Source organism: Triturus cristatus, chromosome 3_2 (assembly GCF_964204655.1).
Source record: "Triturus cristatus chromosome 3_2, aTriCri1.1, whole genome shotgun sequence".
Taxonomy (NCBI): Eukaryota; Metazoa; Chordata; class Amphibia; order Caudata; family Salamandridae; genus Triturus; species Triturus cristatus.
In genome coordinates this window covers 966,338,620-966,410,708 of record NC_140584.1, presented here as the reverse complement: position 1 = coordinate 966,410,708, position 72,089 = coordinate 966,338,620, and positions in this window count along the sequence as shown.

The window sequence follows — 72,089 nt, the reverse complement described above, 5'->3', positions numbered from 1 at the left end:
GGACTGGATACCGGGACCAAGCCAGGCCCGCAGAACAAACTAACTTCAAACCTGGTCGCAGAATGTTGCGAGGTCCTGCCTCTAGGATGCATTGTGCAATGGCAGTTTCGAGGAAGCTATGGGGCTGTGATGCAGAGTCCTGCACTGTCATCAAGAATAATGTTGACAAGGGCTTTGGTGGTCCTTGGTGCAAAATGAAGGTCCTGTCCTATTACTCAGCAGGTCAGTGGAGTAGCAATCCTTCTTGTAGAGCAGCACAGCAGGCCTCCAAGTCTTCCACAAGTCCAGAGGTATCCTGGTTCCCAGTTTAAAGCAGGAGAGTGTTCTGGAGGTTTCCACTCCTAGTGGTGATTGGAAATTCATGCCTCCCTGCCCCCAACTTGTCTGGAATTTAAGACTAATGTCAAGCCCTTTCTGAGTTTGCGGAGGCAAGGCTTTGTGATGTGCAAGTGTGGTAGGGGGCAGCTCCTCCCCCATCAAGTCAGAGATGGCCCATCCTGCCAACATCTACTCCCCCTTTGTCTCACTATCTGTGAGCAATACACAAAGATCAACTGACAGATTTACCTAGTCATGTGACTCAGAATACAGGCTTCAGCCACCAAATGATTAGGACAAGAAAATGCCAACTTTCTAAAAAGTGGCGTTTTAAGAATTGTGACTTAAAATACAACTTTACCATTAAAGAGGGTTTTATTATTATAATTCTTTAGACTCCAAACTTGACTTTCCTACTTGCTCCCAATTGAAAATCAGCACTTTTTAAATGTAATAAGGCAACCAAATGTTATCCTATTGGAGAGGTAGGCCTTGCAAAACTGATAACAAATGTAAGAGGTTTTTTTTACTACCAGGACATGTAAAGCTCAAAGGTACATGTCCAACTTTTAAAAATACTCCGTATCCTGCCCTATGGACTGTTTAGGGCCTACCCTGGGGGTAACTTATATGTATTAGGAAAAAAAGATTTAGCTCTGGCAAAAGGTTTATTTGACAGGTTAAAATGGCAGTTTAAAACTGCACATACATGCTGCAACGGCAGGTCTGAAACATGTTTTAAAGACTACTTGCTTGGGTGGCACAATTATGGCTGCAGGCCCACTAGTGTGAACAGCTGCCAAACTTTATGGAGTACGCCTTTTTGATGGGCGTGTAGCGTTATCCGAGCATCGATGATATTGTACCTTCTGAGCTACACCCTATCACGAGGAGCATAAATATATACATCTAAACAAACCTGAGCAAAAGAAAAAATACATGTCGTCCATTTAACCTTCCATGAACACCAATCCTCCGCTCCATTGATGGTTGGTCCATTGTTGTGGATGTATACCAACCTCTTTCTGGGTCATTATTCCGCCATTTGGAAGGTGCATCTTTCCCAGGGCAGATTTGAATCTGTTTGTGGCTTTCCTGATGAAGGCACATGGGTCGCCGAAACACGTGTAGACTCGACTTGATCCTACCAAGAATCAGCCACCATCTAAGCCACCTGTGTGTAGTGTTGCAAATTTTGCACATTACTGTAAGAAAATTATTTCCATGACAGATCTGTATTCTTGGACTACGTTATGAAATTATGAATTGATATAATGTAGATTACCTAAAGGGCAGGATTTAGTTAACATATTTATCATTGTCTTGATTTTAATCCATATTTTTGATAATAAAATGCAGTTTTTATTCAGCTTTGCTTGGCTCTCCTTTTAATCATATTTATAAGTATGAATGAATTAAATTATTAGGCTGCCTAAGGTCTTTACTACTAGTAGCATTTAATTGGCCCTGGATGCATGCAGTACCACTTTACTAGAGACTTACAAGTAAATAAAATGTGCCAATTGGGTGTAAGCCATTGTTACCATGTTTAAGGGAGAGAGCACAAGCACTTTATCACTGGTCAGCAGTGCCAAACTGTTAACGTGTGCAGAGACCTAAACTCAGCAAATACAAGAGGCTGGAAGACAAAAAGTTAGGAAAACACCACACCAAAGATGTCTGCTCCAACAGTCTGTTAATGTGATACTGATGGAAGACGTTGGCTCTGCATGGGATGGGTAATTGAATAAGGGGGGTGACTATGTCTATGACATTGTCCTCCAAAAAGTGTGAGGTTTATAGGGCGATATACAGAATGTAGGAATGAGTGATTGTACCAGAAGTGAAAGTGTGCACATTCTTTTCTTAGAACTAGCATCTTTCATGTTCTACTGAACAGTACACTAAAGTAGGATGCGTATGTTCCTGATGATGTATGGCCTGTTGTGATCCCTCATCATGTCTCTTTTGGTGAGTGTTAATATTGGCCCCGGTTTAGGAGGCTAAGGATATATAGCTTCTACCAAAGTGTGCTGAGTGACAAAGTAGTATGGAAGAAAGTTGGAAGGACATCAAGAACTTTACACCTTACTGGGGTTATGTGGTGCCACTGGTGTTGAGCTGTGACCTCTAGGTGTAATGTAAGGCAGCAATGGATAGCAATAGTGTCCAAACTGAATCACATATACCAGTTGTCCCTTGAGAAGGCTAAGGCTAAAGTGAGGTTCCTAGAAGTACAATATTGGTACACAGATTTTTTGTTGACATTATGGAAAATACCTGGGATATGATGCCCCAAACCTAGGCAGTTAATAGGACTGAACTTGACGTAGATACTCTGTGAGCAAGATAATAAAGCGGGAAGGATTCTAACACAGGCTAAGGACTACTGCTCGGAAATGGAGTGCTTTGACTGAAACAATTGTCTAAAGAACTATGCAAACTGCAGGCATTTTACAAATTTAATTGGGCACTAAAATCAGAGGTCACTCAAACCGCAGAAGTTATAACTGTGATTCTGCGGCAATCCTTCCATGGCAACAAATGATCCTAAAAGCACCAGTAATAGCACAGGAGGTTTCACATTCCCTAGGTTAACTAAAGCATAACAAAAGCACCAAGCCCAGACATCTTAGGTAGTGGGTTCTTAAAAGTCTTTTCCCATTGGCTGACCCACTCTCCTTCCACTAGTATTCTTAATCTACATACTTGATCTTTGAGACTAATACAAGAATCTGATAAACAGCTTTTTGTGGGTCAATCAAGGATTTATAAAGCTCAGCAAATCACCGGTGTGAGAGTCTCCAGGCGCTGAATTTCGATAGATGCTTTGTGGGTTATTCGAACAGCCAGGTTTCCTGAATTGCTCAAACGATGAGGCTGTCCTGTGGTGCAGGTCATGTGTTTGTTGATGTATGCTGGTTCTTCGTTGTGCAAGACTTTGTATGCGTGGGTCAACATCTTGAACTGGAATCTCTTCTGGGTCGGAACCCAGTCTAGCTTCTTGAGGTGGTGGCTGATGTGGGTCCATCTGGGGAGGTCCAGGATGAGTTGCTGCTGAGTTTTGTATTTCCTGCAGTCTTTTCAAGAGGCATGCAGTGATTCCTACGTAGTGTGTTCCCGTAGTCCAGCCTGCTGGTGTCTAGGACATGCATGACGGTCCATGTGGTGTCGACTAGGAGCCACGTGAAGATCATGAAGAGTATGCGTAGGATGTGGTAGCAGGCGGATGAGACTGCGTTCACCTGTTTCTTCATAGATAGCTTACTGTCCAAGATGATAACGAGGTTGCGGGTGTGGTCTGTCAGGGCGGGGGATGGTCCATCACTCTTAAAAACATGGGTATCATAATATTTATGCAGGTACGGGTCAACAGGCTTAAGCCTATTGGTGTTTAAGCCCATTGCTCCCACAACTACTGCCCAGACCAATCTATCTTCATAATAGAATGTCTGGCCTCGATTATATTGGGGTGGCTGACCGGTTTGAGAAAGAGCAATGGCGGGTTGACTGGTCATCTGTGGCATTTCTTCAAGAAGGTGCTGTTTTAAAACCTGGCCTATAGGAATCTGGAAGGATCTAGCTACACAGGTAAGAGTGAATTTAAATGGCTGTATGTCAATTATTTTGAGTAAAGTTTCTAGACAGGACTTCATGTTGTTCCCTCTGCTGTTCTTATTAATTATTAAACTGTGCCCAACATCTTAGACTCGATGTGAAGTTTGCTGTGGTTGCCTAAGCTTACTGACTTTGCCATTTGTCATTTAGCCGCCCCTACACCTCCCAACCAAATTGAACGTGGAACTAGAAAAATCTGAGTGGATTTCTGACTTTAATATTATGTGGTGCAAGAAATGCAAAGCTGGTGTATTGGCTGTCACACATGTATCCTACATATGTAGACATCTGTCCCCGATGCTTCAGGACGGATGCAAAGTTCTTACATATGGTCTGGACATGTCCCTCTCTTGGGGTCTACTGGGGCGAGATCGCGGCGACTTTGGGGGAAGCAACTGCCACTATAATCCCTGTGTAGGGCCCACATTTCCTAATTGGCATCACCAAGCGTACTGCAGCGAGGAAAAGTCTAAATACATTCTTAGATCTCGCTTTGGTGCTGGCAAAGCGAAGAATAGCAATGACATGGAAATCCAGTGTGGCCCCCAGCATGCGCATATAGTTACTGGATCTTCGCAAAGCCTTGGTGGCTGAAAACCCAACACAAACGGTGGGGGGACTCCGAGATAGACTGCAGTCGAACCCCATGCACTGGCAGGATTACTTATCTTTTGTGGAAGGCAAATTGAATACACGTAGCACCATATTAACCTGATTTGGTAACTGCTGCTGGGCATTTTCTGTTTGGTGTGTCTATATGCACACACAATTGTTGCCACTGTGCAACTCAAAAGGACCAATGCTACACAGGGCAGGTTCATGCCTTCCCCAGCAAGATTTCACTTCCCTCCGCCACCTCCTTCTCTCCTCCTGGTCGCTTCTGCATGTAAGTAACTACCTTGACCCATGGTCGACCTGCATCGTATAATGTACTTGAGTAACTAGAGATCGTTCAGTTTTTATTTGTGTTTTATAAACCAATGGTGTGGAACTCTGTAGCTGGGAAAAGAGTGTTAATTGATTTGTATTTTTTCTTTCAGTTTGAAAAGTGGTTTTAATGTATGGATGTATACACTACATGTACAGGACTTGCTCTGTCTTCACTCTTTCTGTCAATAACATGAAACGCAGCCTGGTTCCCCACCTGGCAACAAGAGTAATAACGTCACTGTACTGTTTTGTATGTTAATACTTGCAAAATTGTATTATGCACACATTGTGAAAAAACAATAAAGACTATTTAAAAACAAAAAGTTCAAAGCTGGTGGGCATGGACCGCTGAAGCTTCTGGCTGGTGCTGCACTCTGGACTCAATCACAATCTCACATTTAAGGAAGTCCAGGAATCAGGCAGATGTAGTCAGGAAGTAATAGGACACTTGACGAGAAAGATGCAGTCCCCCTGCCTGCTTGCACAGCAGCCTAGCTAAAATGGTGGAGCAGCAATGAACTGAAACGTGCTGCTGGCATAGGGATGGCTGAACTTGGGTAAATACCTGGAGCTATAGGGCCTAAAAAAGGAGGTGATTGATTACGAGACAAGGAAGAGGACAAACTGAGGTGCTATGGTGGCAGTGACAATGCAAAAGGGAACCGGCATTGGCAAAGCCAATAGGTCTCATCTATGCAAGAGCTGTTGGCTGTGGCAATATTAGCCATGTTGTATACCAGTGTGGCTGCTGTTCAGCATCGCTAAAGGTTAGTTAGGTGGGGTAGAGTGGAGTAGGGGCAGACTAGGGTAGATTGGAGTGGACGAGTTTGGTAGATTAGTGTGGTAGATTGGAGTGCGGTAGATTGAAGTGGGGTAGAGTGGGGAAGAGTGGCGTGCAATGGATGGAGGTAGATTAGAGGGGAGAACATTTGATTAGAGTGAGGTAAATTGGAGTGTGATAGATTGGGTGGATTATGCGGAGTAGAGTGGAGTAGGTTGCATTGGAGCTGCATAGAGTGGTGTGGGGTAGATTGCAATGGGGTAGATTGGAGTGGAGCAGATTTGATGGGGTAGATTGGAGTAGGGTAGTTTAGGGTGGAGTGGGGTAGTGTAGCATGGAGTGGGTTAGATTTGACTCAAGTGGGGGTAGATTTTTTGAGTTGCATGTGGTAGTATGGAGTGTAGTGGAGTGATGTAGATTGAGTAGAGAAGAATGGGGCAAGGTAGATTGTGGTACAGTGAACTAGATTGGGTAGATTGGAGGTGGAGGTTAAGGGTGTTCCAGGCTTTGGCTGCGAGGTAGGAGAAGGACTTTCCTCCCATTCTAGTCTTGCTGATACGTGGCCAGTGAGAGCTGGGCTAATCGTAGGTGTATTTTGAGTGTGTGGCAGGAGATGCGGCTGTTCAGGTATGAGGGTCCGGTATTGTGAAGGGCCTTGAATGTGTGGGTGAGGAGTTTGATGGTTATTCTTCTTTCGACTGGAAGCCAGTGGAGATCGCGGAGTATTTGGGTGATGTGACTGCAATGGGGGATGTCGAGGATCAGTCTGGCTGTGGCGTTCTGGACATTCTGGAGTTTGCAATGGAGTTTCTTGTTGATTCCGGCATAGAGAGCATTGCTGTAGTCCAGTCTGCTGCTGATGTCTGTGTTTTTTGGGATTTGTTTGGGATCCATCTGAAGGTCTTTCAAAGCATGCAGAGGGTGTTGAAGCAGCTCGAGGAGGCTGGGTTGATCTGGCAGTTCATTGTGAGCGATGAGTCTAGTATGATGCTGAGGTTTCGTGCATAGTCTGCTGGGTTAGGGGGTTTTCCAAGGGCAGAGGGCCACCAGGAGTCGTTCCATGTGAAGGGGTCGAGCCAAGGATGAGGACGTCTGTCTTTTCTGAGTTGTTTCTGGCAGCTGTTCTTCATCCAGGTGGTGCCGGCTTTCATCCCTTCTTGGAAGTTGTCTGGTGATGTTGGGTTTGTTGGAGAGGGACAGGATGAGCTGGGTATCATCGGCGTATGAGATGATGTTGAGCCCGTGGTTCCTGATGATGGTTGCGAGGGGGCCATGTAGACATTGAAGATGGTGGGGCTGAGGGAGGAGCCCTGGGACACAACAGTTGGTCTTTGCTGGTTCCGAGAGGTAGGGAGGGAGCCTGACCCGCCGAGTTCTACAGGTGAGGAAGGAGCGGATCCAGTTGAGGCCCTTGCCACGGATGCTGTCATCGTGGAGTCAGTTGGGTAGGGTGAGGTGGGAGACTGTGTTGAAAGCAGCCCTGGTCGAGGAGGGAGCGGATGTAGTCGGTGGAGATGAGTAGGGCGGTCTCGGTGCTGTGATTGCTTCGGAATCCGGATTGGAAGATGTCCAGGACGTTGTTATCTTCAATGAAGTTCATTAGCTGGGTGTTGACCGTCTTTTCGATGACCTTGGCTGTGAAGAGAAGCAGGGAGATGGGCCTGAAGTTCTTGCGGTCCGTCGAGTCCACGAAGGGTTATTTCATGACTGGGTTGACTTCAGCTTGTTTCCAGTTCTAGGGGAAGATGATGGTCTCAAAGCAGTAGTTGATCGTCTGACGTAGTGTGGGTGCGATGGCAGAGGTTGCTCTGTGGAAGATATGGTGTGGGTAGGAGTCTGAGGGTGCTCCGGAGTGGAGGCTTTCCATGGTCTTCAGTGTGTTTTCTGTCGTGAGCGGGATCCATTTGAGCAGAGTCTGTTGAGTGATGTTGCATGAAGGGGGGGGGGGCAGGAGCGGTGAGGTGATATTGGTTGTCGAAGTTGTTCATCTTGATCTTCTGGTGGGAGAATGTGCCGAGTCTGTTACAGAGGTCTTGGGAGAGTGGGACATCTGTTGTTTCGCTGTAGGGTTTGGCGAATTCCTTGATGACCCCTAAACCCTTAACACCCAATACCCCACCCTAGACCCTAAAAATACCTACCCACTCTAAAGTCTAAAAGTACTCTTACCACCCAATACCTTCACCCACCCCAAACCTTAAAAACTCCCTTACCACCCAATACCCCTACCCACCCTAAACCCTAAAAATACCCTTACTACTCAATACCCTTACCCACCCCTAAACCCTAAAATCACCCTTACAACCCAGTAACATTACCCACCCCTAAACGCTAAAAACAGCCTTATCATCCAATACCCCTACCCACTCTAAAGCCTAAAAATACCCTTGACACCAAATACCCCTACCCACCCCTAAACCCTTACCCATCCCTAAACCGTCAAAACGCCCTTACCCTAATTCCGAATGCATGTATAATATATATATATATATATATATATATATATATATATATTAGTTCAGTTGCATCCCTGGCAGGGCAGCCTCCTCGTAGCCCCCGCGCAACAACACAAACACGGACCACCTTCTGTGGTGCAAAGAGTTTTATTTGCTCAACTGCTCGATGTCGTCATAACGTTTCGGCTCTCCCTGAGCCTTGATCACATGACGATATATATATATATATGTGTATTAATAATAACGGGTTTCACTTACCTGATATATACTTACATTTTATTTTTGATAATCAAATTTATTGTATTTAAAGGACAGCAACAAATTCATTGGCAACAAGGCAGACACAATAGACACGCACATTACAGTTCTTAAGAATGACCGAGATCTACAAAAAAGGTCTAGCGGTAGGCAGACCACCAGCCTATCTATATTCCCTATGAGAGAAACATTGCAACCTCAGGCCCGCAACAAATGAAACCATTTGCCCCAGATCCTGCCGAAGAGTTCAGGGCAACCTCTAGCTTCGAAAAAAAGCTCTTCTTGGGTACCGCACAAGTCCACCCCTCTTCTCCACCTCCGAACTGTTGGGGGTGTAGCTTGGGACCAGAGTGCCGCGATGTCCTTCTTGGCCACCGCCAAAGCCGTACCCAAAAACCGTTTATCTGCCCGGGAGCCGTCTAGGCCCTCAAACACCCCCAGGAGCAAGCACAGCGGGTTATGGGGTATCTCCCACCCAAGGGCCTGTGTGAGCTCAAGCTCCACCCCCGCCCAAAAGGTCGAAAACAGCCAGGGCTTGATGGCAGCGCGCGCAGGATGGGGAGGCCGCAAGCGAGCTCTCTACAGGCGCGCGAGGGTGAGGTATGCTGCATGGAGATAGAAGAGCTGGACTAGCCGCAGCTTGGAGGAGGTCGTCAGCAGCTTGGGGGCCATCAGGGCATCCCTCCAATCCGCCTCCTCCAGGGGACCCAGCCACCCCTCCCAGCGAGTGCGAAGGTGGTCTAGGGTCGCAGGGCCATTGTTTACTAGGGAGCGATAAATCCGCGATACCCCCCTCTGCCCAGGTTTCCCATCATCACTTGGGCCAACGGGGGGCTGAATTCAGGGAAGGATGCGGGGGAGGGGATATGGACCTGGAGGGCGTGCCAGAGTTGTAAGTACCTATTGAATTGGGAGGAGTGGAGGGAATGCCAGTGCTGTAGGTCTGCAAATGATCTGACATGGTCCCCCACCCAAACGTCTCCCAGGAGCGAAATCCCTATGAGGTCCCACCTGCGAAAGTCCTGGAGTGAGGAGACCTCCGCAAGCCACGTCCCACTCCACAAGGGTGTCTGCCTGGTCAGTTTCTGGTTCCACCCTACATGCCGCAGTGCGGTACGCCAGGCCACAAACACCGCCCTGGTGACCGGGGGAAGATCTTGCGGCACTGGGCTTCCGTACAGGTAAGCTTGGAGCTGTGGAAACTCCAGTGCCCGGAGTTCCACTCTGTACGCCGTGTCGGACCAGCCGCCCGCGAACCAATCGTGGATCACGATGAGCCGAGTAGCGAGGTAGTAGAGGTGAAGACTAGTCACCCCCATGCCCCCGTCGTACGGTGGTATGCGGCAGTGCGCCAGAGACATCCGCGGCCTCTTCCCTCCCCAAAGGAAGAGGGTAAGGACCCCATCCAACTCCCGGAACCAACTCCCTGGGAGGTACAGGGTAACATTCTGTAGTATGTATAAGAAGCGGGGGAGGACCATCATTTTAAAAAGGGCACTTCTTTCAAGAGGGTTGAGAGGAAGAGATTGCCACTTCCTGAGGTCCGCCTTTGCCCTAGTAACTAAAGGTGTGATATTCAAGGCCCATTCAAGCTCCGGATGCAGAGCGATCCATACCCCCAGATACTTGAAGACTTGAAGCTCGGGCCTTGTAGAGCTTCGCGTAGTAGTCGGCGAACGTGTGGGCAATGGCCAGGGAGGTGATGCAAGGAGCCCCCCCCCCCCCTTCACCCCGGATCTCTGGAATAATACGGTTTGCCCTAGGATAGGACACCAAATTATGCAACAGGTTGCCATTTTTATCGCCCCAACCATACACGCGCGCGACCGAGGAGTGCCAGAGCATTTTGGCAGACTCCAATGACAGCTGGCAGATCTTGTCTCGGATCAGAGTAAGATGTCGAGTGGAAACGGCATCGTTGTGAGCAGTTTGGGCGCCTTCCAGCCGTGCTGCTTTAGCTGCCAGCCGAGCCAGCCGGGCAGATTGCTCCGTACGCTTTGTGTGAACCTGACCTCTACCCACCCCTCGTATCACAGCCCTGCTGGCCTCCCACAGGGTCCTAGGTGAGGAGACCGAGCCCACATTGGCGGTGAAGTAGTATTTCAGTTCCTGCCCGAGGGATTCAACAAAAGTCGCATCCTGCAGGAGCCAGGCATTCATCTGCCATACCGGGCGAGTGCCACTAAAGGGGGTACCGAGACGGAGAGAGACAGGGGAGTGATCAGAGATGCCCCTCGGTAAGATCGCGGCCCCGGACATCAACTGACAATCTATGGCAGGTAGTAGAAGCAGATCGATACGAGAGTGCGTGTGGTGAGCCACTGAGGTGTGCATGTATTGTTCCCTACGGGGGTTCCACACCCTCCAGGCATCACAGAGGCCCAGGGCGGAGGACCAGTCAGATAGTCGCTTTGCAGAGGACAAAAGGGGAGCCGAGGGGGCACATGTGTCACGCAAGGGCTGCAAAACCGCATTAAAGTCACCCCCAACCACCGTCAGACCCTCCAGAAGGGAAGCGATCACCGAAGTTAACTGACTAAGGGTGGAGACCAGGCTGGCGGGGGGAATGTAAACACACAAAAGATCAAGGGGGTGTCCCTCGATCATGCCCGTCAGGGCCACGTACCGGCTCTGTAAATTAGATACCGCCTGCGCAAGGTGAAAGGAAGTCCCTTCCGGAGCAGTATGGCCACCCCCCTGGAGCCCGGTGCAAACCCAGAGTGCCAAACCCTATCAAACCCGTATCTGGCGAGGAAATGATATTGGGAACCCAAGAGGTACGTTTCTTGCAAGAGCAAGATATCTGGGGCGTGTCGCTGGGCGCTGTGAAGTACCGCGGTACGTTTGATCCGGTCCAGTAGGCAGTTAACGTTCCAGGAGAGGATGTGTAGGATTCTATTTAGAGTAGGCGCCATCGTGTTGAGTAGGGTGTGGGACGGACAAGGGTTGTGCGGGCACCTTCAGATCCCAGGGGAGATCCGAATCTGTGTTTGGGGCCGTTACGGCGGGGGCGCAGGGGCTGATGGATCTCTCTTCTGCAACGAAGGCGGCTGTGCGTGGGTGTCTGCCAATAAAAACAAACGGCAGCCTGTGGGCGGCTAAAAACAACAAACAATCGGAAGACAACGGTCCTCCCCCCCCCCCCCTCCCAATCCCCCCACCCTACGCTTCTGAAGGTGAAGCATCTGTCGCCCTGGAAAGAAAACAGTGCAAAAAACAAACAATCTAGGAGCTAAGCTAAAACCGTTAGCGAAAATAGGACATGGTGGAGATGGACCCCCCCTTTCCCATACGGATACAGATATACCATCCGTTGCCAGTACATCCACGACCACCTATAGTAGAAGTTGCAGGAAGGTCCCAGAAGTGAAAGAAGAAGTAGGATGATCGTTTTGTGTGGGCCCCGGGACCAGAGCACCCCCCCTTCGCCATTACAAGGGGAAGAAGGAGCAACAGGAGCTGCCCAGGGTCCGAGACCAGGTCAGAAAAGGGGTCCCAACATCAGCATTACTCGCAGGAACCTACTGCCCCTGCCAGAAAAGTTGAAGGAGCGGTCATACACCGGAGGTTTAGAGGCCATTTAGGAAGTGTTGATGCCAGAGCCTGGCATGCTGCTTCGTCGTCCCCAGAACCCTGGAGTGCTGGGCTCCTGGATAAGTCGGAGTCAGATATCGCTGGACGTAAGACCTCCTCAGAGCCCGGCCCTCCGCTCAAGGCTGGCAGCGTGGTAGGTGGGCTGGGGGAATCGGAGCCCCGGGGTGAAGTCCGGGCACAGGGCCACCCAGACGACACACCCGGCGACGGGGATGTCCCCCCTCGACGCTCGTGCTTCCTGCGGGATCTGGTCCGACGTCTCTGAGGCTGCGGCGCAGTCTGGAGCGGCCGTGAAGGGGTCTGATGCACAGGGGAAGAGGCCGACTGGGCCAGAAGAAGCCGCTCCTCCGTGAGCCAGGCCGCCTGAGGAGTATCAAAAAAGAGCTTTTGGTTTTGAAAGAAGACCTTGAGCCGGGGACGGGAAGAGAAGGCCGTAGCGCAGACCCAAGCTCCGGAGTTTTTGTTTTACCTTATCGTAGGTGCACCTCCCTGGTGTAGTCTGGGAAGACCATGACTCGGGTGTTTTGAAACTGCAGCGGGCCCCGTGCTCTTGACGCCCCTAAGATAGCGTCTCTGTCCCGGAAGTTGAGGACCTTAAGGATTATGGGATGGGCAGGAGTTCCTGGCGGGGGTATGGGCGCCAGGGAGCGGTGGGCTCGTTCGATGAAAAAAATCAGGGCGAGAGAGAATCCTTAGGCATCCAAGAGCGCACCCAGGTTTCCACAAATGTGTCCATTTGACCCTGATCCACTCCCTCCGGAAAGCCCACGAGGCGGTGGTTGTTGCGTCGTGACCTATTTTCGGCATCCTCACTCAGCCCGGCGGTGGAGCTCCGAGGTCTGAGACTGAAGGCGCGCCACCTGTGTCCTAAGTTGGCCAATGTCATCCTCCGCTGTAGAGAGGTGGGCCTCCGCCGCCGAGATGCGAGCCGTCGCGTTGCGTAGATCTTGACGAAGGAGAGCCATGTCGACCCGCACCTCTCCGATCTTATTCTCGACAGATGTTTGCGATGCCCCTATCGCCTGCAGGATGGCTGTGAGGTCGCTGCCGGGGGGACCCGACTCGCTGGGTGCCACACCGCCAGGGTCCCTGTCCGACGTGGTGAATCGGTCCATTTTCGTTTGGGTTTGGGGGGCTGAAGCCTGCTGGGTGCGGCTCTTGCCCATGGCCACCAGGGTCGGATCCTATCGATTCAGGCCCGGTAGGCCACCAGGACCGTCGATACTCAGGACCGGGCGCCCAAGATCCCCCCTCAAGCACCGGGGAGTCAGGCTCAGCTTGACGACTCAGTTGCTGGAGAGGCCTCAACTGCAACACAAGGGCACCCCCACCCAGGCGGCAGTTCCAAAGTACTGGGTGTTACCTCTAGGGTCTAAGGCACACCTCCCAGCTGGTTGGTCCGGGGTCCCGGCGTAGGTCAGAGCCGCGCAGCCCCGCGTCCATGGTCCCGCGGACTGGATTCCAACGAAGGTAGGCCCGGGGGAGCCGCGGTCCAGCAGGTAGAGTCCTAAGATGCCTGGGGCCCCCCAGCACACAGCCACGCCGCAGCGAAAGGGGTTGCATGGAGCCCACTCCAGGTGTCACTCGGCCCCCGTAAACGTCGTGGGTGCTGCACCAAACCCCGAGGGGGGACCCCCGGCCGGACGACGCCGGGCCACGGGATGTCCTGAATATGAAGGGGCAGCCTGTGGATTCGCAGCAGTAGCACCTCATCCCCCAGGGAACAGCAACAGCACGGCATGGGGTTCGGAATGCAGTTCTGGCCACCGCAGCAGAGTGTGAGGGCCAGGAGGTGGCACCGGCGTTGCAGGCGCGGCCCAGTCCGGCCCAGCAGTGAGGCACGCAAAGAGTGCAGGGCCCCCAGCCTGGCGTCTCCGCCACGCAAACGCGCAGCAGAACCCTCCTCTGATGGCCCGCAGGTATGCCGGTGTCTTAGGTGTGGTTTACAGCCTGTAATTGCCCCAGAGGCCCCACCTGGGTGCCGCCGGGCGGAGTTCCGGTCCTCACACACGGGCCCGGGGGCCTGCGTTGGTAAGAGAAGAAGCAAGCAGTGCCGGCCCGCGCCTGCCCGAGATGGCAGCCGAGTATCCCTGCCCCGCCGCCACCAACACCACAACACTGCCCCGGCTCACCTCAGAGCCGCAGCCAGGGAACCGTCATAGCTGGGAACACAGGTGGCAGGAAGGCACCGCTACCGGGGCTCCGACCCAGTCTCCAGGGCCATGACGCCAGGGAGGAGCGCCCGCTCCTGCGGCCCCCCGCTGCCCGATTCGACAGCCAGTCCCGGCGCCCCACCTCCCTGCTCTCTGTACCGCAGACCCCCGCCGCTGCCCGTAGCAGTGAACAGCTGGCGGGGTCTGCACCCTGGCGGCACAATGCAAGGCCATGTCCTGGGTCGCCTGAAAGCGGGGATGTGACGGCACCCCGCCGCAGCCGGAGGAAGTGCCGCGGCGACCCGCCGCCGGGGTTCATCGCTCCGGAGCCAGGGCTGATCCTGTGGGCTGGGAGAGAGGAGCTGCCATTTTGGCCCCTGATCCTTGTGAAGGCGGCCGCCGGGATTCAAGTGTCGCAGGCTGCAATGTGGATTCTCACCGGCAGCCCCAGCACTGGCGACAGGTAAGGGTGGCTGGATGTAAGCGGATGGCGACGGATCTGGGAGCGGATGATAGAGGGGTCCGGAGCACTCTGAGTGCGACCGCCATCTTAACGCTCCTAGCCATGCCATATACTTGCATTTTTATTGGAAAGGCATATGCATGGTAAAGGCAATGCATGGTAATGACCATGGGAAAGATTGTTTCCCCTCTGGGCCTTCCTATGGGGTTGATGGACTTGAGGATGCCTACCTATTAATAGAAAGAAAAAATTGTATCTGAATTTTTTGTTATGGGATAGGCTTACGGAGGAGGAAATCCATCACACCCTATCATGAGACAGCCTCAAGGAGCGAGATATAGCGAAAAAACTAAAATTTTTGTGTTCAATGAAAGATGTTGACAACACTTGATAGAGCAGGTAAAGACCTATATCTCTGAATATCTGACCGTTGGCACTAAAGAAGGAAGGGGAGAAACAACTACTTCTGAATGAGACCGAAACCCACTGTGAAGGGCCTGAAAATTCTGTGCTTACTTGTCACCGCAAACAAAATCCCTCAATGACCACGGCGAGAGAACCCTTGAGGGAATACCCACAAAAAAATGGCATCTAAGAAAGATGAGCTGTCCTACAACATAACCGTTCCTCAAAGGTCATCACAGACGGCATGAAAACACTTAACTCATAGGCCCAAAGCAAGCATTTCCGCGCCACACTGGGAAAGTGCTGTAATACAATACAATGAACTACATCTGACACATCTACATCTGACACACCTACATCTGACACACCATGACTACAGGGCCTTTAAGACCTGCATAGGGAATGGTATGCCAACAGAAAACGATCATTGATGGAGAAACACAAAGGCATCACAGAGGTGCCGGCAACTTGAATATGAAACATTGACCAGGGTAGTTGTGAAGTAGGAAACAGTGTGAAAGAGATATCTAAGAACCTACCATGCACAGGCCCAAAACAACATTTCTAGATGTGGAAGCAGATAACATCAACTTAAGTGCGAAGATCTTAAAACCATACAAGATGTAACAATATGGGAGTGTGAAACGCGACAGAAGGGACATACGACAATTTTCTGATGGAATGCTACAAACTCCTCTTTGCACAGATTCTGGGTCCTTAGGAAGGGAAAACGTTTGGGGTTCATTGGGTAGGACCATAGGGGTCCTCTGCAAAAGACAGTCACAGAAATGTTTGCCAAAATATCTTTCCATTATCAAAGGTGCCGGAAGGCATAATCCCATTATCCTTTGTGGCGATAGGCCTTAGCTATTAAAATTGCAATGGACTTTCTCATACGAAGTGCAGTTTCAAGTGGATGATTGAAATAGTCATACTACCAAAGTGAAATGTGATATCTAAGGCATTCACTATGCTGACTGCAGCTGTTGAACTCTGACTCACAATAAAGCTAGAACATCGAGAGGAAGCAGCAATAGCATTGACAAAGATCGAGGAGGAGATGGAACTCCAAGAAGGAGGTTGACTGGTGTGAATCCTGAAGCACCAGGCGCATTATCTTTAGGACCCACTATTCTCTACATTTCATGAGCACATGGGTTGCTAAAAGTAGCACACAAACCTGTATACTAACAGTTTTGAATTACTTGCCTTAAGAACATGGAGTAGGCGCGCACACCCGTACTACTCCTGGAGGCCGAGGCAACTGACATCGATACACAGGCCCTTAATATGGGGCCTAAACTCATAATATAGACATGTACAAAACACACATAGTAAATCCATTCTACAACATGGAGTAAAACGTGCCGAGTATTCACGCTACTCCATTAATCATTCCAATATGTGACATGGTAGATTTAGACAAGCATGGAAGAAAAATGTTTACTACTGAAGTTGGAGACTGGAGTGGAGACCCTAACATCATGGGTGGCCTATGCCTCGAATCAAGAGCACAATGGAGTTCTATTGAGGATGTTACTTATGTTAGCAGACTTTATATAATTGATTTTCGTAGGTTATCTAGGCCAGGTGGAGAAAGTTGAACTAGGTAGATTAGGGGTAGGAGACACAGTCTCAGCACTAGACATGGAGGCCTTTATGAAAACTAGACGAGAGTTAAGACTTCATGGAGAATAACACCCAAGTGAAATAGACGTTCCTATTTTAACCCCATGTACACAGTACATACACTGGAATTGATTACAACAGGGATATTGGAATGAGTCTAAGGCTCAGACACCCTGGGAATAACTTTACTTTCGACTAGGAGTCTTTTTAAAACTCAAAGTGCCCAATAGTTGAAAAAGCGTGGTGATTCACCTGTGGCTTATGTGTCAGCTCAGCCTTCTATTGGCACAATTTTATATCTGATAGAGCATCTAGCCGCAGATTTATCCCCTTAGAATTTTCCCCAGGCGATAGACTGGGTCCGGAATCTTTTTACTGTAGTTCCTCTGTGCTTCAGTAGAGGGCGTCTAGTAACTCCGTAGCGGTGTCATCCACTGGATGTGACGTCGACTGAGTCAATATAAGTCCTCCCCTTACTCGTTGATGTCAGTTTCTTTGTTTCTGCACTTTCAACGGGGATCCAGTAGCAGTCCCTCAGGACGTTTTTTCAGCCTACTTCGACGTTTTAGGCAACGGAACAGTGTGCCTTCTACTTCTGTCTTCAGGTTTAAAATCTTGTGGGTCCTGTGGACAACAAGTGTCAGCCACAGACCCTCACTCTATTTGTATGTGGTGCCTGGGTGAGCACCATGACTCCAAGGAGTGCAGCTCCTGTCATCAACTCCACCACATAAAGCCTCTTCCCCCGCCTCCTTCCACTCTTCGGTTGGGAAGTCGATAAGTGAGTCAACCCCATGCCTTCCTTCCTACCTTCCCTGGAGCACGGTGACCCAGATGCGAAAATAATTTGATTCTCTTCATGCTATCTTTGGGTCTTCACCTTCCCATGGAGCGGCTTTGGGCCCCAAGGAGGTGTGAAGTGCCTTGACTGTGTCCACTCAGACGGGTTTGCTCCCTGCTTCAGTTTGGGTTTCTGATCCCATTGTCTAATCCGTTTCAGCGCCAGTGCACAGCCCTTTGGGTTTCCCACCTTCAGCGCCTGTATTCAATCAGCTGACACTGGGGCCGATCGATGCCACACCACTTTCCTCTCCCATTGCTGTGACCATACCGCTTTAGAGCTTCTCGCCATCGGGTATGATGCCAGTGGTGCTGCCTAGCTTGGACACTCTCCCTCCAGTCCCTGTAGAGCCCTCCTCCTATTTTTCCTTCTGAGGAACATGGATTTGGAGGTGATGGGGAAGAGTTGGGGTTCCTGCACCCAATGTCTAACACTGCTCAGCCTCCCCTGCTGGATAGCTGGCTAACGAAGCCAGGTGAAGCTAGTGGCGTCCGCCATCAGGGCCAACAGGGATGAATCAGGTGCTCCCTTATAGTGAAGAACTTTACGACATTTTGTTGGGGGCTTGGGCTAAACCTGGTAGAGGAGCCACTGTGGATGGGTCTTTTTCGTAAACACTGTTGTGCCCCCCAGTGATCCGGCCTATCTCCTTCGGCACTCCCACGATCACAATTCTCTTCCAAATGGTCCTCCAAACAGAGATTCCAGGAGATTAGACATTTATGGCAGGCATATTTTCTCCTCCACCTTTTCTGCACTAAGATCCATTAATACGTCTTGCGTTCTCGGACGTTTTGTGGAAGTCATTGACACGTCTGCTGCCTTTGGTTTCGGAAGACACCCGGGACGAGCTTGCAGAGATGGGCAACAAGCAGCCTAATTGATCATTCATTGTGGTATGGATACTACTGATTCAGTGGGTCGGGCCATGGTCTCTTCTGTGGCGTTACGTCGTCGCGCCTGGCTATGAACCTCTGATTTTTCAGACGGCTGTTCAAGCCACCTTGATTCAAATGCCTTTTGATAGTCTGAGTGGAGCAGACTCTTAACTCTACCGTCTGCTATCCTAGTTCTCCCGTACTAGATTGTACAGTGAAAATCCCTTTTTGATTCACATTCAAACCATTCCAGGGTGGAGCCCATTGGCTTTTCTTTTCAAATCCCCTTTTCATCTTTGGGTGACACCCGGGGAGTTGTTCCTGCCTTCTGCAGGTGCTTTTACTCTTCTTATACTGTTGATGATTGGTTACGTTTCCTGTTATCTGGGACGTATATTATTTTGTGGCCCTATGTGTGTCAGTTTTCACAGACTTCTTTCTGAGGTTAGGTTTCTTCCCAGATTCTTATTTTATAAAGGGTATTTTGCTTGCATTGTGCACATGCACTCTGGCCTTGTTCTCTGTTCTACGGGGGCCATCTTCTGTATGCCTTATAGGCATTTTGGGATCTGTTTCTGGCTTAGTATTCCTTATAGGGACTTGAGTTTATCTGCCTCTGAAACCATAGTGCTTGTGTGTTCCACCTTGCACCAGCACCCAATATCCCCTTCTCACCCTCAACCATCTTAGGGGGTTATCACTCATCACCATTGGGCAATTCTTCCCTTAAATTGGTGCCCTTCTTTCCTTAGTGAAAGCTGTGGAATGAGTGGCATGATCTTTGGGCATGATAGATTTTCTGCTCGGGCCTAAGACATTGTTCCCACTTAGGTCCTTTATCAGTGCTTTGGCACTTCTTATTGTTCTTCTCTTGCTGTACATTAACAAGAAGGCTTCCTGCCCCTCATCTTTCAGGTTCCATGTTGGGCTATATCTCGGTGATGCATTGGGTATCAGGGGCCCCTCTAAAGCAATGGTTAATATCCTGCCACTGCAACATGGGTATCTTGGTCCTGTGCCATCGACATGGCTACCTTTTCTCTACTTAATCCTTGGAGAGGATGTTATTACTTGTCACTTTCTAGAATGTCTTGTATCTTTGTTCCCATAGGCATTATTTATTTGCCAATTCAGATCACAGCCACGTCATTTAGTTACTTAATTGGTTCTTCAGATGTCACCATCTCAGCCCCAGCCTCCCTCCCCCCCTTTTGGTGTTGTGGCAAATGTTCATCTTCAGTTTTCCTTCTGGAACATGTGTCCCTTAGACATTATAGTTCCATCTCTTTGAGGACTGGTTCCCAAGGGGGCTAGGGTCTCCTGTAGCATCATTTCCTGAAGGTTCTTCTTCCTCCACATAGAATAAGATAAGGATTCTATCCCTCAAAGGTTTGTTATACCACTTCCTCCTTATCTTTGCGAATCCCTTATGCTTGAAGAATTTATTTTCTCTTTCTCTCCTTCCCTTGCTTTGGAAGATGTGGTTCTTTTCCCTTTTTAATCGTGGTATACGGAAGGTTTTGCTATGTTAGATCCTGTTGAGACATTCTTGCTGGCCTCTATCCTTGTTGTGCTTCTACGCAGTGCCATCCATTGTGTTTGGCTTTTCCATTTCGTGAGGCTGTATCCCTTCACAACTATGTACTTTATTGTTAGATATGGGAGTCTCTAGTTGGCAGAGGTAGGTACCTTTGACCAAATAGGGACCCTTGCGTCTAGTCAGGGTAAGGAGCTACACTCCTAAAAGAACCCCTGCTCACCCCCTTGATTGCTTGGCACAAGCAGGCAGGCTTATCTCAAAGGCAGTGTGTAAAGCATTTGTGAACGCATACCGTAATACAGTGAAAACTCTACAGATGGACACCACACAGGTTTAGAAAAATAAGTATTCTTTATTAGACTTAACACAAGACCAAACAATAACAATCCACAATACTGTACTCCAAAATAGACTTTAAAATGGTAGGAAATAGCTCAGTTCTCTCAAGGTTGTAAATGCAACACTTTACTCTCAAAGTACCTTGGATGCGTAACGCAAAGCAAACAAAAGGGTCGCAGGGAAGGTGATGCGTCGGTTCCTTACACTCAGGGAAGTGGATGCTTCGGTTCCTTACTGCTGCGAAGGGGAGTTGATGCTCGCATCCTTACTGTGTGGGGAGGTGATGCGTCGGTTTCTTACTGCTCTCCGGTACGATGCGACAAGATGGTGCCTCAATGTGATACTTCTGTCCGGTACGATGCGACAAAATGGCATCTTGATTACGATGCGACAACGTTGATGTGATGCGTGCATGCCCAACGGCCGTGCGGCGACTCGATGATCTGAGCCACGACAAGCCCTGCGACATGCTTCTTCAGTGATGCGACAGCGACCTCTGTGGCGGTGGCACGCTTTTGTGGTGATGCAACACACTTCGGTGATGCGATGGCGGCAGCAGCGGCACGCTTCCTGGGCAATGCGACGGCAACTGCTGCAGCGGCGACACGCTTCTCATCGTGAAGTCGCGATTCCAGCTCCCAGCGACACGCAGTCTCTCAGAAGGCCCAGCACATCAGCAGGCTCTTCAATTCCCAGCAAGGGAATTCAGCGGGGGAGCTGGTTGGTGAAGTCTTGTATCCCTGAGCCTTCAGGCAGGAGGCAAGCTCAAAGTTCAAGCCCTTAGAGATTCTTCTTCAAGTTGATGAAGAGCACATTCAGTCCTCTTCTCCTTTCTTTGGCAATGAAGCAACCACTACAGGCCAACCCCCAAACACACAGCACAGGGGTCGTCTCCTACTTCAGCTTCCTGGTTCTTCTCCTCAGCAAAGGTTTGTCTTGATTCCCAGAAGTGATCTAAAGTTCTGTCGCCCTTTTTATACACCAAAATCCTTTGTCTCTGAAGGCAGAGGGTGTCTGTAACTAGGCCAAACCAGTTCTGGTTGCATTCTGCCAGTGTACACCTTCTTCCTTTGTCAGTGTGGGCCAGGGTCCTCAGACACACCACAGGAGGTGGAGCCAGCATTGTGGAAGGCAGGCACAGCCCTGGTGGCAGGGGCATCAGTCTTAGCTGCTTTTAAGGCATATTTGCACTTCTCTGATACCTTTGCACTTTATTTATAAAATAGCTGCTCATTTAGAAATATTTTTCAGAAGGTGTGTTTTAACTGTCTTTACCTATATCGCGCTTCTTGCTCCCACGGCTATTTCATTAATCTAGAGAAGAGAATACTTTCGGCGTTCGGCCCCTGCGGTTCCCGGAAGTAGATCAGGACCGCACTGCACTGGGGTTGACGCTCTAGCTGTTCCAACCGCCACTGCTATATCCTTCACGCTGGAGCGTCCGTGCAGCGTGTAGGTGGCAGAGGCATCAGTCTTAGCTGCTTTTAAGGTGAAACGCTGCATATTTGCACTTCTCTGGTACCGTTGCACTTTATTTATAAAATAGCTACTCATTTAGAAATATTTTTAGAAAGTGTGTTTTAACTGTCTTTACCTATATCGCGCTTCTTGCGCCCACGGCTATTTCATTAATCTAGAGAAGAGAATACTTTCGGCGTTCGGCCCCTGCGGTTCCCGGAAGTAGATCGGGACCGTACTGCACTGGGGTTGACGCTCTAGCTGTTCCGACCGCCACTGCTATATCCTTCATGCTGGAGCATCTGCACAGCGGGCGTGCCAACGGTGTGCCAAAGGCAAGCCCGTCTGTGCCAGTCGGCGCCCGGAGCGCGACCGTCGCCAGGACCCCTGGCCCAAATGGACCAGTCAGATACGGCAGGCAAGTTTTACTCAATTTAAAGCCCAGCTTATGTGTTCCCCATAATCTATCTGTATCACAGGGAACTAGAGCTGCTGCCGGGTGCCCAAGCTGCACTTTTAGACTGAGCCCTAATACACTGGGAAATGATCAGAGGGGGAGGATAGAGGGTAACACTCAGGACAGCAACATGGATTCAGGATCCACAGCGAAAGATGCGGAGCAGGCAATCGGTAATTCCGAGGGAGCAGCATCTGAACACATTAAGTGTCTTTTAGTGAATGCTCGCTCCGTGGTTAAGCATAAATATGAATTGGAAGATCTCATTCAACTCTCTATACCAGACCTAGTCTTTTTGACAGAGACCTGGACGGATAATTCCTCCGCCCCCGACTGGAACTTTGCAGTCCCAGAAGGATATGCGTATTTCTCCCAGAATAGAGAATCAGGCAAAGGAGGGGGGATAGCTATCATCTACCGGGATAATTTTAAACTACACACGGAATTAATTTTCACTCTCCCGGCAGAGGCACTGCAGTTCCGAATAAAACTCAATAATATGCAGATCTTCCAAAGCATACTGATATACCGCCCCCCAGGGCCTAGAGGGACTTTTTCGCAAGCTCTGTTGACCCTCCTGGAATCGTACACTGACCCCCACTCCCTTACGGTTTTAGGAGATTTCAACTACTATTTGGAATTAAACAACAATTTAGACACTACCAGACTCCTGGATAATCTTGCGGCTTTTAATTTGAAACAAGTAATAATTGGCCCTACCCACACAGCAGGACACACGCTGGACGGGATTTTCAATAATGATTTAGATATCACTTTTCTCAATTAATTGGACCTGCCATGGACTGACCACAAGGCTATTTTCTTTAATTTTAAAATCTCTCAATTACAGCCTAAAGCACAAGTAAGATCAATCAAGCTTCCAATAAGACGTTGGGATAAAGTTGAGGAGGGAGCCTTTGACTTAGCCCTTGGTCCGGGTCCAACTGTGTCAGATTGCGATAACAACAAGGCAGTGCAGCAGTTTAACGACTGGCTTCTGTCAGCAGCCGATAAGGTTGCACCAGTAAAAATAGTTAAAATAAAGAGTGGGAAGACATCAGCCCCATGGCATACCCTTGAACTCAAAAGTTTAAAGATTACATGCAGAAAGGCGGAACGTCTCTGGCGGACAGACTATGACAGCCAAAGAAAACCCTATATAACCACTCCATCCGAGTATATAAGAAGGCAATAGTGGCTGCCAAAAAACATTTCTTTACAGTCAAAATTAAGGATGCAGGCAATTCCACTAGAGAATTGTTCAAAACGGTTAATCTGCGGGCTAAACCCCAGCAAGTTAGTACTTTCAAGCCAGACCAAAGCTTCTGCAATGCCCTTGTGGATCATTTCCAAGAGAAGGTTAAAGGAATCTATAATAACTTTCCGAACACTATAAAACCCTTGGATACGATAGTGCCCATTACACACCTCAGTTGCAAGCTGACTAACTTCAGACGATGAGTAAATAGGAGGTCAACCAAATTCTACTCTTTGAAATCTGGGGCACCCACTGATCCCTGTCCAACATCTTTTATGCATCAAGCAGTAGGTCCGATCTGTGAATACCTTACTCCCATTTTAAATCAAATTATAATCTCTGGATATTTTCCCACAACCTGGAAAAGGGCAGCTGTTACACCCCCTTTTAAAAAAAACGGAGTTTGGACCCTTGTAATTCCAACAACTATCGCCCCATTGCGGGTCTTCGTTTTGCAGCTAAGGTGCTGGAGAAACACTTGAATAAAATTCTAACAGTCTATCTTGATACAAAGGGCTTGTTAGACTCCTCCCAACATGGCTTCCGGCCATGTCATTCGACAGAATCAGCTTTAGTCAAGACAGCTGTGGAGATTCGCAGGGCGGTGGATGGTGGTGGGAATGCGGTCCTGGTACTCCTCGACCTGTCTGCCGCTTTAGACACCGTCAACCACACACTTCTGGTGCAGCGGCTGAGGGATATAGGGATAGGAGGGACTGCCCTGTCTCTGCTGACCTCCTTTCTAGGAAACAGGGAGCAGAGGCTGTTCTGGGAAGGTATGAAATCAGACCGCTTTCTCCTCCCCTGCGGAGTTCCACAGGGGTCAGCCCCATCTCCAACCCTATTTAATCTATATGTGACATCTCTGGCCGATCTCGTCAGGAAACATGGTTTTGCTTTGGTTTCGTATGCTGACGATTCTCAACTTATTATATCCACCACCAGTCAACTCGAAACCACAGCGTGCAGATTTCACTCCTGTCTCACGGAAATCATGTCCTAGATGGGTCAGAATTATTTAAAAATAAATGCAGACAAAACAGAGGTGATGGAGTTTGGGTCAGGCCCACCCCTGTGGAACCAATCGTGGTGGCCGTTAGAGGCAGGAGAATGTCCATCCCCAGTAGAGAAGGTCAGAAACCTGGGCGTTCTCTTTGACAATAAGCTCAACTTTGGTGCACAAAGTAACAGTCTCACGTCCTCGTGCTTCTTTCTCTTGAAGACGCTGAGAAAATGTTTCCCTTTTATATCTCAGGAGTTACAAAAAACTGTGATGGTGGCCCTCTTTCTTTCAAAGTTGGATTATTCCAATGCCCTGTTTCTGGGGATCGATAAATTTCAACTGCTGAAACTGCAATCACTACAGAATGCAGCAGCCAGGCTTGTGCTGGGTCTACGTAGAGGACAGCCTACCTCAGCTGGGATACGATCTCTCCATTGGCTGCCTATAAAACAGCGCATAGAATTTAAGGCGCTTACACATGTGCATAAGGCAATCTATGGAGGTGCCACAGAGGATCTGGAAAGTTTCTTTGTATCGTATGTCCCGTCGCGCACTCTAAGATTGGCTACTCAAGGTCTTGTTAGAGTGCCAAAGATTAGGAGAGAAGGTTGGGGTGGCCGGACGATCACATACTGCGCGGCCAGGCTCTGGAACAAGCTGCCTCAAACTATGAGGCTGCAACCTGACCTTCAGATGTTCAGGAAAAGTCTAAAAACCAAGCTTTTTGCAACTATATAAGCGGTTGATATGTGTGTTCCTTGCCACTACATTCTCAGCGCCAAGACGCCTCGGCATTCGAGCGCTTTAGAAATATATAAACATAAACATTCAGGCCCAGGTGCTACTCTTCCCACCACTCCTCGTGCAGATAGATCTGTTCAACCTTGTGCTGACTCACCCTGTCTCCTGGAGCCCCCCAGCCCTGTCACTCAGAAACCATACATGGAATACACAACCTAGCAGAGGCAGGCTTGGATAGTTAGGAAAGAAAATACCTACTTTCTAAAAGTGGTATTTTCAAGCACAGAATGTTAAAACCAACTTCACTAAAAGATGTATTTTATCATTCTGAGGTCAGGCATACAAAATTCGTTTTTCTACCATGTTCCCTGGGTCAGTTATGATTATAAGGTGTTATAATCAAACTACCCATTCTGGCCAATGGAAGCAGGTAGCCTTGCAATAGTGAAAAATGAAAATTACTGTAATTCACTATTAGGACATGCCACACACATCAGGGCATGTCCTACCTTTTACCTATAATGTACCCTGCCTTGGGCCTACCTTAGGGTTGTCTGAAGGTGGAAAAGGGAAGGTTTGGGGACTGGTAAGTGGGCGCACTTGCCAAGTCAACATGGCAGTACCAGACTGCACACAGGCTCTGCAATGGCAGGACTGGGACACTAGCAGCATTTGATTTGCAAGCCCTGGGCGCACACAGTGCACTGTACTCTGGTCTGACAAGTTAAACAAATAAGCCAATCATGGTGTCACTAAACCATACATCAATTTAACATAGGGAGCACTTGCACTGTGGCACTGAATAGCAGTGGCACAGTGCCCAAAGCATCTACAACCAGCAAAAACATAAGAGGCCACAGCAAAAAAAGATTGAAGGGAGACCCACGCCAATGGTGCCAGGTCTAACATTTATCTTTATCTGATGCATCAGTCCGGTCTTGCTCTGCCTTATATCTCTGTCTATTGGATTTGCAATTGGTTCTGTCGAGACCTTCTGTGTGTTGGCCTTTATTTCAACTATCCTTTTTATGGCCCCTTGGCTGTTTTCCAGGCATATGAATGATCAACTAAGCAGCAGACTATTCCTATATTTAGCGCCAAGAAATCGTTTGGTGTATGTGCGCTCTATAAATATTTTTAACATACCATTCCCTTCATAGCAGGGTTTTCACACATGCTGTTTTCTTTTGATTTCTTGTCAACCGCCTGATGGCTGCCTCATCAGTCGGTGGTGTGTCATAGGCGATTGGCATTATTTTTCTGAGGTGCGTGGTGCTCTCTCCTCTTATACGGTAAGGTGCGTGGTGCTCTCTCTCCTCTGATACGGTATTGTGTTGCTGGTTATCCAGCTTGGTACTAATATCTTTATATCTATAATTTTCACTCTATTGTTGTCTCACCTTTGGTCTATTGCCAATGTATGTGTGTAAGTATATATATCTTTCGATAGATACCTCTATTCTGTAGGTGTTCCTAGTTACTACACTGGTCAGTATCTCCACTTGCCGTAAGAAACTGTGGTTCACTTCCCCGATGGGGAGGATCATACATTTGGTGTATTCTAATATACTTGTGTATATGCATGTATATATACATATATCTGTTCACGTATAAACGGGTATAGATTGTAAGTATGGTTGTACTGCACTTATTTCACCGGGAGTACGTATCTGCTTTTGTAACCACGCCTTTCTTGGTGCGCTAGTTCGACTTCAACTTGGTTGTTACCTGTACATTTCCTTTTCCTTTCTCCCCTGGGTTTTTATGTGACATAGTCCCAGAGGGTTGCCTTCTCTCTAGGAGGGGTTTCTCCTTCTAAGTGTGGTCTCGACCAAATATTGTTGTTCTCGCATTACTTTTGCTAGAGCATTGATTCGTTTTCTCTCTCTCCTTCATAAATTTGCTCTGAGATTCCCCATTAACTATGTGTTTCTCAGGGCAGGGTTGGCTCACTGACTTGTTTCTATGACAAGGAGCTCTAACTCAGCAGCATGGGCTGTTATCCTTGGTCCTTTAGCCTTGTCCAATCATGGTTTGAATACCTTCGGCAGGGCTAACAGTATTGTGGTATCTGTGAAGTATTCTCCCCAACACTTTCTTATCCCTCTGCTGTGGGTAATATTTTCCACCAGGTTTTCACAGTCTTACAGACTTCAGCTCCTTACGGTCTTACCTCAGTCCTGCTGGTGGATTGTCTTCATTTAATCCCATTACGGTCCGGCTAGTACTATTCAGGGATCTTTTGTGAGATCAGTTTGCAGACTCTCCTTCAGGGATGGTGTTGCTTGGGTATCTAATATCAAGGTAAGGAATCTGCGGCTAAATGTCTCTATCCGATGAATACGTTACTTTCCTTCAGTAATGCCTTATCTGGTAGAGACAGGATCTAGCCACAGATTCCTGACCGACCGACCGACTCATCCTCCTTTCTTGGCATTCTGATGCCATTCTTCAGGACTTTGTCATTGTTTGACACAAAGATGTCTCTTTTTTGGCACACTGTTTCCACAGGCAGTTTCTATAAGTAGCTCCCCGTTTTTGGCGTGAAAAATAGTCATCGAAGAAGCTGGCGTCGGCACATCAGGGGAGGACTTATATTGACTCCGTCAATGTCATATCCGGTGGGCAACACCGCTATGGAGTCGCTCGAGGCCCTCTACAGAAATGCAGAGGTACTGCTATAAAAAAAAAGTTCCAGTTCAAGTCTGGCGCCTAGGGAGAATGCCAAGGTAAGGAATCTGTGGCTAGGTCCTGTCTCTACCAGATAAGACGTTACAGAAGGTAGGTAACTTATTCATCAGGCAGCAACCGTTCTCCTTAGCCCAGATTTGTTTTCATAAAGAAATTATTGTAGTTTCCAGACACAAACAACCTAATGAGAGACTGCACCTGTTTTACAAATTATTCATGAAGACCAATGTTTAAAAAAGAGAAATAAAGAGTTGGGTAACCAATCGCATTTAATAAATGAATGAACTATCAATTTAAAATACAGTCTATCATGCCTGGAGCATTCTATCAACTATTTAGAAATGGGTCCCCTCAGTCTTAGTCTTAAGAATTCCAGGACACTCGTTTTATCAGCATTCATTTTGTAACCAAGATTGTATACACTGTCAACAGTTTCTCACACAAATGCACTATGAGGCGCATAGCATCTAACAAAAATGACATTGTCTCTTTAAACAAAAATGCTTTAATTTGAAGTCAATTCCACAAAACTCATTTGAAATCATTATTCTCCTATTGATCATGTCTGGTTCTAAATAGGCAGATGGGTGACTGGGGATACGATTGAAATGTTCCACATTTGATTTTGAACGGTCTAAATCTGGTCATTAATAAGTATTCTCTAGGTCAAAACTCTGTGATAATTCAATACATAAAATGTATTGTGCTGAGATTCCAAGGGAGCCTCAGGAGGATTCTTAAAGTGTTTTTTCAGTTTCAATACCAGAAACAGAAAGCAATGATTCCCTTTGAATTGTAACTGTTGCTGGTGTATTGGTCTGGGTGAATATATTCTACCAACAAATTACCCTTTTTAAACTCGGCATATCTCTCTTGGATACCTAACCCATGATGGCATTGGAAGCATGCTTTTTCGGTTCATAGTTGGGACATTTTGAGTCAATATCCATTCTTATCAGGATTTACTTGTCATTGACAGTCTTCCAAGAAAATACATGCTCTGTGATCCTGATGTCAGAAGTATCTTTGCCGCTAGTCTGTCAATACCTTGAAATTGCAAATGGCTGCTGACCTCATATATAGTGTCAGAATGCCTCTGGTTTCTTTGTGCCGATTTGCAAAATTAAGGTACATGATGCTTTCCATAACACTAGCACTTGAAATCAGCTTGTAGGCTCAGTTATCATTTCATACACTGTTTTCTAGCACAAAGGGTTCCTGTGCATTCTTTGAGATCACAAATATGACCCCGAATGTGCCTTAACGAGATGAACACCTCCTCCCAGGTAATGTTCTAACTTCTCAGCGTACAACCCTTTCTAAGACAATTCATTACCTGCTCTGAGCAAAGTTTTCATTTTGTGCAGATTTTGGCTATTTCTACATTTTGAGCTAAAGGTATCTAGTAGATAAATAATGTCCAGTTCTTTCTTCTTTAGTTTTATATTTAGTTATCTCATCAGTAAAGTAATCTCTAGTTGTGTAGTGTTTTGCTGCGGAAATTAGGCCGTTTTTCCTAGCCCTTATTCCTCCTATTTGAATTGCACAGTAGTGTTTAATAAGATGAAAGGTGCTGGCTTTGCGATCTGCAGGACTCTTTCCCATAACTGGATCGGACCTTATTCTGAGGTTGGAGAGCACAGGGCAAATGGGCACTGCTAGGCCACAACAGTGTGAGTGTGGTTGTTTACCTGTGTTGTCCCATTGTCCTTCCTACTAGAGCTCTAAACTTAGCCAAGAGCACCCCTTTCACACTTGACTCAAGGTAGAGAGAGCAAGCAGTCCAAGGATTCTCGGAGAGGTAGTGTCAGGTTAGAAACACAGAGCAAATCAGTCAACCAACAGACCGACCCAAGGCCACCTAAACTGCTTGTAGCAGAGGCCGATATCATTAATCTTTTGGTCAAAAATATTCTTAATGCATCTCTTGGAACAGCCACGGTTCCTAGTGTTTGGAAACAGGCAATGATTCTACCCCGGTTAAAAAAAGAAAACAGCAGCAGATCCAGCCGCCCCATCTAACTTCAGGCCCATTTCCCTGCTGCCGGCTTTTACCAAGATACTTGAGAAGCAGGTAAATGGACAACTGTCGAAATGGGCTTATCCACCTGAGTCAATCAGGCTTTAGGGCCCAATACAGCACAGAAACTGCTCTAGTAGCAGTATCTGAATTTATTAGAGGTACCTTGGACACAGGGTGGATAGTTGCATTAGTATCTGTCTGCAGCATTTGAAACGGTCCTGAATGCTCTTCTCTTAGACCATCTTCAGGGGATAGGAGTGACAGGGCTAGCCTGGAGCTGGTTAAAATCCTTCTTAAAAAACAGACTCCAACAAATCTGGATTCCCCCTGCTCTGCAAGTCCTCAAAAGGTCGATAAAGGGGTCCCTCAGGGATCGGCGTTGAGCCCTACACTTTTTAACATTTATCTCACCCCGTTGAACTAGCTAGCAAACAAAATTAGGAACAAAATGCATCTCCTATGAGGATGAAACACAGCTGCTCTTTTCCTGGAATAAGGGAACAGATTTGGAAAGCTCTCATGTTAAAACCCGTCTTACTGCAGTCTTTCACTGGCTAGCGAAAGCACAACTGAAATGTAATTAGGATAAAACTGAAATTCTCCTCTTCGGCGAGTTTCCCCCCTCAGTTTTGGCTAACCTTTTGGCCAGAAGATGCACCCTCGCCAGCTCCCCAAAGAGATACGGTAAACAATTTGGGGATTTGGTTTGATAACACAGTCATTTGGTCACGAAATTAACAGGCTGGTTGGAACCTGCTTTGGAGTCGTGAGATCTCTGAAGAAATTTCTGCCTCTCATCGTTCCATTCTAAGAAAACAGTAATTCAAGCACTGATCATGTCCCGTATTGTCTACCAGAATGCCTGTATGTAGGCCTTCTGGAGTATCTCCTGGACAAACTTCAGATGATCCAGAATGCGGCAGTTCAACTCTTGCTCAATCTCAAAAGGCGGTTGCGCATTAGGCCACATCTTCAAGATCTCCACTGGCTGCCCATTAGGGAGAGAGTGAAATTCAAGTCTATGGTGCTGGTTCATGCAGCCCTATATGGCAAAGGACCTACCTTTTTGAGTACCAGATTTAACTTCTAAAACCTGCCAAGACAGCTTCGAACTATCAATAAAGTTCTGGCATGCACCCCCAGGTTCTGTAGACAGAGAGCAAGAGGCAGATCACTCACTTTTTTGGGTGCCGCAGCTTGGAATCAGCTCCCCTTGGAATTACACGCTACAAGCGATCCAGGGCAGTTTAAAAAGAAGCTGAGAACCTGGTTTGTCTCGACTAACTGAGCTTACTTTCTCTCTGGCTTTCAGCTTGTACCTCGCCGGGATACTCCTTGGAGTAGCTGCGCTGAATAGGTCTCCTTTCATTTCTTATCATATCATGTAATAATTCACTGTCCAGTCCAATGCTTGTCTTTAAGAAAATGTCAGTTAGATGAAATACTATATACATGAATTGGGTACTCCTGACTATGGATACTCACTAGGTACCCCACCACTTACAGAATCCTCTTTCCCACCCATAGGACTCACTCAGGTCTAGAATATCTCACTGGATAGCAGGGGCGGCTCCTCCACTATGGCAGAGGAGCATCACCCTACTGTTTTCTCACAGTGGCAAGAAGCAGAAACATAAAATGGTAATAACCACCATTTTATGTGTCTACTTCTCTCACTGCGAGAAAACAGAAGGGTTTGGTTGGAGGCGGGTGGGTCTGCTCTAGTGCAGGGTTTACCCACTGCTGAGGGTGCTGACTGTTTGGTCGGCCCTCTGAGGCCGCCCAAACAAGTCATGCGCATTCTATAGATATCCATGCAGGCTGCAATGCAGCCTACATGGAGAACATGGCCTTCCCGAAAGCCCCTTCCTGGGTGGCATCCCGACCAATCACAACGCTCCAATGGAGTGCTGTGATTGGCTTAGGGGAGGGAGGCTGTCTGCTTTCTGAAGACACGGGACCCAGCTGGCGAAAAGGTAGGCTTACATTTTTTTATCAACACCCCCTACTGTCCCCTCCACCCCTTGGCGAGACATGCCACCCGCGACTGCTGGATCGCTAGGTCGGAAGCATTGGTGCAAGTTAACTGTGTGATCGCCATGTGGTAGCAACCAATCCGTTTTTTTGTATGATCATGAACTAAAAGAGTTCATTTTGGTAGCACTATGTCTCTAGAGGCAGACTGGTCTTTACAGTTCACAATGCAATCTCAGTGTATTACATTCAGGCCTGTGGGACACCTGTTTTCAAGCGACATGGATTTAGCAGCTCTAGTAGGTGCACTTGTCTCTTTCGTGCCAGAGCTGTGATCATAAATGATATGGGACCAGAGATGGCAGCCTCGATCCTTGCTGGTGACATTTAGGTGCATAGAACGGCTGGGCTGGTTGTTGGGTGCTGTTTCTTAAGCAGTTACATCCTCCGGGTCCAGGGTGTAGGTTTCCCACTGCAGTGATGATGGTGATACTACTTCAGCACATTGCATGATGAGCAGCTCAACTAGTTACAGCTGCCTGGCACAGGATTAGGATTGCTGCTTTAGTGATGACCTTCAATTCTTTGACCAGCACGCTGTTACATTTCTTTGATACTAGGGCCTATTTAACACATTTTACTTAATTAGATACAAGTATAAGGATTCATTTCTATTTAACAACCTCGATTTTTCTTTAACCTTTTAACCGGTGTTCACAATCTTTCGCAAAAACAACAATTGATAGACAGAATGCAGAACAATGTCATACATTCACCCCAGTACAGAGATCTGGGCCTAAATCCATCGTCTTTTTGTTCACCATGCCTTTCCAGTTTGAACCCAGCCATGTGCAAATCAGTCTTGACCCTGTGCCTCATGGGAACAGTCCAGCCCGAACTGCCAAGCCAGGTCCTCCCTGGACTGGAAACAAGCATCCTATGACCGGTTTCAGGGTTTCACCCCTCTTCAGCCAGGATAGCTTGATTTCAGTGGCATGGAGAGCACGGGACCCACGTCTGGGCATACCCTTCCCACTCGGGGTGACAAATGCAAAAACAACAATTGATGGACAGAATGCAGAACAATGTCATACATTCACCCCAGTACAGAGATCTGGGCCTAAATCCATCGTTTTTTTGCTCACCATGCCTTTCCAGTTTGAACCCAGCCATATGCAAATCAGTCTTGTCCCTGTGCCTCATGGGAACCGTCCAGCCCGAACTGCCAAGCCAGGTCCTCCCTGGACTGGAAATAAGCATCCTAGGACCGGTTTCGGGGTTTCACCCCTCTTCAGCCAGGATAGCTGATTTGCTGTTCGTCCTATGTGGGAAGGGTATGCCCAGACGTGGGTGCCGTGCTCACTACGCCAGTGGAGTCAAGCTATCCCAGCTGAAGAGGGGTGAAACCCCGAAACCGGTCCTAGGATGCTTGATTCGGGTCCAGGGAAGACGTGGCTTGGCAGTTTGGGCTGGACTGTTCCCATGAGGCACAGGGTCAAGACTGATTTGCATATGGCCATGTCTGAACTGGGGTGGCGTGGTGAGCAAAATAACGATGGATTAAACCCAGATCTGTGACTGGGGGTGAATGTTTTGCCAATGTGCAACATTCCGTCCATCATCTTTTGTGTTTTGCTGTTCGCCCTATGTGGGAAGGATGTGCCCAGACGTGGGTCCCGTGCTCACTACGCCACTGGAGTCAAGCTATCCTGGCTGAAGAGGGGTGAAACCCCGAAACCAGTCCTAGGATGCTTGATTCCGGTCCAGGGAAGACGTGGCTTGGAAGTTCGGGCTGGACTATTCCTATGAGTCACAGGGTCAAGACTGATTTGCATATGGCCATGTATGAACTGGGGTGGCGTGGTGAGCAAAATAACGATGGATTAAACCCAGATCTGTGACTGGGGGTGAATGTTTTGCTAATGTGCAACATTCCGTCCATCATCTTGTGTGTTTTGCTGTTCACAATCTTTCACCATTACTTTAAAATAGTTTATTTCAGTCACTGGGCGCACTTTGCCATTGCATGATGTAATTATATATTAGTTAAATTATTCCCATTATTGTTTTTATAGAGGGGTCAAGAAATTACACAAGAATTTTGTTTGTCCTGAAGATGGTCTCGTTGACTTGATGCAAGGAAGACCAAAATGTTGACGACTAATCCATTCTTGCCTTTAGTGATTGTTAAATTAATTTATTGGTGAGCTCTGAATGCCATGTATAAGACAGACTCGCTATATTGTTCAATGAAGATGGATAGCCAGACATTGATAATAGGATTATTTCTTTGAATCTGCTTTATATGTTCACTGCTGTCAATGTTTAAGTTCTTTTGTTGTTATTTCTGTGCTCTCATTGTTCTATTTGTTCTTTGAAATATATCTTTTTACTTTGGTTCACCCGGTTGGAGTCATGCAGACTCCAATGCTCTTCTACATCAGTGCTTCGAGTACTCTGCGGAGCTCTCCCTTCTTTGGTCAGTGAGGATAATTTGGTTCCATATTTTATGTTCAGAAACAAAGAAACAAAGATGTCTGCATAACCACTGACACTTTAATGTGCACTCATAAGCAACAGTCTCTAAGAGACCTCCACCTTAAATGTCACATTGTGCCACAAGAGCCCTTGTGTGAAGGAGCAAAACATCCACGTCCGTACATAGTGTCAGACAAGCAAGGATTAATTTACCACTGTGGCTCAAAACTCAGTAAACATTTTGAACCCCCTTAAATGGTAAATTGAGTTTGCCCAGGGCGGTGTGAGGTTTTTCGAATATGAAAAACCTGCTCATTCCACAGACTCCTGTCTTCTGAGTGATGCCCAAGTAAGTCTAGCAAAGAAACAAAGTCAAAATTACAAGTAAAACACAATTTGCAGAACCGGGCTATTTCCAAATAGGGGACTCCTACTTTTTAGCACTGGTTCCAGCCAGTTATAAGTTAAAAACCTAGGTTTGTATATTTATCTTTCCTCTTCATTTATAGGGCAGTTTCACTGGATGTGTTTTTTTTCAGGATTCACTAGTTGATAAACTTTGAGTGATATATTGGCTGCCTAGGGTCTTTACTTACAGTTCATCGGCTGATAGCGGCATGATTCAGACTCAAGTCCAAGGAAACTAGAGATTATGTATTATGTGAATACAAAGTCTGTTTTTTTTTCCATTTGTCCACATCAATCATTTTTAGGTCTCGCCTGGCGTGGGCTGCGCACATTTGCAGTCTCGCTGGCGAGATATGATTTTGGGGTATTTTCTGTAAAGGGCATTAAGCCCCTCCCCTCTTTACCATTGGCTGGCGTCACTGTTTATGCTAAACGGTGGCCAGCCATTGGAAAAGAACTGTTCATGACGTTTTTGTTCGGCTTTTTGAGCCGTCCCATTTGGACGGGCTTGTCTGCCTTCCGTGCGTCGTGAAAGCTTTCTTATCTTTATGGTGCCATGTGTTTCGAACACATGGCCCCATAAAGACAAGCTCCGGCCCGATCCTCTTTCGTTTTCGGGACCGTGCTTGTATTTACTCACAACTGGCACTTAATTCTCGTTTGGCAACCCCTGCTGAAATGAGACAGATTTGTGAAACTGCGTATTAATCAGTCCCAAATAAAGCACCCAAGATCCTCTTTCGTTTTTGGGACCGCGCTTGTATTTACTCGCAACCGGCACATAATTCTCGTTTGGCAACCCCCGCTGAAATGAGACAGATTTGTGAAACTGCGTATTAATCAATCCCAAATAAAGCACCTGGCAATTTAATGATATGGGACTGAAGCATCTACATGGGTAATAATGTGCTTGTTTATTTTAAATTGTCGTTTTTTTCGTATTTATGCGGCGTGCACTTTGCGGCTGTCCACATCATTCTGGTGCTCTGTGCTGAGGGTCGTCGCCTGGGTGTTTAAACCTTCACCCCGCCATGCCCACCTGCCAGACAGACTGCCTGGAGCGGCCCCTCTCCCGGGCCTTCGGCTGCCTGGGCGCACTGATCGCCAGGCATCTCTGGTGTTTCCTGCTGGTGCCCGTGGTGCTGGCGGCAGGGCTGGGAGCCGGGTTCCACTTCTTACCACAGAGACTATCCAATGTCATCAAGGAGCAGTTCACTCCCGTCGGGGGTCCCGTCAAAAGCGAGAGGGCTGTTATAATAGACCACTTCCCTACCAACGACTCCGGGTTCTTCTCGGCACAGAGGCTCTACACCGACGGCACTTGCGCCTCCCTCATTGCGGTGACCAGCGACAATAAAAAATATCCTGACCACTGCCGCCTTCGAAGAGCTGCTGAGGCTAGACCAGATGGTGAGAGCTCTGAGCTCGACCAGCATGAACCTGACCTTCGAGCAACTCTACGCCCCCAGCGGGGGCTCCTGCGTGCCCCAACCCGCTGCTGCACGAGGTGCAGGGCAACCCTGCTGACATCGAGAGCCTCAACATCAACAAGGTGGGAGGCAGTTCCTGGGTGCGGCGCTAGGCGGCGTAGAGCTGAAGCCCCTGTCTAACCTGGTGGAGCCGGGCCAAGGCCGCCCGGCTGGGGTTCAGCCTGCGAGAGGACACGCCCGGGGACCGGGAGCAGAGCCGCGAGTGGCTGCAGAGCTTTCTCGTACCGTCCCGGACGAGCTGAAGGCCTTTGAGTTCAAACACATCAAGGTGAGGAGCGTCGTACCTTTGGTCCTGAATTCCAGACGCGCCCTTGTGCTTGTTATCAATAGAGTGCAGAATAATGATACTTTTTTGCCGCCGCTTTTCTGATTTTACGAGTATTTGTCGTTCTCCGATTCATAATGTTTGCAAGTCATTCATGAGCTGTAGGTCTGTCATAAAGTCTATAAAGTAAAATAACAAACTGGTTGAATTGCATACACGATTTAAAAGACTGCGTCACGTTGGGTAATTTTCAAATCACCTGTCCCCCTCACTCGAGGAAGGGAGGAGATATCTGTAGTTAAGCGGCGACAGTCTAGTAAGAGCGCTCACTTTACAGCACACATCGCTTCATACAACAAACACCGGTACCCCTTTTCGGCTAACGAATTTTACAACAGTGTGTCACAACACAAGCACACGCAGGTACGATATTTTCATATATTCTTACTGTTACAGTACAGTATTAAATCAGATTTCTTAAATCCTGGCAGAGTTGGTAAGGAGACGTTTGTTCACATCACTGTCGCTCAGAACGACACTGAGAGAGGCTATTTTCATGCAGCGCTTCAAACCACTCATCTGCAGTTTCAAGGCGTTGTAAATCACAAGCGACATCATTAACTGTTCTAACGGTACTGCGCCCAAATGGTAGATTCGTCTTGATTTCTTTGAAGAAAGCATCGCATTTATGAACGCGACTGAAAACGATGATCTTCATATGGGTCACTATACATTTACTATTATAAAAGCTTCGATTCTCTCGAGTGCCTTAGTTTCCTTTTCATAGAGCTTAAAACCGCAGATTATCTTTTCTGGGCGCTGCAAATAATAAGAGAGTCACTGTTACCCAGATGATTTGGAACGCGCTGCAGTTCAACTAAGAAGGATGAGGTGCTGATATGGCCCTGTTGAAATTCAGCCTTGTAAGTTACAGGTCGTACGTCTTGGCGCAAATTGACGTTCTAAATGTTCCATGTTTTGAAGCCGCACCCGCCACCTGGCATTATTACATCTTCTTTTGCAGACAGAGATAAATGCGCCTTTTGGCTCAAATAGATCAAACCACACGTTAAGAACACCGATCCACAAATCATTGTGGCGTGGTGATGTGTTCTGTTGGATAATATATAGCGTTTCTTTGCTAAGCTCGCGCTATGTAAACCAACAGCCAAAGCAAGATGTCTCCTGGTGAAAAAATGCTGTTGAGAGCATAGTGATATCTAACTACATGATATATATGTGTTTATTAAATGTGTTTGCACTATTCTGCATGAAATGGTGATCTGTGTGCAGTGTTCTGTCAAATGTGTCATATTAACAGTTTGAATGTGCTGCCCATGCACAGAATGATTCTAGGAAAGTGGAAGTAAATTTTGAGGTTAACCAAGCAAAGAAAATCAGGGGGCGTGAAGAACACCCAATGGGTAGGCAGCTAAGGCGATAGCATATATTGCTGAAGGAAGCGAGGTAGGGGGTTAGAAGTGTTGTGTGCAGAAGGGGTCCAAACTGAGAGGCTGAGAGTGAGGTGCAACTCATGAGAATGAATGGAGATCATGACATGCTGGGAAGAGAGGGGAGCAGATACTGGCTTTGAGATATGACTAAGAACTGCCCGGAACAAGGAGGGGAAGTATTGATGTCTTCAAAGTAATACCGGCCTTTATACATTCCCTGCTTCAAAGTACTTTTGGGGGCATAACCTTGCTGTGATTCAGCATTTGCAGCATTTTAGTTCTATTTTTGTTACTCCGCAATGGATGTTCCCTTTCCAAACCCACTGGTAATGGAACTACAATCATTCCAGCTGTGCCGTGAGCGCATTATACAGCTCTTTGGAGTCCCACTGCTCCAAGAACGGAACACTAACTGGTCATTGCCATTCCGACCTGCCTGGTTTACCTGCGTACAGACTGTTTCATTGCCTATGGTGTCCCTTTGAGTGGGCGTTTGATGTCTGCCTAGCACTGCAATTGCCTGTTCCTTTGGACGTGAACCTGTTAATGGGTCCGATAACGACCCATTTTCGGACTTGTCCCATGAACTTGAAGCTGCTTCAAGATGCATGGTATGGGCTGCTCCCTACTGGGGAGATGGGTGCTTCTGCACCAGGATACCCGAACTCCAGCTCTAATAACACGGATGAAGGACACCAGCCTACTTCCTGATCATCAACTGATAACGAGGCTCATGTCTGTTCTTTAGAGCTTTTGAATGGGGCATTTGAGGAATCGTCCTCTGCGGAGACTGGATCTGTTCTGGAGTCACGACACATTGATCTTCTGGAAGAAATCATGGTTGCCTTCACCTCAAACTAATTTGGCCCCCTTTTCAAAATGTTCAGTTTCATTTGATTATAACTTTAACTTCACATTGTATGTTTATTAGCACTGCATTGAATTTGCTTAGCTTGTGACATCTATTAGTTTGTTAGTCGCTAAGTTACTTTCACAACCAAGGAGGGAGTGTAGTGATGTCCCTTCTGGGCCCACTTTGGTTTTCCCTTGGTTTAGCGTATTAGATGTTTCAGGCTCTGCGTCTGCTTGCACAGCCACACAACACCTTTTTTTGTGACAATATTTTAGAAATGCGCTGTACATGTTGTTTTGTTATTCAGTGACTTCTTGGGCTTCAGCCTGAACATTTTTTGCTTGGCCTATAATGGATAACACCATGTTATGCTATTTTCTGCTTGGTCAGCAACAGCTCCTAACGTTTTACACATTAAACAGTGGCCCAACTGCATCTTTTCATCTGCCAGAGAGGCCTGTTCTGAAATGTACGTACACCAGGTATGGGATCTATTGCTAATCCCATAGATCACTAATTTTTTTTTTTTAAATATCTTTATTGCATTTTTATCTTTCCTGTTACATAGGTACTAAGTATCAGCACATATTTCATTTATAACAACATCCTTGATATTATGTCGCAGTTACATAAATCTAATTATTTCAATCACAGAATTATGACATAGTGCATGTTAACTTCGCATCCCGTAGATCACTAATATACCCTTTTGCTTACTCAGTAAGGATAGGCGTAGACAGATAATTTGCCATGGTTGGGTTGTTCATTGTATAAAGCCTGGTAGTAATGTTGATTACTTTGCTCACTTATTGCAGCACATCTACTTCATAGTAGACTACAATAGTTTCAATACATGTATTGTAAACTTTCATTGTGTCTTTCCTTTGTTTATTAACAGCATGCATGAGTAAGAGACGAAAGGTGTGGATTTCTTTTTTACAGTTCCCTTGTGGACTAGAGCGTCATGTTCTAGGTTTACCAAAATCACCTGCTACTCTGGTAAGGTCAGGAGTTAAGGTGAGGCTCTGTGAGGTAGACTGGATTTGATCCGACAGGTACATTCTGACATCCTGTCATCCCAAGGCACAGTTCTGCTTACTAGCAGACACCCTGCGACAGGGAGGACAGGAAGTTCATGGGTGAAGGTACAGCAGAACTTGCAGAGGACATAGATATTGTAGCAAGTCTCTGTCAAAAACAGAAATGTGTTTAGGGAAAACGTAAGGCAATAAATATCTTGTAGTGACCTAACAGGACACACTTTGAAAAACAACATTCAGCCCATCAGTGTGTGTCATCTGCTCCACACACCCTTAAAACGAAACAACTAGCCATCTGCAGCAGAGTGCCACAGTGGAAGAACACAGTCCACTTTAGGAGGGTGCCTTAATGCCAAAGAGAGATTCTGGCCCCTTGATGAGCACTTGCAAAATATTGTATGAAATCAAAGAATGGCAGTCTAACACTACCCTCTCTGTCTACAATGCTCTACTTTTTGCAAGTCTTAGTGATAACAGTGTCATGTTGATTGCAATGCCCACCTTTGGTGATTTAAAAAAAAACACAGCTAGTTCAAGGCTGGGTCTATTCTGGATAACCCCATTTTTTTTATGTTTCTTTCAGAAAAGAAGGTTACAGTTGGGAGGGTAGATGACAAACGGGTAAGCATTTGTTGGTGAATGAAATTCTAGTGGAATGTTGCTGTATTAGAAGTATGAGTTGAGTTGGGCAACCAAAAAGATGTGTGGCTCAAACACCTCCCAGAAAAAGCAAGAAGGGTCAATGATACACTAGCAGGTTGTCTCGAGTCCAATGGTCTTGGATGGCTGAACTGTGAAATGCTTTTGGTTGTAGATTGTATCAATCAATCAATCATACAGGGGTTTATAAAGCGCGCTACTCACCCGCGAGGGTCTCATGGCGCTGTATTTTACCAGAGGCAGGAAAATAATAAATATGTAGGTATTTAAAGCCACTGATAGCCTTGAGTGTTCGAGGCAATAATGGTTGAAATCCTTTAAAGTTTTCCCTCCATAGGAACAAATAGGGTTGCTTCATAAATAACCACCTCAATGACCAATTAACTGACTCTGCCATGAAATGTGCTCTCAACATCTTACAATCCTTGCTTGGAAGGATTTCTTAACAACTAATTGGGCATCTGGGTAAATATTTTTGTTCTGTTTCTTAATTGAGATACATTCTGAATTTAGCTTGCATCACTGTCAGCATCTACTTTCTTAGGGATCTGTACGTCTTGGAAATTATGAGACAGCAATATGAATTTCAGCTCCCACATCGTCCCTTTTATTACGTCCAGATGTTAATATATGAACCTGTAAAGCATCTTTAGGACCAGCCTGCTCCTTTGAGTAGTGAAACCCCTACTTTGTGTTCAGAGTAGAAGGGATTTTACTTTAGGCACTTTCCATTGGGTAAGTCTGTAATTTGCAACTGGACATTGGACTCTTTGTTAGACATTTTATTGATTTTCAGCATTAGCTAAACATATATTCAGATAGACCTTAGATGGACCCAGACCCTGTCTCCTCCTTCAGACTCTCAAACCTTACCATCCACCAGAATACAGCATTAGCTATCTTTCCAGTCTGTTTGCCAACAGGTATACAGAAAGGTGTCTTGTGCTTAATCTCCACCACCTTAAAGACTAACTCTATATTCTGGAGCTTCATACGGCCAATTCAAGTCTCAGACTGCTTAGGGTGCGAGGGCAATGTAGACTCGAGGGAACCCTCCTGAAAATAGTCCATACAGGTTTCCAGATGGCTTAGAATATGTTAATGCCACCGCTCAAATTGTACGCTATCATTTCTATAGGCATTATTGTCCTTAACCTGGAAGATCACCCCCTGCTATCAGGAACGTTATTTGTTTTCCAGTGTGCTGCCAACTCTTGTTGAGCTGCCAGGAGCATGTGAGTGATCATTGTCCAGACTCCCCTGATCAAATGTTCCGAGCCCTGGGGATGTATCCCTAAAATCACTGTTATAGGTTTCTGATGTATCAGGAGACCCATAATCTTCCGAATGTGGCTTAGTATTTCCTTCCCAAAAAATCTTGTTCCTTGGACAGACGCCCCATACATGTAATTCTGTTTCCTTCTCCCCAAAGCCCCTCCAACATTCCTGTTCCCTAATCATGTTGGGAAACATCTGTTTCAGTATTTGCTGAGTAAGATATCAATTATATATTATTTTGTACCATGTCTCTCTACCTTGTATGTTCTGCACTAGCTTAGGTATATACTACAAAAGAGTGCCCCACTCTTTTTGTTTTATTTCAGCACCCAGTACTGTGTCTCATTTGTTCATATATGGCCATTTTTGCTTCTCAGGCAGTGTTCCTAATGTCTTATATATAGTGTAGATTATACCCTTCGTGGACTTGTAGCTAAGAAATGGCTTCTAGAATGGGGTCAGGTTCATAGTCTCACCCCCTTATTTACTGGGTACAGGCTGCAGTGTTTCAGCAGACAGTAGCGGAGTCTCTGACATCTCTACGTCCAGTTTGCTCTGAGTAAGATATTTAATCGATTTCTGCAGAAATAAGTAACACAGCATGGTGCAGTTGCCTAATGTCTATGCTGTGTATTGCTTGTGTTCCATGCCCAGAGAGAACTGTGGAATATTAGGCAATGGTGTAAACAGGAAGGTAAATGATGTGATCAATGGGGACTTAGTCAGGGAGTTAAGTCATCATATATGGTCTTGTTACATTTTATCCATACACCACACTTGGTCTGTTGGGCTTCAGGAGCCAAAGTATAGGCCACAAAGGTCTACCCATCAAATACATTTCATTATAGGCTAATTGTTAAATAGCTGGATGGATGTAAAAAATGAAGTTCACAAGTGAAGTAGGGAACAGTTGGTTTATTAGATTTAACTTCACAGGAAAGATAGTCCATCCATTTCTTTCAGAATTCTGCCACTGGTCTGACTTCAAAGCTAAACATTCTCAGAGTGTCTCACATTCTGGAATCAGCTGGTGCCAATACAGATTGTCACATATAACACACATTACAAAGGAACCCAAAACAAAGAACAAAGCAAATGTGAATGCACAAAAAAAAATACATGCGAGAAACATGAACATTTAAACTCCATAGTCATCTAGATAAACAGGACTTCATGTTTTCTATCAGATTTCTTATAGTTAAAAGCTTCCGCTTGCCTTCACACCTGTCACTAGTTTTGCCATTACTTCTGTCACTGGTTTTGCCATTACTTCTGTCACTGCTTTTGCTGTTACATTCGCCACCTCCCTCACACTCCTCTTTGTCATCCATGTATTCCTGACAGCACTTCTCACCATTCCCTAGCTTTCTTCCTTTATATAACACCACCTCATTGAGATTCCACACACAGTGATCGTCAGTCCTGATGGCATTAATAAACACTCATATGACCCTCATGGGTTTCGACAACTTGGACCAAGTACAATCCATCCCGGTTTCTTAATCATGACAAGGTGACCTACAGTAACAGCAGTAGGTATGACTGGGTGTCTTTTATCAAAACTGGTTTTGCCATCTTTTGTTTTCATGTCTTCCCTCACCTTCAATTCCTCGATGCACTAACCCTGCTCACACAATTTAGGAGTTTGTTCACCCAGGAAGGTTCCAGAAGAGTATCGGGATGTCTTCCACGAAACAAAACAAATGGCAATTTGCCTGTTGTTGTGTGAGTCGTGAACCTGTAAACACCAACCCTCTTAGATACCTCTTCTTCCCAATTAGATTAATTGTTCTTCACCAGAGAGATGGCTTCTTTCAATGCACAATTAAACTTCCCTACCATCCCATTAGATTTGGGATGATAGAATATTTCTTGTGTACTATAACACACCTTTGAAGAAAATTCTCCATCTCCCTGGAGACCAACAGCATTCCATTGTCAGTTAATAATCTTTCAGGAAGACCTTCCCTTGTAATAAAGTCCTTCAAAAAATGTATCACACTGCGTGTCTCAATACCTCGGGAAAAGCATACTTCCGGCAACGTAGAAAACGAATCCATTACCACAATAACAAAGCTCTCCTGACCTTCCCCATATTTAGGCCCCCCCATAATGTCAAAAGCAATGTCTTTCCATGGCTCACAAGCGGGCTTCCTGATTACCATGGGTTGAACCCTTTCCTTCATGCTCTTCTCACCCAAAGCACACTGCATGCATTCTCTTACTAAGCGTTCCACATGTAGATCCATCCCAGGCCACCAATATGGTGAGCATAATTTCTCTTTAGTCTTTGAGATGCCTAAATAACATTTATGTGCTTGAACTAACAACGCTTGTGTAATTTAATAGGAGGAATTCATCTAGTTCCCTTACATAACATACCAGACTAGATGACAAATGGTCTTTCACCCACCAGATATCCTTACAATCTGCTTCACCCTGTTCTTTGTGATTCCAGCTAGTGCAGATAAGTTTCATCACCCTTTGCAAAACTTCATCCCCTTCCACAGCCTCACCCCACCTTCCTTCAGAAATAATTTTGTATTCAATCTCACAGACAAAGTCTGTGGGATTACCTGCGGCTGAATCACCATCATGTCCCATAAAGGTCTCAGGAACTAACCTGGACAAAGTGTCCACTATACACTTTTCGGTCCTTGGAATGTATCTCACACTAAAGTTGTATTCCTGTAAACTCACCACCCATTTAGAGATTCAAGCCGAAATGGATCCAATGCCTTTTTTAGTGGAAACCTCACACAAGGGCTTGTGGTCAGTCTTCACCACAATTTTACTGCCCTACAAATATTTCTTTAATTATTTGATCGCCCATTGAACCGCGAGGGCTTCTCTCTCTATGACCGAGTATCTATATTCTGCTCCTTTAAGACTTCTTGAGATGAACATGATGGTGTTATTGGGTCCACAACCCCTTGTTGCAATACTGCTCCCAGTCCCTCGAGACTTGCATCAGTAGTGATAAATGAGTTTTTATTGGGGATCAAAAATTTTTAGTTTAGGGGCCCTTGTAGTTTACCCTCAAGATCACAAAATTATTTTTTACAATCGGCATTCCACACAAAGTTTGTCCCCTTCTTCAATAAACTTCTCATATTTGAGCTGACAACCGCAACATTCAGAATAAACTTATTGTAGTATGCAGCCATCCCCAGAAAAGGCAAAAGTTCCTCCTTGGATGACGAAGATGCCTTATATCTTGGCCTGCCGCAGAAGTTGTTGAGGTGTTGCAGAATGATGCAGCCAGGCTGATCTATTCCCTACCTAGGAACTCGCACGCAACCCCACTTCTCCGGAAGCTACACTGGCTACCTGTTAGGTTTAGAGTGCAGTTTAAGTGTCTCTGCATGGCTCACAAGGCAATTTTTGGCAAAGCCCCAGAATACATTAAACAGCGCCTGAGGAAGTACATTCCAGGCAGAACCTTGCGTTCGGGTAAGGCCTCCAACCTGATTCAATCCAGATTTAAGTTAAAATCTAAAGGGGGCAGGGCTCTATCTGTACTTCTCCTGCAATTGTTGAATGAGCTACCGGCTAGCCTGAAGACAGACTCGCAGCTTTTGTCTTTCAGGAAGAACTTGAAGACTTATCTGTTTAAAAAGACAACATCTTCGCCCTAATTAGGGGGATGGCGGAGTGATCTAGGAGACAGCAGGTTATGTTCCTTTTCTGTGTGAGCGCTTCGAGACCGGTGGTGATAGGCGCTATACAAAAACACTATAACATAACATAACATATTCTGAATGGTGTCCACCAGCTCTGCCTTAGGAATTACACCTTCACCTGTTACAGTGTGACCAAGATAATTAATCGCTTTGGCACCAAACCTGCATTTTTCCAACTTAATAGTGAGATCATGCATGCATTGCTGATCCAGAACTTGTTTGACTCTAACATTGTGCTCTGTCTCATCCCTACCATTCACCAGTATGTCATCCTGATATACACAAATACCAGATACCCCAAGCAAAATCTTCTCCATGGCAGCAGCGACAAGAAAAATGGTAGTCTGGCGTAAATTAACATTCTGAAAGGTGTTACAAATGTGGTGAGGTCTTTGGACTACTCACTCAACTGTATTTGAAGATAGGCCGAAGTAAGATCTATCATGCTAAAGACCTTAGCTTCTACTACCATCATTAAGAATTCTGAGCTATTGGGACACTTGTCAATCAACACACACTTGTTAAATTGTCTGAGGTCTACAAACAACCTCAAGGACCCATTAGATTTCTTGGCCGCAACGACCAGAGCTGGCCATGCAGGCCCTTCCACCACCTCAATTAGTCCCTGAGACTTGAGTTTCTCTAACTCAGCCCGCATCTCTACTCTTACAGTTATGGGAACGCCACGTACTTTGCTACAGACAGGCACCGAACCAGGAATACGTTTAATCGTGTAGCAATTATCCTTCAGACAGCCTAGAACTTCCCTAAAACGTAAAATCCTTTTTTCAGAAACTCTTGTAACCCAGTGGCATCAGTTACAACACTGACACCATGAAATCTCTTCAAAATTATGTGAGGAGTGTTATTTGGAACCGGAATGACTCCTAAATCCCTTTGATGCCACCAACTTAAAATACGATCTCCTTTCTTAGAGACATATATCTTCCCGAAGGCATAGTGATCCTCATATTCAATCAAACCCATAAAGTAACCATGTAGCTCTATAGTGTCCAACAACAAAATAGTGAAACCTAGGGTCAGAACTACGAGCTCGTGATAAAACTGGTGACTACCTAGGCACATGGAATATAATAATCATAAAAAATGAATCCCATCAGCTACCTAGATGGTAACCATCATCATTTGGGATTAGGTGTCCCCTGATGTATGCCCCATGACAATCGGGGCAATAACACCAATAGACAGCTGCAGTATAACATATACTATTAACCAGAGCTTTCAATGATGTGTTGTAATTAATGCTGATGGAAAAAAGCAGTGCAATGTGAAGTGAAAAAACATTAAAATCATCTACTAGAACAAAGCCAGTACTTTATTATTGGTGTCCTAGTGACGAGAATAAAATAACAGTGCGAGAGCTGTTTCGGAAAAAATATAACTGCTCAAGTCCAGTTAGAAAAAGTGGGTCTACATGTTTCAGCCTTTCGATCATGCGGTGATCAGGCTTTCATCAGGACTGTTGAACTTAGCTACTGCTCTACTTATGTGCAATCCCCAAAAGTGAAAACACTCAAAGTATGGAAAATATACAACCTACTTTGGTTGCGTATCTCATCCCAGAACACTCTATATTGATTCTTCAAGAGTGTCCTTCCATTTCCTACAAGTAAGAAAAAAACAATAAATGCCAACCATAGTCTCATAATAAAGTTTTATCCATATTAATTTTGTATGCTCGATCATTTTGCAATCAAATCTGTTCACAGTACTGCCTGCGAGGGTTAAGAACAGAAGAAACAGAAAAATCGCTTACCCGTTCATGTACGGGAGCTCTCCTCACCTCACCTGGCATTCGCTCAGAGAAATTAGGCCCCGCTCTATGTGAAGGTAAACGGGTATATTTATGTGTTGGAATAGTCACCCAATACGTCAATACTGTCCAACAAAGAATATAAAAATCACAATCAAACAAACGAAACTAGTGCACATCTCTCATACCAAAGGACCGGGAAAAAGAGAAGACCGGAAAAGCATCGGTGTCTTTCTCGTGTGAATAGTTCATAAATCTGCCTGCTGTTTCTCCACGTGAGTATCGAGAGAATGTAATTCATAAAGAGACCTTATTGAGAGTTGTAACTTAGCTAAGCCTTCATTCATGCTTATATCTTAAAAAAGAAGAAAGAAAATCGCAGCACATATATTTTCTGACTCAAGTTTTAAAAGCTGCACCAGATCTAAGTTGTTCTAAACTCGTATAGTGAAAAAGCGTAAAGCTTGAGTGAAGAGCACTTATTCTTGGTACTAAATTAATAAAATAACAATTTGCTAAAGTAAGAGTACTCCTCAACATCACTAAGCTTTTGTTACAGAGTCGCAACATGGATTCAAAACTGGCCTGTCCGTCGGTACCTCGGTGATTACGCAGAGCAGGAAGGGGAGGCACCGACTTGGAAAGTTCACCGGTTTAAATAAACACGGATGCTTAGGCGACTGAAACGTGCGTCGGCGTGATGCGCGTAATGCGCGACACGCCCACGCTAAATCAAGCTTTCTGGGAAATGTAGTGTTTAAAGGTGCCTTTGGAAATATTATCGTGCAAATGTTCAAGTCGTAACTGAATTTCATATTCTAAGTTTGCATCAAAAAGCGTTCCTGATTTAATTGAACGCAATACAAAGTAATATATGAAGAGAAGTGTCATGTAAGATTGTATGGCTGTGGGGTAATAAGCCGAATCCTCACTACGTAAGTACATGTCTTAATTACAGGAGTGCTGGGGGTATCTCAGCGAACTGAAACTCGTAGAGGAAGCGGCAACTTCATAGTTGAATCGGCTTATGCAATAATAAAGGGCCCAATCTTCATGAGTAAGATAAAATAAACAAACTGTGTGTCTGGATGCTGGCTTACGAAATAATTATGTCAATAAAGACAACATTAAGGAAGATAGTAAGCCGAATCAGGATCATGCAGGTGATAGCTTCATATCTTGGTTTGGGAAACTTCCCGGTTAAGGCAATGTTCTAATAACCGTTGTGTTTCATCGGCCTTTGCTGAGATAATTAGCCGAGACACCGTAACCAAAATAATAATAATGCTGAATATCTTAACCCTGGCTTTTGACCCAACATGGAGTTCGTGATATTACAGAGAGAACAACTATAGTTTGAACATACCCTGTACGTCAATTTTAAAATGTATCTACAGTGCTGTCCACGGTATTTCATCGTTCAATCCCCGTATATCACTCTTCAATCTGTAAATCCATTTCTGTTCCCTCTGGAAGAGAAACCGAGTGATGTCACTTATATGCGAAGGAATATAAGGTTGTTCCAGCACTAGCCATTTCAAGTCTTCGACCTTATGTTTGTGAACAAGGAAATGATCAGTCAGTCTTGTAGATCGTTTCTTACAGCGAATTGTGCTTTTATGCTCATTGATCCGGAGTTTAATTTTTCGCGTGGTCATACCTACATACTTAAGATGGCAAGGACATGTAATCAGATAGATGACCTTTTCTGAATTACAATTTGTATGTTTGTGTAGGATCCACGGTCTGGTGGTGCCTATGTCTACTTGTTTGGTCTGTTGTGTTTGGGCACACACCGAGCACATACCGCAAGGAAAGTGTCCTTGTACTGCGTGTAGATTCCACAGTGTATTCGTTCTTGTTGTAATAGCGCTCTTAGGTCTTGTATGTACCAGACTATCGCGTATATTACTCCCTCTTTTAAATGAAAAGAGTGGGGGAGGAAGCGATTCTGAGCCAATTTTCAAAATACGCCAATGTTTGCGTATGGTTTTTTGTACACGGTTCGTCAGAGTACTGAACGTATGCACAAAAGTCAACCTTGTCATAGGTGGTTTCTGAATAGGAGGTTCTAGAAGGGCCTCGCGATTGTTATTAGAGGCTCTCTTCCAGGCTTTCCTAACCAGTTTGTGTGGATAACCACGTTCCTTCAATTGTGTGGACAGGACCTTTGCATGTCTTTGAAACGGGGCTACCTCAGAACAATTTCTCCGAATATGGAGGAATTGGCCAACTGGCAAATTCTCTCGCAGAGATTTGGGGTGATGACTCTCAAAAGTCAAGAGTAAATTCCTGGCCATAGGTGTTTTGTACAATTCACTTCCCAAATAGCCTTGGCACGGAAAGATAGAGCTATCTAAAAAGGGCAACCTTTCTTTGTTAAATTCCACTGTGAACCTTAAAAAGGTGTTCTGTTGATTAAGCCATTGGTGGAAAGCTGTAATCTCTGATGTTGTCCCTCTAAAAACAACAAAGATATCATCTATGTATCGCTTCCAGAGCAATATCTGATCTCTAAATGGATTAGTCTGAGTAAGGATATGGTCTTGCTCGAAGAGATGTACATACAGATTCGCTAACGAAGGAGCAAAAATGCTGCCCATCGAGGTGCCTGAGATTTGAAGATAGATGTCATCTTCAAATCTGAAGAAATTTTCGGTCATTGCGATTCTCGCACATTCAAGAATGAACGGGACTGGAGTGATCGTATCCGCATTGACCATAGTCTGTTCCAAAACCCCTCTTATAGCGTCCAGGGTCTCTCCCTGTGGAATGGATGTGTACAAAGATTCAATATCGAATGATATCAAATAATCTTTGTCAGGATCAAAAGGTGTTTCTGATAAAAGCCTCAAGATGTCTTTTGTGTCCTGTAAGTATGTAGGCATCGTACTGACCATTGGTTTCAAGAAAAAATCTACAAACGTGGACAGTGGCTCAAGTAGTGAGCCAATCGCAGAAATGATTGGGCGACCAGGAGGGGTTCGCTGAACTTTGTGTATTTTCGGGAGAGTATAAAACTGAGGCATGATTGGATGTTTTGTCACTAAAAACTTCAGCTCTATAGTGTCCCCCACCCCCTTAAAGCACAGGCTTAATATCTGGTCTCAGTAAACTCACTTTCCCTTCCAATTTGTCTTTGTCGTATATGTTAGCCACAATCGTGATTTTAGTTCCAGAGTCAAATAAAACCTTGGTACTTTCACCCTCAACATCTATGTAATCCCCCTTTGCTCCCAGCTTGTAAAACTATTTGCCCATACTCAAAGTCTGCACTACCTTTATCCTCACTTTGCTGGTCTCTACCTCATTTACTAGCTGTTGGAGGCTTTTCATCCTGCAGACCACAGCAAAATTCCCTTTTTTCTTGGAAAGCATGCACACTGCTTTGAGCGCGGGGCACGCTCAATCATTAGCAAAGTTTCAGACCCTAATATACCTGAAGCATCTTTTCTCCGTCTTAACCCGATACTTTGCATTACCACTGTTTTCATGTTCTTTCTTCCTCACACCATCTTTAACAGACACCTTTTTCTTACTTTCACGCACAACAGAACATACTTCCTTGGTAAAGCCCTTTTTTATTACCTCTACCACTCTAAGGAGTACTCAATCCTTTTGGCCACATGCGGTACTTCGTCCAGGATGGGCTTATCTTTGAGCGATAGTACTTCCAGCACGCTCTTAATCCTACACCCCACCATGAATTGATCTTCCAGCCACCAATGACCCAAATTTACAAGCGGACGCCAAACGCCTAAGCTCTGTAACATAACTTTTTATTGACTCCCCCCCCCCTCCCCCCCCCCCCCCTCAAGAAGCGAAGGGGGCTTGCTGTTCTTTGCCTTCCTAGACAATTGACCCTGGCTGGAGCACAAGCCCAGGGCTCTACATCTTTCCTCCCAAAAACTCACCTCACAGCAGCTACTGGGGCCGTCGTCCACCCTGGTGGGACTACAAGTCCCAGGGTGCAACGCGAGGCACACCAGCCCCACTCTTGATGCCACAGGTGTCACAGGTGAGGGGGAGGAGTTTGCACCGTTCTACAAAGAGCATCCTCTCCCATCGTGGTGCGGGATGTGCGCGGGCAAAGCCCGGGCCAAGGGCGGGCCCGTCCTTGCCTGTCATTGCCAGGCAGGGCAGGGCCACCCCACTTACCTCGATGGCCCAGGATTGTGTCTTCCACCAGGAGCCGGCTGAGAGGTACTGTGAGTCCCGTTTGTGACTGCCCTATTATTTGCAGCTGGTATTTGCCCCCAAATCGATTTGTGATACTTGTACGTCCTGGGGCCAAGCTGACTGGGTACAAATCATAAAAAAAGTCTTATTGAGCTTGGACTGATTGTACTTTTTGGGAGCAGTTACACTAATTGGGACACTGCACGACGCACTTTAATGTCAGTATCTCGTTTACACGCCCTTTGCTGCTAAAAACATAAAGCAAGTTGCACTTATTTCCTTCGAGGCAAGGTTTTGTTAGTCTTAGTACTCTGCACTTTACGGTCTGTGTCATCGCAAACACTGCACATTGCACTTTGTTTTGTAATTAGGGAAGAACTCAAAGTATATTGTACTTTCTACCTGTTGAATACATGTTGCACTTCATACCTTGAGTGGGGAAGTCAGTGTATTAAATCCTTTGAAGATTCTTAGCCGCTGAGGGTACAAATAAATTTTTTCAACACTGAAAATGGGGGAAAGAGAGCAAACAGCAAGCCATGTATCTAAATCATCAAGCAAACATAGAAAAGTCAATATGACTTTGCTTAATTATTTAACTGGGGCAGTTGGTGATATTGAAAGACAGATAACCTCTGTAGAAAAAACACTAAACATGAACTCATTGGGCTCTAGACCAAAGGATAAAGCCATTATGCCAGTGGATATAGGGGTTGATGCAATAGACATTCCGGGCAAAGCATCTACTGAGCAGACAAACAATTGTATTCAGACTATTTCTGATGATATTTCTACTGGTGATTCTGATATTGATCATTTACCCCCTTCTAAGAAATCTTGTAAATCACCAAGTTTAGAAATACTTGATTCTCCATCAAATGGAACACATACATCACAAGTTACCCCCAGACTAACTAAAACTCATACAAGATAATCACAGGGCCCTAAAAATAAAACCCAGACGAAAGTAGGTACCATTAGCGCACCACGTGCAAAAAATAAATGCAATGTAGCCCTAGCTGAGACTGCAAATTTGTCCACGGTCATAAAACAATTAACTGAGTTTGTTACACAGTCTATTAACACCCATACTGGCAGGCTGGACAAAATAGAAGCAGGAATAGAGAAAGTTCTTGCAACCCAAAATATGGCTATCCAAGAGGGGAGTATGCAATTTAAGAAGTCATATAGTACCATCATACAGTCTGAGAGCGCAAACCCGAAATCAACTACTTTATTAGTAAATGGACAACCAGGGGAAAGAGAAAGGGGTGAGGGGCCTGGAATATATCCCAGAATAACAGTAAACATGAAAAACGCCACCTTAAATGAGAGAGACGCGTGTAGAAAAAATGAAACCGGAAGGATGGGTAATTAGGTGGGCGAGAGACGGGTGGGTAAGAAAAACATAAGAACAAACCCAACATACAGCAACACCTTAGAGGATGCATGCAGCCCACAGACCCTAAATCTGCCACCGGCTGCTACCCCATATACTGTTAGTTTTAGCCAATGTTCCCCCTTGTACATCAGCGGAAAAGCAAACTTGGACTGCCCTAAGAAACAAAATTATTTACTGGCTTGGAAACAGAACAGGTCTGACTACTGCCCTTTTTAGAGAATTCAAGATGGTGAGGAGAATCGGCTGGGTGGGAAATAGTAATAAGCTTTTCCAAGGTGATTGCGTTGTCCTCTCACTAGGATCTCCATCACAGGTAAGGGAAGTTTTACTAAGAACACAGGATCCTGACCTCAGCCACACGAACGTAAATGTTCTCCCATTGGGTTTCTTTTATCCACCCACGCGTCCAATAAGACAAAACAGTTAGCGTCCACCTAGGCAGTTTATAGACAGTTCTGTTTTCACCTTGGAGACATCAAATAGATTTGTGCCTTTCTTGACCCTAGATGAGAATGATTGACTATCCATTAGACCAGACTTAACAGGGCATGATAACAACTTTTGCACCAAAACCTCATGCGTAGTTTTTTCGAATACTCCAATCAGGGTCGAATTAACCAAAGGGGGGGGGGGGGGCAGTAATTCTAAAGGCGAAGAAATATCTGGGACAGATCATACTAATAGGGATTGTATTGAAATGGGCAGTGTCTGGCCCCTAACTTAGTTTCGCAAACTGGGTCTGAACTAATAACCAGTTTTACCCTGTCCCTGAACTAACTCACCCCAAAACAAAAAACCTTAGAGTTCTTTTTTGAAATGTAGCGGGCCTCAAGAACAAAGTGAATGATATAGCCTGGATAGACTTTATAAATAATTTCGACATCTTGTGCCTACAAGAGACCTGGGTTATCAACGAAGTACACATAAACAGCTTCAGGACATTGCATACTCCAGCAATTCGCTCATCGAGCGGAAGACCTAAGGGTGGAATTTTTGTGTATGTTTCAAACCTGGTTGGGTCTTCAAAGATAGAAATGGTTAGTTCTGAAATTTATTACCAGACTGTATGGATTCATATGGATGTTAAATGCACACTGGCTGTAATTACATTTTACAATAATGTTGAAAAAGGGCAACTGGACGATATAATGAAGAGGCTTAGCCAGGATATGGGCAAATTACAATCAAAAGGAGAGATTGAAATAATTCCTATCTGCGGTGGGGATTTTAATGTCTGTTTATGTCCATTAGCCGGGTTAGGAAAATGTGGTTTAACAACTGAGGAGGATGATCCGGCAATTCATTTTTCTCACTCAGAGAGGGGTGAGATGTTTAATGAAATCTTATTCCTGCATGACTTTGGTTTCGCAACCATCTATGCTCGCCCAGGGTGAATTTCGGGTACACCTTCATAGGCAGAGGTGCTGAATCCACAATAGATTTTATAATTATGCCAAATCGATATGCAAGATATGTCACTGGCTATAATATCCATCGTAATGTAATGAGCGACCACCTGCCCCTAAGTGTAAACAAAACCATCCCAACCATTGCAGTGAGGAAACATTGCAATCAATTAGCATGGGTTCAAAATGTAGCAATAGGAAGACAAAGTGGATACACACTACGATGGTCTAGCTTAGACTCGTCGGAGTTGAGTAAACAAATTGTCACCAAGGCGTATGATTCAATCTTAACGTGCCTAAACGATGGCATATCGTATGATAACATTCTGACTGCTTTTGCTCATATTACACAGGTTGTTAAAAACCTGCTGCAAGCAGAAAGCAAAGGTATTCGTAATTGCAGAAAAGGATGGTTTGACAAACACTGCACAATAACCCACACCCATTAAAAAGAAGCCCTACTCAAGACAGTAAGAGATAAGGAGGAAATTAGGAAATGTAGGAAGTTGTATAATGAAGCTAGAAAAACTAGGAAAAACTAAATGAAAGAGGAGGCCTGGGAGAATCTTAAGGATGCTTCACTGAGCAAAGACAGCTCCCTATTCTGTCATGCCATGAATGCACCTTTCTTTATCACTGAGCCCGAAGTGCCCTCTATAGAGGTAGCAATAGAGGAAAAAACCTGGGTGGATTTCTTCTCAAATGTCTACACCCTACAAAGTGCTACAGAGAGGGAAATAGATTGTAGGCGAGAGACCGAGGGAGAGCACCAGGATTTTTTGCCTATTGACTTCTATATCACTCTGGAAGATGCAATTATGGCTTTAAATGCAAGCAAGAGTGGTAAGGCCCCAGGCCCGGATCGGGTGCCAATTTATTTATTTAAGGCAATCCCGCAGTTGTGGTCCCCAATATTAACACAGGTTTTAAAAGCATGTTGTGCAAAAGGTTTTATAAATACATGGTCCAAATCGATAATAGTCCCAATTTTTAAGAAGGGGGATCGGGAAAATCCCGCCTGCTACCGTCCGATCTCTTTATTAGATTCCCTTCTTATGAAGGTAGCTGGAAGGATTGTTCTAGATTGGCTGCAAACATGGGCAGAAGAAAACAACATTTTAAGCGATGTACAGTATGGTTTTAGATCTGGTTTAGCAATCAACGAGCAGGCTCTTAATCTTAGTATTTTAATTGGAAAGTATACGCAGGCTAATTCAGGGAAAATTTATTTGGCATTTGTCGACCTTACAGCCGCATTTGACTGTGTTATGCACAGCAAATTGTGGGGTATTCTTAGTGATCTTAAGGTCGATCCAACATTAATCCAGTTTTTAAGACAGCTATGTTCTGGTGCAACAGCCAAAGTCTGTTATGGACTTAGGGGAGAGTGTACCACATCGTTCAAAGTGGAGAGGGGAGTAAGGCAAGGATGCGTTTTGGCACCACTCCTGTTCACTCTCTATACTAATGCATTGGAACAGGAGTTGGTGTCCAACACTAGGGACCCGCCATACGTAAACAAGTGGCCGATAGTCTCCCTTCTTTACGTGGACGATGCGGTACTTATGGCACGTACCCAGATTGGTTTACAAAGGGCTCTTACTTTTTACACTAGTTTTATGGACAATCTGGGTTTAAAAAGTGAATGCAAAGAAAAGTTTTATAATGACCTGTGGGAGACAGAGACAAAAGTTCAGAAGCTTTCAAGCTGGGGGAAGCAGGGTAGAACCTGTCAATTCTTTCACACATCTGGGTATCTTATTTAACCATACTGGGTCCTGGACGATTAAGACTAGAAGCCTTTTGTTCATGAAGTCTACTGTGGCCTTAATTAATTTCACACAAACACTGGGCAAAAGGCCTCCTGAAATTCTCCTGAAAATTTATCAGGCCAAATGTGTGAGTATAGCTACCTTTGGGGCGGGTATATGGGGATTTCAGGACTGTGCACCAATCCAATATGTTGAAAACACCTTTTTAAGATTTATCTTGGCAGCTCCTGCTAGCACCTCAGTTTTCAATTGCCACAGCGAGCTAGGAGTACCATACATTTCAGATTTAATAAAGGTACAACCAGTGCTGCTCTGACACAGAATTTGGATCTTTACCAGCACAGGTCTAAATAAGGAAATCCTAACTGATGCAACGAAACTAGACCATGCCAGTAAGATTACTTGGCTAAAATATGTAAAAAACTTTCTGCATGATATTGGGCACCCAGATTATTTTTCCCTGCCTGAAGCAATGAGTTCCATACATCGGAAGGAATTCAAAAAGTTTGTATGACTTTTTTGGAGGAGAACAGGTTGGCGCTGGAAATGAATAAACCTACAGTGGTCCAGCATCAAATGACAATTACAACATATAATATCCAACCGTACCTATTGTGTTGTACAGGGGGATACGATACGTACGTGCTAACACGTTTTAGATTTGTGACTTTCCACTGTTTGACTAGCCACCCAGACACGAATAATTGGTCAAGGGAACTATGCCTGTGTCCCTGCGATAACATCTCACAAACAATATCCACGTAATTTTATTCTGTAAATTTTATGAAAAAGAGCGACGTAGATGGATTGTACCTCTATTAAAACGGGGATGGAGACAGTGCCGCCCTGCTTTCCTGTATTTACAGATAATGGATAATGATTTTTTTACTGGAACCATGGTGGGTTTCCTAAAAAACATATTGAGACCAAGGAAAATTCTAAATGCTTAGACTTCCGAGAAGAATACATGGGAGATGTCAAATTTAAGATGGATTATTTTTTTGTATAGATACCAAATACTATTACTATTTTTAATTTGATACATCAGAAACAGTTAAAGTAAAATTAATTGATGTATGAATCTGTATATATTTATGTATAACTATGTATTTCTTAGAAGCGTGATGAGGTGTTTTTAAATTGTCTGCTTTTATGATTTTATATGCCTAAAATCGAATAAAGCTCGTTTTGATTTGATTTAATTTGACTCCCCCTCTTGTTGTACCCTTTTCACAAAATAAAAGCATTCCAGAATGGTACTTATTTTGGGCAAATAGTGCAAGTCAAGTTTACATTTGCAAGTTTCAAATCAACAGCATCATTATCTGGTACATCAAGAAGATGGTCAAATACCTCCTGTCCTTCAGTGCCAAGACAGTGGCGCAAGTATGCCAGCCTCCTCTCCACACTGTGACCGGCCACACACTCACACCTAATGCTCAAACACTTTCTTCAATTTAGCTCATTTAATGGGCGAATTACCAGGAGTGGACAAAAAGAACAGAGGTGCAGTGACAGTTTGCATTATCCCCCAAAACAGTATTCAAAGCCTCAAACAAAATTGGTGAATTTGTTATACAACATGAAAATATTACATGCAAATAAAGATGTATATAAAAATATAGAGACTTAGATCACAAAATTGCAGCGCAATAGAGTACTTTGGGTGTGAGACATGCTTATCGCTATGAAGCAATGAGTGCCCCAACTTGTATAAGGGTTGAAGAAAGCACAATGGTTTCACTAAAACACCCTTTAGTTCACAGATATATTGTCAGCACACTCACAAAATGCCTGTTAAATCATGTACAACAAATATGAAATGCAATTGCTATGCACATCGGCGAAATACCTTGTACTGCTGTGCGCATCAGCGAAGTACTGATCTTCTTAAGACTTATGTCAGTTTTAGCACGTAATACCCCTGTAAATCATAATAAACACAAATGAAGTGCAACTGCGGTGCACATCAGTACCACTAAAACATGTTTTAGTTCACAAATATATTGTCAGCACACGAAGAAAAATGCCTGTTAAATCACATGCCACAGATATGAAATGCAATTGCTGTGCTCATCAGCGAAATACCTCGTCTGCTGTGCGTGTCAGCGACGTGCTGGTCGTCGTCTTGCTCTGTGATCAGGTACCAATGAGAAGTGATGGGAACCAACCCTTCTTCCTGCTCAGAGGTCAGGAACCAATGGGAAGTGAGAAGAACAAACCCAGCCGTTGACTTCACAGGAGCCATCCTGACAGGAAGTAGAACGCTTCCACAACACCGGCAGAAGCTGACCAAGTGCGCCTGGAACAGCATGAGTCCTCCAAAACAAGATGCCTGCCGTATTTAAATAATGCGAGGTGCAGGTAAGCAATCTTATAATGGACTTCATTTGTTGCCGATGATACCCCAATACATTCCGGTCACCCTGTGAAACACTGCTGGCCTCACATTCAAATCCAAAGGAAATGATAAGTGAACACTCTGGTCCATGTACATGGTCCACCTTGTACAGTCAGTCCCAGGGAGCAGTTTGCCACATAGTATAAACTAAGGGTGGGCGGAGCAGGTGTAGTGCCGTTACGCGAAGTTCCACGGAGTTGGAAAACAGCTCTGTGAAGCTATGCTCCGCGCCCTCCCAAAGTAGTTATAAAGTAAAAAAAAAGGCACTTAGCTACTGTGGCTGCCTCCTCCTCGCCATGGCCGCTCTCCTTCCTCGTCGTCCTTCTTCTTAGATAAACCCTACGTTGTACGTCTCGCGCATGCACACTTGCAAGACAAACAACGTAGGAGTTTTCAAGTGCCTTTTTTATTACTTTATAAATAGTTTGGGAGGGTGGAGGGGCCGGCTAACTATGCTCCGCCACGGAGTCGTAGTTTTGCCTAAGCTCCGTGATCGCAATGCACCCAGAGTAGGCAAAACTACGCTGGCAGAGTGTAGTTACCAGCCCATGCTTAGTATAAACCAATGACAAAGTGTACACCACCAAGGTAGCAGGTGACAACTTGCAGTGACCAAAGAAACGTTAAGAAGAAAACAGTTGTAGGGTAAGGCTCCTTGAAATCCAGGAGTCAAGTGTAAACCGCAGCAACCTCTTGAATGTTCAGCAAAATCCAGGAGTTGAGATGTCCTTCCTTTCCCAACTCGTAGCCAGTGTTAAATAGATGAATGTATGCATAAAATGTCCATAAGTGAAGTAGGTTTTTTCTATTCAACCGCACAGGAAGGATAGCCCAGCAATTCCTATCAAGCTCTGCCACCAGTCTGACTTGAAAGCCATACAGTCCCAGAGCATCTCACATTCTAGAATCAGCCAGTGCTGATACAGATTGCCACACCAATGTTTTTTCTGCCTTCCTGCCGCTGAGCTAGGCTCCAGCAGGAGAAGGTTGAACAACAGGTTTCCTGTCACAGGGTGGTGTAACCACTGCCCAGACAGGACTTAGTGTATCGGGCTGGGGTGGGGGCGCTTGCTGGCGCAACCAGACTACTTTGAAGTGCACATTTGGTACCCTTCTTGCATACTCCAGTTGGAACCAGTTCTTAGAACCCTTGGCTCGCTGTCTAGCATGAAACTGGACAAAGGACATGGGAGTATCTTCCCCTTTGTCCAGCCCATTCTCTGGGAGGGACCCCTGAGTCCCCTTGACCCCTTTCGTAGGGTAAAAAAAGGCTTACCTGTGGGTGGGACCTCAGAATTATCGTCGGACAAAAATCAAGCCTTAAACCATGTCACGCTTCGACCATCTGGATTCTTGGACTCCGCTGGACTTTACCTGGAAGCAAGACTGCATCATGGAAGACTTCTGCCGCTCCTGGTCTCGCTGTTCTGCAAGTCTTCTTCATCGTCTGTGTCTGTGCTTCGTTCAGGATCTACAACAGACCTATGGGCATCAAGGACACCCGAAGTAATCTCCCTTGGAGTGAAGGAGTCACTCACCTGTATCTACAGGCACTGCAATGAAGCTGACCATTCTGCTGCTTCCAACGCCCCATGGACTTCGAAGGGCTCAGCAGTATAGGCGGTGGTTGTGCAACTCCCTAACCAATTCTCTGCACTTTTTAGGCCAGTATTCCTTGTTGGAGCTGCTGGGACTGAATCCCTGTGCACCATGTCGACTTGCCATTTTCAAGGCTTGTTGGCTTTTCACTCCAGAGATCTTCAGACTGCAAGAAGCTCAAGCCTCCAGCATCTCCTCCTGACAAGATCAGCATCCTCACCGCATCCTCTGCTCCGTGGACCTTAATTTTTGGTGAGCTGCTCAAGGTCCTCTTGCACCTCCTGTGCCTTTGGCCTGTGGGTCCTCTCGAGGGTTTTCTCCTTCAGTGGGCTCCTCTGCTTGCTTCGGGCCTGCTCTCGCTCTCTTGCACAAGTCCCTTGGACCTTGCTTGTGCCAACGTTGCTCCTTCTTTGCTTTCCATGCCTGTTGCAGCTGCCAAGGCTTGTTGGTGTTCCCACCAGACATACACCCCCTGGTTCTCGACTTCCTGGTCTTCCTCCGTGTCGCCTGGTCTTCACAGTTAGAGCGACAATGTCACCGTCAACTCCTTTGAACCGTCTGTCATCGGTGGACATTGCTCTTCCATGCCTCCTGGTCACCTCCATGTGGCATAGAATCTGTACCCTCTGCTCGCAGGTTTTTCTCTTCAAGTATCCACCCTTGGATACCACCATAATCTTGGGCTGTTTTCGCCAGCTGCATCTTTACTGAAGTCCTCCATTGTGGTCTATGGCAGTTTCCAACTTCACTCCGCACATATGCACCCAGCTTCCCTGGTGTAGGTATCCTGGTTCCTGGGATATCCACGGATGGGGTGACTCTCCAACCTTCTGTCTTTCATGGGGTTTCCTCAGGGTCCACTGGGAAGTGTTCTTCTTCAAAACTGTGACCATGACCTTCCAGTTGATTTCTATTGAGTAAGCAGCTGTGTTTCCACTCTGCACACAGCCTGTGTGGGGTTCCTGCGTACTTACCTTGGGTGGTTCCTTGGGTCCCCAGCTCTTCTGAGTGTCCTGGTCCAAGTCCTGACTTAGCTCATATTTCACATTATACTTTTTTTAGTTATGGTATGGTCTCCCCCTGAAGACCACTATGTATTGCGCTTTCTTTCCTGTTTGCAATTGAAGTATTGTGTGTATTTGTGTTGATATCTCCGGGTAGGAGATATACCAATATGTTAGTGAGTGTTGTATAATAAATAGACATATTTTCACATATACACTGTGTGGTTCTTTTTGGTTTAACATACACTACATTATTAGATCTGGTAAAACAAGCTGCTTAACACTCCTTCTGGAGTAAGCCTGAAGGCTGTTCTCCACTGCGACCACTTAGAGAGCTTTCAATGGTTCGAAGACCACTAAAATCACCATAAGGGCTATCTGGATTAGTGCAAGGTGCTTCACCTAAATAAGTGTGCACCATATACTAAATAAGCCCCCTACATTGGTGTGCAGAGGCTCAGATTTAAGCCTGCACTGTTTTTATGAGCGAATCTAGGCGTGCAGATGAAAAGCCATCACTAGCATTAGGCACATATAAAATTACTTTCTGTAAAATAGTACCTTCTACTGAACATTTTGGATTGTTAGTTGAGAGTTTAGCACAACCCTTTCTACAATCCTTTTGAAGTTTAGTTTTCACTAGGGTTGGCAGGTGCAACCCCACACTATACCTAGTTTTCCAGGTCTTTAGCTGGGGAAGCCAGTGGGTCCCAATCTTCTGTATACAGTGGTCTTAAATTCCAGGAATGTAGGACTCTGGCTGCATCAAGGATGTTAAAGACCGGTAGCTACCCTAACACTTAGCAACTCCTAGAGCTACTGCTGCAGGATGACCTCCAGAAAGCTGAGAGGTTGGAATGGCAGACCAATGTGGGCGGGTAGCTCCAGAAGATGGGTCAGGGGTGGTTCACCCAGTGACACTAATTCTGAGCATGACCAGGAGGAGTCTGATGACTCCACCCTCGTGAACTCTGATCCCCCAGGAAATAGTACAGATAGTTCGGAGGGTGTGCCTAGAGGTTGGTCTCACTTTATTACTCCTGGATGGGTGCAGAGAATGCAGGGGAGGTCTAGATACTCCTCTGTTAATTCCAATGCCTCTAATAATTCCATAGGACCCTCCATCTCAAGTCTGAGGAAAGACTCTTTAGAGAGGTAATACTGCCATCTTAAGCTTGAGAGAGCCAAGCTCAGAATCAAGCAAGAGCAGCTGGCTCTTGATGAGGAAACCTTGGAAGTACAGACAGCTAGGAAGAATTTGTGACTAGAGTCCATTTGTGACAGCACAAGTGTCCCTAGGATCAGGGTGCAATCTTTTGATGCTAGGAACCTGAGCAGGATAGTCCCTCCTTACCAGGAGGTGGGTGATATCCATAAATGGATCACTGCCTTGGAGAGGGCCTGTAAAGTACAGAAGATCCCTTAAGGGCAGTGGGCAGCTATCCAGTGGTTGTCCTTTGCTGGCAAAGGCAGATACAAACTTCTCATTGTCAAATAGGATGATGCTGACAACTATACAGTCTTTAAGAGTGCTCTCGTAGATGGGTTTGGGTTAACCACTGACAATACAGGGTTAAATCCAGTGACACACAGAAGGCACACCCCCAAGACTGGGCTGACTTTGTAGATAGTGCTAGTAAGGCTCTGAAAGGCTGGCTTCATGGAAGTAATGTGCATGACTATGAGGGATTGTACAATTGATTGATGAGGGAGCACATCCTTAATACGTGTCTAAATCAGCTGTTGCGCCAGTACCTCATGGACTCAGATCTGAACGATCCCCAAGAATTGGGAAAGAAGGAAGACAAATGGGTTCATACCAGGGTGAAGCAGAAAAACAATGGTGGTGGAGGTGACCAGAAGAAGCAAGATTCTATTAAGGCCCAAGAGAATGTTGGGGAGAAAGGTTAAGACAAAAAGGAGTCTTCACAAGGTTTCAAAACTCCTCTTCCTCTGGCAAGAGACCTTGGTGTTACCTTTGCAAGGAGAAACACGCAAAGAGATGCCCAGACCCCCAAGAGTGGGGAGATTGTCATTAGTGATAGAGTCCAAGCATTAGATACAGAAGAGCCAGAGGCAGAAATGTCGACCTCAGGGAGGGGGTCAAGGGAAGGCCCAGACATAGATGAAATAGCAATCCAGAGTTCACCCCAAAACGAGAACATAGAGGTCGGGCCAAACCAATCGCTAGGTCAAACTGCACAGTCAGAAGTGGGAAAACTCATGGGAATCCTAATTGTTGAAATGAGAGCAAATTTTGCCAAATCAGAAAAAAATCAGGGAAAAGATTCAAACAACATGTGAGGCCCTTGAATTAAAAGTGAATTCCTTAATGGATCGCGTACAAGTGGTAGAAGCAACGGTAGAAAAACTCGGAAGAGACACTCTGGAAAACCATGGGAAATCCTTACCTTGAGAGCAAATGAGAGGGAGCTTAAAGGTAAAATTGAGTCACTAGAGAATAACGGAAGACGCAACAATCTCCAAATCCTAAACATACCGGAAGGCAAAATATAAAGAACTTTGTGATTAACCTTCTGAAAGACTTCATCCCTGAGAAGGAGGTTAGGACACTAGAAGAGGATATTCAAAGAATTCACAGAGATCCCTTCAAATTAGGGAAGTCAAGGAAAAACCCGCTGAGAATCCTAGTCCACTTTAAAACCTATACACTCAAAGAGAAGATTCTGATTGAATCTCTGAAAGCTGGTGCCTTCACTAAAGGAGAATACAAGTTCAGAATTCGTTCTGGTATATCAAGAGCTAAACAGGATAGGCAATGGGAATTTAGGAACCACATGCAAGAGCTCGGGTCTCTGGGAGCAACAGTCCAGATGAGATTTCCGGCCTCACTTAAAATCATGTGGAGGAATCAAATGTAGAATATCCGGGAGCCTAAGGGGGTTGTAAAACTTGTAGAACATTTTAAATCAACACAGAAATAAATGAGAAGTCTGGGAAAATAGGTAATAAAATGATTTTGTCCCAGAGTGGATGGCTCTCTAAGAGGGCAAACCCGATATGCCCAACAGAAGCAGGGATGGTTCTCCAGGGTGGGTGGGGAGGTGGGTGCACGTAGCATAAGTATAAACACAAGGTGTGAGAGCATATGGGAAAAAAAAGGAAAAAAAGGATTTTGTCCAGCATGCAATATACAAGGAAAAACAAGGTCCTAACTCTCGAACTAGGGAAGTAACTTGAACTCTATTGCAACAGTAAAGAAAACAAATGGCAAAAAACGTGAATGGCCTTAGAGTAAAAGAGAGAAGGCAGGAAATCTTGGAATATCTGAAAATTGTGAATGGGAAGTTATAATTGTACAAGAGACACACCTCCTGAAACCAGAATGGGATAGAATCATGAAGCACCAAAAGTGGCTAGATTGCTATGTCTGTACGAAACAATCTTGCTGCATCAAAGGTGTGGCAATTATATTTAAAAAATCTGTGAAGGTGACAATCGTGGAAGAGTTTACTGACTTAAGGGGAAGGTGGCAATAGACAAAATAAAAATAGAGAAGTATTTATACACTATTGTGGGATACTATGGCCCAAACTCTGATGATCCGGCTCCCCTCTAAGCATTTTGTTCTCAATTAATGGAAGTGTCAACTCCAATCATAATGGGGGGGGGACTTTAACATATTAATAGACCCTAAACAAGATAGATCTCCCCCAGGTAAAGGCTTAAACCTACCAAAAATGAGGGCATGATTAAAAAGATACACAGAAGACCTGGGGATTGTAGATGTTTGGAAAAGCAAAGGTATTTCAAGTAATAGGTTTACCTATAAAAATAAAAAATATGGCCACGCATCTAGAATTTTTTTTTTTCTGATCGATATAACCCTAAACCGCGTAGTCAATATATATCACATTCCAGCCCACCTGTCAGATCACTCCCCTGTTTCCTTGATAATAAAAACCATGAAACATCAGGCATCATCTAGACTTTAGATCGTACCCTTCTCTTGGACCAACAGATCATAGATAAGATTAAAGTAATAACGGAGGAATATTTTAAGTATAACATTAACAAGGAAACCCCAATACAGATAGTCTGGGACGCTTACAACGCAGTAGTCAGGGGGACTCTAATCAGTTTGTCTACGTTTAGGAATAAAGTCACAAGAATTAGCCAATTGGAGGCCAAAATCCTAGAACAGAACAGGAAATTAGAGGTCGCTGAGTCTAAACAAAACCAAGAGATAATAGAAAAATAGAGAACAAAAAATTCCAGTTAACTAACATATTAGACACCAGAATTAGAAAAAAATGGGAAGCTAGTGAGTTATCAAACTGAATACGGAGAAGGAAGTGGCAAATTGGTTGCATGGAAACTTAAGACCAAACAGTATAGAAATAGAATAGCAGCCATACTGATAGGAAATCAGGTTGAGCATGAAGTAGATGAAGAGGGGATTGAGAAGGCCTTCACTGATTTCTTTCAGTCTTAAATGTGGAAGATCTGAAGCTGTCTGATGATCAAGTAGATTTCTACCTGAGTAGATTTGCTGTCCCCAGCCTAGAAGAAGAATATAGGGAAATACTCAACGCAGAAACTACACTTGAAGTAACCAGTGTTCTGTCGAAGCTAAAAAAAAAAAAAAGGGGAAGGCAGCTGGCTCGGACGCCCTTCTGATGAATTGTATATCTACCTGAAAGAGCTATTGGCCCCCCATATTAGTGATTTTGCTAAATTAGATTTTCTTTCATGGGTCAAAATGACCTAAATCCAGGAACAACTACTATTAGTATAAGTTTAAAACCAGGGAAGGCCCCTTTGACATGTGAATTGTACAGACCCATATCTCTTCCAAACAATGATTATAAAATTTACTCACAGATTTTAGCAACAAGATTGGGCAGGTGACAAGTCAGCTGGTCCATGAAGACCAGAAAGGCTTTATTAAGGGAAGACAGCTAGATGATCTGACACATGAACTGATACAAACAATCAATATTGCCACGCAGGAAAATATTCCCCTTACAATTCTCACATTTGATGCCGCAAAAGCCTTTGATTGAGTAATTTGGGTTTTTCTCTGTAAAGTAATAAACAAATATGAGCTAGGAGAAAAATTTCTGAAGGCAGTTACGAACATCTACGAATCTCCAGTGGCAAAAATACTGTTAAATGGAAACCTGTCCAAAGAAATTAGAATCGAAAGAGGTACTCTTCAAGGATGCCCACTCTCCCCTTTTTTTATTCAACTTGTATATAGAGCCATTAGCCAACTCCATAAGAACATCGCAGGGAGTTATCCTGTTTAGACTTCAAGGATGGGCAAAAAAGTGGCACTGTAAGCGATGACCTAATGGTTTTTACAAGTAACCTCAGGGCATCTTTACCTAATATTACTAAGCTGCTAGATGATTTTGGAGAAGTCTCATGATATCAAGTTAATCACCAAAAACTGAAATCATGGAATGGAATTCCCCACTCCCACACCCTCTAGCAAAAAGTAGAATTAGGTATCTAGGCATAGAGGTACTGCAGAACATTGATGAACTTCCTCAAACAAATTTTGACATGAGAGTGAAAGAGACAAGGAAACTCCTGAAAATTTGGAGTGGATTACCACTGTCTTTCTTGGGGAGATCCAATGCAATAAAAATTTTATTTTAGCTACATTTACCATTATCTTCAATACTTTCCCACTTGAATTTAAGATACAATGGCTGAAGAAAATACAAGGTGAATTGAATGGTTTTATCTGGGCCCCAAAAGGCAGACGAACAGCATGGAAGAAACTACGTAGGAAAAAAGAACAAGGGGGTATCGCCAGCCCAGACTTTTTATTTTATGTCAAAGCCTTCCAATTCAAACATTTTAGAGTTTTACTTAAAGAATATTCTTCCTCTCCTTCCTACTACAAATCTATTCTGGCAGATGACTTCTGCTTATACAAGTTTGGCCATCCAAAAGACTTTTTAAAAATTAAGTTGAAGGTCCTCCGCGCCGCTTGCAATCTCTGGTATCAGATTAGAAGAGTACTACAAATACCGTACTATTGTACCTCTGCACCAATCTGGGATTCCTCAGGCACACCAGAATGCTTGAAAGACATACTGACAACTCCTATAAAAAAGGCAAGCATAACAAAATGGGGGCAGCTGATACAAGCAGGACTACTGGTTAGCTGGGACTCTGCAACAAAGCAGGGATGGGAAACTGTAAAGCTTTAAGTACTACCAACTGACAAGTTGGACAAAAAGCATGGATGAGGGATACGTGTAAGAGGTGGCCTTAGAGGAAGAGTTACAAAGTGACCCACCGAGGAAGGAAGCATCAAAATGGTACTTGCTTTTGATCCAGGCAGGGGAGGAAGACTTCATACTACCAATAGAGCTTTGGGAGAAGGACTTGCCAACGCAGGATCTTCAACACTTAGGGCAAGTATCTATGATTACATTATGGCGTGTTATACAATCTGCACCTCTTAGGAAAAAACATCTTTTTACACTACACAGGGCATACTGGGCCCCGGAAAAGCTAACAAAGATAAATAAACAAGTGGTGATAAGATGTCCAACGTGTGGAGAAATAAAAGCAAACGACATCCATATGTTTTGGGAGTGTCCTCAATTACAACAATTCTGGTCCAGTGTGGGTAAGGTTATAAATGAAGTACTGGGACAAGACATAGAGGTAAGCGTGTATATAACTATTTTTGGAGTCATTAATGATAATGGAGGCCCATCTAACTTAAATAATAAACAAAAGGACCTACTGTTTGTATTAATTTTACTTGCCAGACGGGAGGTATGCATAAAGCGGATACTTGCAAACCCCCCAAAATTAAATGAATGGTTGACATCGGTGTGTAAGATCCAAAAGTTGGCTTTGAGTAGAGAGGGAAGAAAGCGGATGAAACTCTGGGAGATAAAGGATAGGAACAACCCCTAGAGTAGGGAGTAGAGGCATGGTAGAGAGGGAAGTCCAATGATTACTCACTTTGCAATAAACGTATTCTGGGTCAGACACAGTGGGGGAATCACGAGTGACTTTCCCAACGAATTTGAAGATCAGAAGACAGTACTCTACCTCAAATTAAGAAAGTCTCCAAAGATCCAGAAGTGGTGAAAAAGATTCTGACTGATAAAATTGTGTAAAAGGATCCTTGTCTTCCTATATCTCATCTTTGCACAATATGAGGACAAATAAGAAAAATTCTCCAGCATCTCCTCCTGCCAAGATAAGCGTCCTCACAACATCCTTTGCACCGTAGGCCTTCATCTTTGATAAGCTGCTTGAGGTCCTCTTGCGACCCCTCTGCTTTTGGCCTGTGGGTCCACTTGAGGGTCTTTTCCTGCTTCAGTGGCGCCTCTGCTTGCTTGGGACTCTCTCTGACTCTCCTGCATGTGGTGAGTCGTTTGGACCTTGCTGGTCCCAGCGTTGCTCCTTCTTCACTTTCCATACCTGTTGCAGCTGCCAAGGCTTGTCGGTGTTCCCGCCGGACACCAATCCCCTGGTTCTCGACTTCTGAAGTGGGACAGCTCGTGCACTGCTCCTGGTCTTCCTCAGCATTGCCATGTCCTCACACCGGCAGGAACAAGATCACCGTCAACTCCTTTGAACCGCCCATAATCGGTGGGCATTGCTCTTCCGTGCCTCCTGTTTGCCTCCGAGTGGCATAGACTCTGTCCCCTCTTCCTGCAGGTTCTTCTCTTCAAGAATCTACTCTTGGATTCCATTGGACTCTTGCACAGTCTTCACCAGCGGCATCTTTACTGAAGTCCTCTCTTGTGGTCTACGGCGCTTTCCAACATCACTTTGCACCCGGCTCCATTGTGTAGGTATCCTGGTTCCTGGGGTATCCATGGGTGGGGTTACTTTCCAACCTTCTGTCTTCCACTGAGTTTCTTCAGGGTCCATTTGGAAGGGTCTCCTTCAAAACTGCAACTGCGACTTTACCGTTGATTTCTATTGAGTACGCTGCTGTGTTTCCACTCTGCACACAGCCTCCGTGGGTTCCTGGGTACATACCATGGGCGATTCCTTGGGTCCCCAACTCTTCTGAGTCTCCTGGGCCAAGTCCAGACTTCGGTCACAGTCCACATTTCACTTTTTTTAGTATATGGTTTGGTCTAACCCTGGAGACCACTGTGTATTGTGTTTACTTTCCTGTTTGCAATTGAAGTATTGTTTGTATTTGTGTTTATATCTCCAGGTAGGAGATGTACCAATGTGTTAGTGAGTGTTGCGTAACAAATAGGCATATCTTTATTTATACACTGTGTGGTTCTTTTTTGTTTAACCTACACTACATGATTAGAGCTGGTAAAACAAGCTGCTTCACACTCCTGGACCAAGCCTGAAGGCTGCTCTCCACATCTACTACTTAAAGAACTTTCTAAGGTTGTTTAATACTTCTAAAATCACCATAAGGGTTGTCTGGATTAGAGCAAGGTGCTTCACTTAAATAAGTGTGCACCATATACTAAGCCAGCCTCATACAGCTCATCTCCCTGGAAATGTCTGCCATTGATGAATGGATCTCCTTTTTCACTGTTTGGAGCTGGTCTGTTGATGTTCTGGCCAGCTGGGCTTGCATTTCTGTCAAGGTGTAAAGGAGGTCTTGTTTTGTAAAGGTCTGCTGTCCCTCTCCTTAAGATGTAGGCATTGTGGATAGCTGTGGTCGGAGTTTAGTGAGCTATCTTGTGGGGAAGAGAACATTAGGTTCAGGTCCCATTGTGCCTTCTGCGGCTCTGCTTGTTTCATGAAGTTCCTGTTTAAAGTCTGCTTTCCACCACCTATGGCTATGGCCGACACCTCGGCCAGACAGAGTTCAACTCTTCTCTTGCTAAGTCACAGCCTGGGACCTCCAGGGAGAACAACTAGTGCTGGACCCCAGGTCAACCGACCAGTGGTAACCACTACAGTTGCTTCACTCTAAGCCTTCCTCAGTGGCTGTTTGTTTGTGGATCGTGTGCATGTATGCCTGAGAATTCTATTATAGATTTGGGAGGTCAGACACTCAAGGATGGACCCATGTAGTATGAGCCCCCACAAGGGAGTTCCCCTGAGCACCGCAGAGTGAGCTTGGTCTCTGTATGATAGGCCCAAGTTTACAGTTAAGCCCTGTGAAGGACCAAGGAGCTGCTGCACTCCACCACCTCTCCCCAGGCAACTTACCTTGATTCATTGGGCAGCTGCCCGAGGTTGGGGGGGGGCAGTTAGTCACCAAACAGCACAGTTCCTATTTCTGCAGGCGTTACCTCTCAGCTGGGCCCCTGGATTGTGGTAGTCATTGAGAGGCTAACATTGGTGTCAGTGAGGCCGACAGGCCCGTGCCCTGGGGTTTGTCCTCCTGAGTAGCAGCACACCAGTAAATAACTCTTCTCTGTTGCTCTTCCCTTGGTTCGAGGCACTGGTGCAACAGGGTTATCACGTTAAGATGCATGTTGGACAGAGCACTGGCGTGGCTACATTAACCACGACGCAAAGCAGCGACTGAATAAACCTCGCATGTCTCTCAGGCAGGGCCAAAATGGCAGCCCCACAGCGTTGCCCACTCGGCCACGCTGACCGGCCAACCAGCATTCACTGCCCTGCACCATACACGCTCCTGGCTGTGTCCCTTGTAGTGTTCCCTCCAGCAACTCGGGTAAGTAGTCTTTTTATTGTACAAGAGAAGGCAGTTACATTTGCTTCTTCTCACTTCTAAATTCAGGTCTCCCAACTGCCAGTTACCACATTCCAGAACCGTACGTCCTTCGTGACAGTTACCAGGATGACGAGACTTTATCAAGCTATTCCTTATACCACACTTCTTAGCTCAATCCCCCTCGGTTGGTGCTGGGTTAACAGGGTTTTAGCCAATGTCAAGTCAGGATGGTCTGGGTATGTCTACATCCTGCTGCCATGGCCATCCCTAATTCCCCTTCTGTTAAACTTGGCATCTTTGCCGTTGTTTTCCCTGACTTTTTGCCTCTACCGCCTGTATTTTTGATGCTGTGCTGGATTTCATATTTGCTGGCTTAGATGCTGGCTTAGATGCCACTGCTGATCAACGTCAAAATGCTCCCTCTGTAAATTGTGTAAATTGTTATTACAATTGGTTCTCCCTGATTAGCATATTTGATTTACTGGTGAGTCCCTAGTACCAGAGTGTGCCAGGGCCTGTAAATCGAATGCTACTAGTGGGCCTGCAGCACTGATTGTGCTATCCACATGTATAGCCCTGAAAAGGTATCTCAGACCTGCCACTAAAGTGTCTGCGTGCAATTTTACACTGCCATGCCGACTTGGCAAATGCACCCACTTGCCAGGCCCTAACCTTCCCTTTTCTTACATGTAAGGCACCTCTATGGTAGTCCCAAGGTACCCTCATGGGTAGGGTGCAGTGTATGTGAAAGGTAGGACATGTACTGGTGTGTGTGGCATGTCCTGATAGTGAAATACTGCCAATTTTGTTTTTCACTATTGAAAGGCTATCTGCCCCATAGGATAGAATGGGAGATACCTTGTAACATCTTACAAGTATCACTTCCCATTGGGACAAGATAGAGAAATAAGGCTTAGACTCTCTGAACTCAGAATTTAATAACACATCTTTTAGTAAAGATGGTTTTTAAATTGTGTGTTTGAAAATGCCACTTTTAGAAAGTAAAAAGAACAATTGACGGACAGAATTCTGATCAATGTCAAACATTCTCCCCAGTACAGAGATCTGGGCCTAAATCCATCGTTTTTTTGCTCCCCCTGCCATTCCAGTTAAGACCAGGCATATGCAAATCAGTCTTGACCCTGATCCCCATGGGCACAGTCCAGCACTAACTGCCAGGCCGGGTCCTCCCTGGACTGGAAACAAGCATCCTGGGACCGGTTTTGGAGCATCACCCCTCATCAGCCGGGCTATATTGACTCCAGTGTCATGGAGAGCACAGGACCCACATCTGGGCATACCCATCCCACTCGGGATGACAAAAAGACCAATTGATGAATGGAAGGCTAATCAATTCCTGGCCCTTCCTAGATGACTCAGAGCTGAGCTGAATGGGGCTTGTCCTACTACAACTAGACAAACACATAGAAAATTTCAACCTTCTCGACCCCTTTCAATCTGGCTTCAGAAAAGGCTGCAGCACCGAAACGGCAATGCTCAATGTCATAAATGACATCTATCAATC